General features: G+C 41.6%; 1 protein-coding gene and 1 long non-coding RNA gene across 2 annotated transcripts in view; both read left to right on the top strand.

Moving 5' to 3' along the window:
* SUB1 (SUB1 regulator of transcription) overlaps positions 1 to 7,314 on the top strand; it is a 15,064-nt gene extending 7,750 nt beyond the window's left edge. The window contains exons 4-5 of the mRNA XM_030511442.1: positions 1,649 to 1,757; positions 4,095 to 7,314. Coding sequence (XP_030367302.1) covers positions 1,649 to 1,757; positions 4,095 to 4,174 — 189 coding nt within the window. The 3' untranslated portion in view covers positions 4,175 to 7,314. The remainder of the gene's footprint in view (positions 1 to 1,648; positions 1,758 to 4,094) is intronic.
* A 14,723-nt stretch (positions 7,315 to 22,037) lies between these two features.
* On the top strand, positions 22,038 to 42,832 carry LOC115600585. Its single transcript, XR_003989057.1, has 3 exons — positions 22,038 to 22,153; positions 32,628 to 32,631; positions 42,821 to 42,832. It is a non-coding gene; the product is annotated as an uncharacterized LOC115600585 (long non-coding RNA).
* The last annotated feature ends 29,257 nt before the right edge of the window (positions 42,833 to 72,089 follow it).

Here is a 72,089-nt window from a genome sequence, read left to right as displayed (position 1 = left end):
AATTGTTCAGAAATAAATCAGTGTCAGGAGGGAGGGAAGCATTGTGTGTAGTACTACTTGAAGCTGCGCTTAGAGGTGACTTTAAAAGTCACTGACGCATTAAAGGGTAAAACCAAGAAATGTTGTTCATGTAGGCTATTTAAGATATTCTTTGCCAGCAGCACTGATGGACTTGGGCATGGTATCAAGTTTGGTCTGAAAGAACTCAGCTATTGTGACATCATACCTTATTTTTGAACATTATATTTGTAGTACTGTGAAAGTATTTAATCATTCAAAAAATACTAATCTTATAAACTGTAAAGTCTTGTTCATTTTAAAGGGTGGTTTGAGGCAGGAAAACTGTTTCAGGCTTATGGTATCTAAAGATGTCCTAATGGTTTTAAAATCAATTTTAGAGTTAATGATCTACATAAGAAGAAAAATCACTTTAAACAAACACAAAGCATTTTTCTTTATTTCTTTCTATTTTGTGAAATAACAGCTAATGACTTAAAAATCTGCAGGTGATTTTAGTAGATTAGAGAGTTGTTCAACTTTTCTGGTCAGACTTAATGGTGATACGTGTGGGCCTTTGTTAAATTGTATCAAAATGCAAGATGCATCAACTAAGGAAGCTGAAAACTAAAGTGAAATGTTTTATCAGGAAGGGACATTCTATTTTTAAACTGCTTACTTTAGAATGTGTTCTTTCCTCATAATGAGTATCCAGAAGGTGTATACAGAATTCGAAGAATTTCTTACATGAATTGTATTTGATTGTGTTTTTATTATCCATTTCTGATTCTCAGATTCATAACATACTTTGAATTTATGTTGACAAGTATTTTTTTTAACCAAATTTGGAAAGATCTTTCATGAGCCTAGTACTTAGTGTGATGTATAGTTGTCAGTGTGAGTTGTCCCTGCTCCCCCCTCTTTGGTGCCCTCATAACTCAATTAAGCTGCTGTGGTGCAGAAATTCTGGAATTCCAAAGTCATTTCATACTATGCTACATATTGGTAAACTTAAAGGATTTGAATGTTTTCTTTGGGACACCTGGTAGAGTGAGATAGTCTTTTAACCACAGTTCCCATGAAGTGCCATGAGGACTTGGGAGTGGGCATGGGACAGTTGGTGGTTAACTTTCACTTCCATCTGTATTTATTGTCTTGAAAAAAACCCCAAGAAAAAAAAAAACCCAACAAACCCAAACTAAAAGCCTCTAAAGTTGTGGTTATCCCATATGAGTATTTAATTTGCTTTCTGTATGCATGGAACTGACTAAAATTTAGATTTTGGAGTAGAGCTCCCTCTTTCCCTATTTGTTTACAGCTGCTGCAAATGAACTTGGTTATAATAGAGGCAAAATTTTATTTCAGCAAACAGTAAATTAGTGGCTTTTATAAGAAGTAAGCATGTTAAGAATATAGGTATTTTTATTGTAGGAGAGCTATTTTTGCATTAAGCATTGAGTGCTCAACTTTTTTAAGTCGTTACTTATTAGCCTACTGACTACTCTGGATTAACCTTTTCATCTAGTTGTTTCTCTGCTGCCAAAAATAAGCTGTAGTGTGCAATGTCACATGTTAGAGCCTGATATTGCTGGGAAAAGTGAATGCTGTAATATATAAAATACCTAAAAGACCCTTATATGTGTTTTGACAGATTGGCAAAATGAGATATGTCAGTGTTCGTGACTTTAAAGGGAAAGTTTTAATTGATATTAGAGAATATTGGATGGATCAAGAAGGTGAAATGAAGCCTGGCAGAAAAGGTACTGTTCTGTTTCATGTTACTTTGTATTAGAAAGTTGTCTGCAGTTTGCCTGAGAACTTTGTGTATCAGATCTTTAGACTTTGTTGCTGCATTGTTTTTTGTTTTACTTTTTTATCATTTATATTTGAACATATATGATTAGTTTTATCTGCAGATTATAAACAAAAGCAGATTGGGTTTGTTGTCTTGAGTCTGTTTTTCCTAAATGGATCCTCCATGATTTATGGAAAACAAGGCATCAAATACAAACAAATTCAGTATGGGACTTGACATGTGTGGTTGTACACACACCACCTCACTGCCCTGATTAAATTGATGCAGTTTTTCTTTTATTATAAATTGCTTTCTGTTTTCAGAATTCACTGAAAAGGTTTAACTTACTCGTTTGTGATAAGATTCTCATTTCTTTTAAACAATGTACTTCAGTTTCTGTAAAATTTTAATTAAAATAATTAAAACACTTGATATGACTAATTTCAGAAAAAATGTGTAAAGATTTTAGTTGAGGTGCAAATACTTCTAGTGTTCCCTGTGCTTCTAATCTGCAGCACAGCATAAGCCATTTTACCCTTAATTGTCACTCCCATACTTGCTTTTTATGGCATGCCTTCACTGGACTGTTCTCAGAACTTTGCCACCTGCAAGATGAGGACACGAGGACAGTTGGAGTAGCAATGCTTAGGTTAATGTCATACTGCCTCTGTTAGAAAAGCCTACTTTTAATTAGTTTTCATACTGTGCCAAGTAAAGAGGTAAGTATGAAACATTCTGCCATGGAGACTGAAGACATTTAACATGCAATCGGTGTAAGGTTTGTCACATTCTTCAGGTGTGACCAGGGGCAGTGTGGTGAATACACATTTGGAAAGCTTGAGAAGCATTTTCACCATTTCTTAAATAACCACTGAGAATAGGTTTGTATGAACAGGTGCACTGGTATGGTACAGGAAAATATCTTGATTTGGATTTGTTGTTGCTACTTAACAAAAAAGATGTCTTTTATCTTCTAAGGACTTTAAGCTGCTGTGTTTTGAGATGGAAGTCAAAAGTATATGCAGTTTGAGTGGCGAACTACAATCATTGTAGTAGATTTGATGGGTAGGCCAAGTGACAAAAATTACATGATATAAGTAGAAATGTTTATCAGTATGGCAAAAGGGTCTGAATTCTATTAGGATAGAATACTGATGTACTTATAAGCTGCTTATCTAGTTATCCTGAAAACAGCATAAGCAGTTGAAATTGTGTAATTAAAAAAAATTTATCTGTTTAAATTACTGTGTCAGATTGTATAAAACAGCAGGTCTGAACTGCATGCGGTTCAACTAATATGTGGTTCAGGGACGTTTGGTCCTCTAATAATGGTTAACATGCCTGGCCTAAATGTTTTCTAAAGAAACCTGCCCACTGAAGACTGGTGGAAAGCTTCTTAGATTAGTTCCATGCAGACTACTTGCTAGTCAAAATTAGGGTGATGTTCTGATAAGACAGTGATGGTAGAAGAAAAAAAAAGGTGATGAGCCCCAGAAATGGAATTCAAAGTTTCACCTGTTTTCAGGTTCTGCTCCATGTACAGGGAGAAAGCAATGAAGGAAGCCTGATCACTGAGAGGGGAGAGTGGGGGTAAATAGTAGAAGAGCCTGGGGGGAGAGAGTATGAGAGGTAGGCCTGTGAGTCTGTACTTGCATAGAGGTGGCATAGGGATTGTAGGGGAAGAATGAGGAGACTAATGCACAAAGGAACCATGTGCCTGGACTCAAGTTTGAGGCAGTACAAATTTAGGACTGAGAAGACGGGATGTGGGGCACTGAATGATTGTTGATTGTCACTAGAAACTGTAGTGGAAAGTAACTCCCATGTTGGCTTGGGAGTGCTAGGGAGTGGAGTAACTTAAAATGTGACTTATAATATGAATTGTTTACAGTGCTTTAAGAAACAGGAGGAACATTCCCCCCCCCAACTCCACCTCCTCCCCTGGTATTATGCTACTTTAAAAGCGCATAGAAGTTCAGTCCACAGAGGTATGGCTTTTAGGAGCCAACGGGAATACCAGTGACTTCCTACTTCTCACCCAGGGCTTTTGTGCTGCTTTCTATCAAGGCCAGATCTGTATTTCACTGCCTGTGAATGAATTTGTTACACTGTACTCGTTTTCTTTGTAATTTAAACTTGACCAGAGATAAACTAAAGTGTAAGGTTAAACCGAAGTGTTCCAAGTGAGTAACTAAGATGGTTGTTAGACTTTGTGTATGAAGCCAGCCTTGATAGAAAATATGCAAGATCTTGTACCACAATTTTTTTTTTGTCTTAAGTGTTTATTTTTAATGCATTTCAGGTATTTCTTTAAATCCAGAACAATGGAACCAGCTGAAGGAACAGATTTCTGATATTGATGATGCAGTAAGAAAACTGTAAAGACAGAGCCATACAGAAACATTTATCACTTTAGTTGTTATAAGCAGTCTTTTTACATTGGCTTTAGTTTTCTAAAACATTGTTTTCCAAGCTATTGTATATTTGGATTGCAAAACAATTTGTAAGATGAATACTTTTTTTATGTGCATTAAAAGTGTATTTTGAGTGAGGCTATTTGTGTATACTTTACTAAAAGGAAATGTGTTGCTTTCACCTCATGGTGTAAAATAAACAAATCAAATAATATGTAAAGGATACTTGTTTATGGCCTTTTGATTGAAGGTATTTGCTAATGAGGCCACGTAATAGCTTTAGTCTTTATTTTAGTTTCAGTTTAGTTAGCAGTTAATATGAATTTGTTTTCTGAGGACATTTCTTAAAATGTCTCCATTTAATTTTTTCTTTTATTTCATACTCCTTGGTATTGCCCTGACAGCTTTCTGCTTTAAGACTTGATACAAACAGTGAATACTTGGTAAAACACATTTTTGTAGATAATTTTCAATACGATATTTGCTAATTTACCCTATTTATTCAGATGTAAACAGTCCTGAGTATAGACTTTTTGCATTACTTGCATGAAGTGTTATGCTAAACAATAACACTTGAACACAAGCCACATGCTATTTCTTCTAATTTTTTCTCTACCTTGCTTGACTTAGAAAATAAAATTAGACTTTTTTCTTGGACCCTAGATTTTAGAATGTGATGCAGAAACTTTTACAGTAATAGACATATACCTCAGAGTAAGATAGTATTAAAAAGCTCCAAATGTGGTTATTAGGTACCCTTTTCAAGCTTTGCATTAAATTCATTCTTGAACACACTAACTAGTTACCTACAGAAAAGAACAGTTAACCTGTATTCATAGGGCTCTTGTTCATTTGAGGGTATTGCATAAACAACAATGCTTGAACTAGGCTGTAACACAGGTTAACAGCCAAACAGTATTAAAACTGCCTCAACCAAAATGGTCTGGCTACCATAGAATCATAGGCCGGTTTGGGTTGGAAGGGGCATTAAAGATCACCTTGTTCCAACCCCCCTACATGGTCAGGGGCACCTTCCGCTAAACCAGTTTGCTCTGTGCCCTGTCCAGCCTGGCCATGAACACTGCCAGGGATGGAGCATTCACTCTGTCCACACTGCCTGCCCAAACCACTTGGCTTGCTTTGTGTGGCTTACATGTGCACAGCTGGTTTATCTTTTGTACAGAAGATACTTGGTGCTTACAGCGGAGCGCTGGTACATAGTGCATCATGACTCTAGTGAACTTTGCTATCAACCATTGTACTGCTCTGATAAGAAGAGCTTCTGTCCAGTGGAAGCTCTGTTAGACCAGGTGCTGCCCCAGTTGAAGGGCTTCCTGATAACTGTCACAAACAATGGGATGAAGAAGGGAGAATATGATGTTGGAGTAGAACTTGGAGAGATAAGGGGCACACCAGTACAGAAGTTAATGGTGAAAGATCAAAGTTAGCTGACATAATACCTACAGTGAAGACATGTACATAAGCAGAATTGGAAGAGAGTTTATTTTCTGACTTAATTCAGTTAATTGAAGGAAGAAGATGAAACCACTTCATGAGAATTGACATTTCAAGACTACATAGTGAATGTACAACTTAATTGGTTTGGCTGCAATTTTCCTATTTGATGTTAAATTTAATGTAGTTTTCAAATTTTGTAGCCAGGATTTAGTATTTGTTTGATTTTGGAATATCTTAATATAATTGTTTATATTGCAATCATGCATGGATGTGCATACACAGACTGTTCCTGTGCTGCAGTTCGTAATTCAATGCAAATATTTGTCGAGAGTGAGGAAGGGTGACTTCATCAAATTAAATATATGTTATTAAATTTAAATATTAGGTCGGATACCTACACCTGCTTTTTAACTTACCCATTGTTGGCATATTATGTGGGAAGTTAAGATCTTTTGTTTAGTTTTAAGTTAAGTTTTTGTAGAGCTCAGGAAATCTGAGTTTTTAAGAACAGCTTGAGGATGAATAAAAGGGTGAAGAGGTGTTTCATGGGAGCAAATGCATTTTTGGGCACAACATTATTTTTTGAGTGACTCTCAAATGTAGGGATCTTTGGACCAAATAGAACAAATACAAAATACATACTAAAATTTCACAGATGAGTGAATGAAATAAATTGCTTCAGATCACTATCTACAGGTTCTAGGCATTTTATTATTTGCAGTATGTACTCGTGGGGTTTTTTTCTTTAAATTGGAAATTTTGCTACCAGGTTTCACCCATTTTACCTCAATATCACGTGACTACTTCAAACTGCATGATTATATTAGAGGGAATGTTGTCCTCAGTTTGATTGCTGTGGTGGCAGGTCATTGGATGCCAGCTGTATATCAAAGAATATGATTGTATTCAGGAAGGTGGAGAATTAAATTCATTCAATTGAGGGTGAGTAAGTGAAAAGCTTTTAGTATCGTAATTGGTAGTGATTTGTCATGAAATTGACTACTGGCTGTAGTCTTTCTAATTTGAGAAGAAAATTCAGATTTTCTTGAATAAAGACTATTTTCTTGCAGACAATGGTAGTTAGGGACATGCAGAGGAAGATGGTGCATGTGTGAAAAGGCTGTGTAGTAAGAAATAAAAACACTGCTCCTTTTCCCATTAAGGTGACAAAAGAAAGATGCATTTGGTTCCTGATATTTATGTGAGGCATATTAGCAATATGTTTTACAAGTTTAATCTATTGTGGAGCTTAGGAGGGAAATTCATCACACTTAGAGCTGCCAAAGTACCGTATGTGTGATGTATCGAACTGTCATGTACAATGTTGCTCTTTTGTAGAGATGTTCATATTGAAATTAAACAAATGCAGTACTAAGTTTGATATTTCTGTTACAGGAAATGATCCAGTTACGTACTTCTTATGTGATCTGTTAGCAAAAAAATGATTATTGTACTTCTGGTAACACATACGTCATTGTTAACCATGTGGAATGTTTCATGTTTTGCTCTGGTGGTATCTACTGCAGAGAGGCCACCGGGAATATGAGCCCTCCAACTGTAATTACCTTAATGTTCAAATAAAAAATAGTTAAATGGCATACATGTAATAACAACTTGGAACACGTGGAAATAAATGAAGACTTCCGTTGACAGAGTGTTATTATTAATAGAAATTTAGCTGCACTAAAACTTATTTTTTCCTAAATTGTTACAGAAACTGCTGTCTATTTCTTGCAACTGCTGTCATTTAGAAATTTGAAAACCTCGTTGTCTCATACTCAGTCTGTGTTAGTGGGTGGGGGTTTGATTGTGTAGCCTGGAGGGATAGAAGTTTTTCACTATGATAGAACAACAAGTGTCATGTAAATAGGGAAGAAGCAGATGTAAACACACTTTCAAACATCAGACAGAAGGGAAGTGCCTGATAAATCGCTACTGCTAAGAAAATGGCTGATTATCTTTTTCAGTGGAGTTTCTTTTTGATCTGACAATAAATGTAACTGTAGTTGAGATGGGGAAAAGCTTCTCACCTGTTTATTTACTGTCACTGGTCAGTTAGGTCAGTATAGGCTTCTTTGGGAATGGCGTTTGTTTTTCACATACATGCTGTGGCTGGTTCATAGGGGAATGGATTAACTGACTACCCTTGAACTGAATGGATTTTTCTTCAAGTAGTATTGTTTAGTTTAGCAATTCATAGCCACAGAAACAGAAATTACTGTTGCTCAGAGGGAAGAAATGGAGAGTCATCATGTCCTACTTAATCCTTGTTTACTGTTGTCTGCTTACTGATAGAATTCATCTTTATAGCTCTGGTGACTGCATGGAAAAGCAATCTGATAGGCAGTATTTTTCCTGTTGTGAAGCAAGCCTGTGCGTCCCCTGCTCTCAACTTGATACTGTCATGTAAAAGTGTGAAGACGCCTGATGAAGAACTGAAATAAATGGTCCTTGGCTTAGTGGTGATTTGTCAGGGAAGCTCGAATTGTGCTGTCTTGTGAGCAGAGGACTTGCCATTAGCCATGGGGGTAATGGAAAGGCTGGGAACTTGGTGACAGCTGTTGCCTTGGTATTGTGCTTCACTTAACAAAAATGCTGTGATTTTTTTTGTAAGATCTACTTAATTTGGTTTTCATTATACTTTTTCACTGGATCCATATACTCATCATGGATGGGATGGTGAATCAGGTAGGAACTGAGGTTGGGTTGAGGACTCAAGTTTTTGGAAGAAGGTGGGCTCTCAATCCTAAAGGTCAATAGAGCTTGCTGTGAAAACTGCAAAAGTTGGTGGAATGAACAGACTGTTCTTGGAAATCTCTAGGTGTATTTGATAAGGCTAAGTAAGAAATATAGTTTATGCCTCATTGGCCACCATGCTTAGTAGTCTTCTGTTATCAGTTCACTTGGGCAGAAGTTAATGAGATAAAAACTTCTGAAGTAAAGAAATGGTAAGATTCTTACATAACCCTGTTAGTTGTGTGTTATCCAAAGATCTGCTTCACACCGGAAGAGTTTAAATGATTTATGCTTTTGCTAATGGGCTGAAGTGTCAGAATAATTTTCACGCTGTTGAAAATAAAGCCCATTACATTTTGGGACTAGAAAGACCCAAAAGGTGTGCTGTTTGCTAAAGTATCAACACACAATATATCTGAGGGAGAAGCAAATGACTCTCTATGTTGACAGCAAATTTGAGACTGATGTGACCCCAACAATTCACTAGAAATTTGAAGTTAGGTGGTATGTAGCAATAAAACTTTGGTGTGCGTTTGTTGTGTTGATTTTTATGTAATCTTTGAAGCTTTTTGCTAGTTATCTCAACATGAAATGGCTCTGCAGGGCTCTGCTGTTTCCTCTGCTTTTCATTTGCCATCACTTACTGAGATCTGCAGCTGCCTTTGCATTTCCTCTACTATTTGTATTCTGACTGGAAATATCCTTCCATTTCTTGGAACACAAGAACCTCTAACTGCACGCATGTTATTACAGTACGAAGAATATCTTAACAATGGGATCCTGATGATAGTTGGCAGATAAGGTTACTGTTGCTAACACTGGCTAATTAATGATTATGTGTCTTTATATATATTTTGGGGTTTTTTTCAGCATTGTGATAAAGTATACTTAAAATAGTTGGATTACTCTGGCCAACATGATACTTCCCAAAGGAAATAATTGTCCTCATACTAGCTTAGATTATTGTCTGCAGTGAAAGTACTGGTGAAATGCTTTTTCCCCTGAAGTGATTATTGACAACTCGGAAAATAGCCACAGTGAGACTATTCTTGGGGTAAAATGAATAGAGTTTTCACCTGGATTTCTGCTTGCCGTGAACAATGGTATTTGTAGTTGCAATCGTTTGGTTAATGGAAAGAAAACACAGTTGCTTGGGTAGCCTGAAAAGTTCCTACTGTGCCACATAGGACATGAGTAGCATTTATGATGAAATAATAAGTGCTTGTGTCTATTCAAAGGAAAGTTTGGACAACATTAATTTGAAGTATGCTTGCCCCTACGTATAGACTATTTTTTCACACACCCCCCCTTTTCTTTTCTAGAGAGATTTTTCAGTATATGTTGTAGTCATCTTTCAGTAGTGAGAGAACTAGTTGCCATAATTTACTCTTGAGTCACTCCTCTGAGTCTGTGTAGGGAAAGTGCGTATCTTTTCCCTGTTTCCATTCATCATCTGTTATGCTACTATTCCATAGTAATGTGCCTTTCATCCATCAAAACATTTTGCAGTAACCTGTGGAAAATGTTTGTGGCTTACTTGTTAAAATGTTTGGGAACAAACATTGTGGGTTTTGGGAGCAGGTTTTTGTAAATAAGCTATCTAGACATTTTCCTGACGTCTCCTATAAATTTGTTCATGCCTTGGTGTTTTAATTTAATGGTACTGTTTTGCAGGAAATTAAAATTACTTTTTTTTCCTGTGATCATTAAGGAGTTTTGCAACTCCTTTTTTAACATGGTCCAGTTGCAGCTTTTGAGAATGAACTTGCGAAGGTCATGCTTGGGTGCATTTCTTACTAGATTTTGTTAGATTCCTAGATTGTTATCTGGCTGAGTCTGTTTGCTCTGTAGTCTGAATGGCTTGAAAAGAAAGAAGTGTCTGTTAAGACTACAGAATTGCAAGCTTGCAATGTGCCGTGTGAAAAGGTGAAGAGAAGGAAATGTACAGCTAAAGAACTGAGTTATTTCGCGAACTTTTTCAGGACATGTTCTAGAAACAGTATTTTTCTCATTTTGGAGGCAAAAACTAAACTCCAAACTGTTAAAAAACACTAAAATTTGGAGCCGCTTCTGTTCAAACACCGGTTTATCAGGCATACGCTTTTTTATGCAATTTTTTAGAAAAAGTTATAGCAATGATTTTTTTTTCCCCCAAGAAATCTGCCTAGATAAACACCGTGTTTGGCACCACAGAACTTTTAAAGCTAATTGAATCTATACCAATATATAGTTTTTAAGTGGTTTATTTTGTGAGTTTGATACTTCGAAGCATTCATCTTAACTGAATAAGTAAATTTCTGTGAAGCTTTGTGAGAACTTTGGAGCCTTCCACAGGTGGAGGTCGCATCCTTGGGTGAAGGAAGAGACCTGTTGACTTCTTGTGTAGCAGTTCTTGGACAAAGAGGCTCCTATGTGCTTTGGGGAATGAGTTTGCTCTGCTTTAGGTCAGTATTGCCTCAGAAGTTTGTCATCAGCAGTCTGCCATGTTATTGAAGAGCATGACTGACTTTTTAGCATTCTTGGTACCTTCTACTGAAGTCAGATTTGGATAGATATTTAGCTTTATTAATTAAACATTCTATTTTGTGTGGTTTTGTCTCCAAGAAGCTTGAGAAGCTTGAGATCAGCACATAGTCAAAAAATTTATAAATCTGAAATTGGCATACAGCTTAGCTAATTTTCAATTCTCTTTTGCATCTGGTTACGTTCCTGCTTGAGTCATTGCTAATGCACTTCCATAGGCGTAATCGATGGGTGCAGTGCTTAGGAGGTGAGTCCTGGTACAAGGTAACATAATACTGTCCTGTTACCAAGCAGATTTTTTTGTTACAGGTCTTTTGAATGCAACATGTGTGAAAGGTGTAAAGAAGTGGAATAAAATAACTCATACCACTGCTTTTTACATTAAAAGTATACAAGATCTGAATTGAAACCCTTCTTATAAAACAGTTTGACAATCTGTTGGTAAATCTTCAACAGTATACTTTCTTTTTCCTGTGTAAATCTCAATAATTACTTTTCAGTAAGTATTAAATTTTCTGTTACAAATACTCAGACAAACCTCTATGTAAATAGCTGACAACAATACTTCAGTAATGATTCAGTATAGGTTAGTGCAGCGTATGTGTGCACTGGTGAGTTTATGAGTGGTACTGTGATGGATTCCCCCATGGCTGAGCGAGCAGCGCTTTGGTTCAGGCATCACCAGCAAGCAGACCTGACCTATACCAGCTCTGTTCTGTAAACCATGAGAACCATGCAAGGCCGCATCTTTCAGGGACCAAGGAGTCCAGGACACGTCAGGAGGTAGCAGCACAAACACCAAGCAAGGTTTGACTACAAGTTGCTTCATGCTATAAGCACCTGTAGCCTCCCTAGGCCCATGGAACAATCCTGTACAGCAGCATGCCCAAGAGCAGAGATGTCTGTCAAAGTTGCTCCTGGAGACTGAGAGACCCTTCAGCCAGCACCTACAGCGAGGTAAGTGGCATTTTGCTTACATTCAGCCTAAAAGTATATTGCATGCTAGCTATATTTCTATATATCCAGCTATAGCTTAATTATTAGAAGTATAGTAAGTAGCAGTGTTTGACCACTGCCTAAATTATTTTTTAAACCATCCTTTAAATAATTGTCGAATCTCTGTTAAATTACAATTCAGTAATTGCTTAACCACCATTCCCATTCAATCATTTGATCATCTAATCATTAATAAACCGCTTTTAATTAAATTCATAGCAATGACTTCTCTTAATAAATCGCCTGCAACATGTACTAAGTGCTCAATCTGCACTTGGATTTCTTGCATGTTGTAGAGTAGGAAGGTTGTTGCAAGTATTTGTTGTAGAGCTACGGAAAACCTGCATGTTTGTGGCCTATAACAACGCTGTGTTGTTGGGTTGGAATCCTTCATTCTCAAAGTGTTTCTGAATGTCCAGGATATTTATTTGGTCTTTTAGAGGTCAACCTCCTCCATGTTTTGTGGAGGACTGTGTTTTGAAAAGAATAAAGTCAGCTCAGAGATAGTATTGGGTTATGACAGCAAACAGTTGGAATAAAGCTTGTTTAAGTGCTCTGTACTGCTACTACTGCCAGTAGTGCTGAGGCACTTGGCAGCACTTAGAAATGAAATGAGTGTCCCCGCTGCTTCTTGACACATGAACCTTCAGTCAATACTTAGACTTTGGTGGAATAGAGGTTTGAGTAATTGTTTTCAAAGAGATGAGAGTTGAAATTAAAACATTGTCTTAAGTAACACCCTCTTACTGTGTTAATGGTGGGACTGGGAATGTTAGAAAACAGTTGTCTTCAGCCCTCAGGAAAAGCATTCCAGTGTCAATTCCATGTGATGACTTAATTGGCCAGTGTTTTGGAGATGTATTTTAGTCTTGGTATGACTACTTTGAGCAATATGTTAAAACAAGATAATGTTCATTGTTCAAGATGTTTAGAATAATATATGTTTAGTACTGGTAAGAATTTAGGTTTACCCTATAGGAATGTTGCCAGAGCAATGAGATGAGAAGCAGCACAGACCACATGGGCCACGTAGTGCCTCTGTTGTTTCAGGATTTAACAATTTCAGACAATACTGAGCATTTACTGCTGTAAAATATACGAAAATTTGCAAAATTGGCGAAGATGGGTTACTGCATGTGGGCTTCTTGGTTAGTCCTCTCATGGGGTGGGCTGGGCTCATATCTCTTCTGGTACTGAAATACAGTATTTTTGGTGACATGAAATGTGATTTCAATCCCTACTTACAGACAGGTTTTCCTGAATGATGTCGCTGTGGTCCTACCTTTTGTAATGTGCCTTAACTATCACTCCTGTCAGCTTCTCTGTGCCAGTGGGCATACCTCCTAGGATGCACTTGGGTGACTTATGAGATCTTGCTGTCTTCTTTGTTACCTGTTACCACCAGCACTCGTTGGCACCTGGAAAAAGGAGAACAGCTTTCCTTCACCTAAGTCTGCTCTGAAACAAGGCATGGCACTGTTAATAATACAGCAAAAGTCTCTTTGAACTCTTCTTGGTGGAAAAAAATAATGCAAGAACAGCTGTATGAAGTGTATGTCTAGGCCAGTAACTTGTTTCCACATGAATATGTGCCTCTTGTCACAAGAAAGTGCCACGACTCATTTTCCAGCTTGAGAAAGGATGACTTGCTCATCAATCTGTTGCCTGATTCACTCCTGCATCAGGTAAGATGCAGGATCAGCCTCTGCTCTTCTATCACCACAGGCTCTCTTAACAAACAACATTTGGAGAAATTTTCAGACCAGCTTTGCATAGCTCTGAAGACAGGGGACCAACTCACAGTTTATCATGTGAATATATACAAAGCATTCCAGTCTCATGTTCAAGGGCTTGATATTTAAGTTATACTGAAAAATTTAAATGTGCTGCATAAGCAAGGGGTCTGGTTTTGCTTTTTAGCATAGTAGGAGGCAAATGCAATGTGGGAGGGAGGTATGGACAGTTATATTAATTTGTTGGAGATGTATCTGTTTAGATTTTTCCGGTTTTCTGGCACTTAAAGTGAGCAGAACTGCAGTCTGGAGGCAGAAAGGGAACCACACAAATGTCTTTGCAGGACTTCTTATAAAGAGGCTTACCTTTGCATAGCTTTATTTGATTTGTAGGTTATAGGTCTCTCAACAGAAAGCTCACTGTCCAGATAAGACAGTAAAAGACATTGTTAATCTTTGCCCTAGCCAGGTTTCAGGCTCATCTTTGGCTGTCTTTGGGGCCTTTCAAGGTCTGGCTGCTCCTTCTAGCTGTGTTCCCTTTGTACATGGCCCGCTTCAGACACTTCAACCCTGAAAGTCTTCCCTCTTCTCTGAGCAGGAGCAGCAGTGCCCTAGTGCAGAGCCAGCCAGCAGCCATGTGCTTTGAGGGGCTGTTAGCTGACAGTGAGGAATCATTGGGGTAGGGCCGGTATCCACTGTGCCTCACTCTAGCTCACCAAATATGACCATTTCCAAGCACCTGATATCTGGGAAAGTCTCTGGACTCTTCTTTAGTTTTCTTCAGCTCCGGTTGGCTGTGGTCTTGACCCCATCAGCTTTTAATCATCTGGCTTATAATTTCTTTTATCCAGTGGTAATTTCCCCAGAGGAAACAAAAGGGGAATAATATTTCCTTCCTGTCATTACTTTCCCCCCATATTTTTAAATTTAATTCATGATCTCTGCAGAACTAGGATGCATTTTCTTTGTTTGAACAGTGCACAACTGGGAGAGACGTGGCACTTCCAGGTGGAGCCTGTTGACCCCAAAGGGTAAGAAACGTTGCTGGACACACACAGCCCTGCATAGACCTGTATGAGTGCAGCCTGCCACTAGATGTCAGCATTATTTTAAATATTAACAACTGAGAAACCGATTGGCCATTCCTGCTTAAAATGTGCTGATGCGATGCTGATTTTTGATGCACGAAACTCGGTAACTAGTACCAAGAGGCTGCAGGCTCTTACATTTGTGAAACCCATGTTGCTAGCCACACACCAGGGTGAATTTTTCCTAATAATTTCCTACATTTTAGACCTTGTGAAAACAAGCTAACAAAGTGAGATTTAATAATAAGACCTTTGAAGTTCAGTTGTGCTTGCATTCAAGCATGTACCCATGGAAGAGGTGAAGCTCCCTGCCAGCAAAAGTGCTTTTGCGTCATGGAACACCCCCCCCAGCAAAGCTGAAGAGCTTTTGTGTGCAGATGAGAGTTGCATCTAGGGGGGAAGTGGGCTAAACCAATTTTGGTGATTTTCTGATGCAGAAAAGATACAGTCCCATTCCTGTCTCCGTTGCACTTCAACTGGCTAATCTGACAGAAAAATAACCCATCAGGAACAGCAAATAAGTTTCTTTTGAGGGGAAGACGATCCCTCTCCCATCAGATGAGTGGCTGTGTCAGTATCAAGGGCAAGGCCATGCAGCTGAGGGCAGGAGTGATGAAAGGCAGAGGGGCAACTCTTTTTGATAAATGAATCACTATTTTTTTCCTAATTTCTGTTTGCTTTTTTTGCCCAGGGGTCACAATAGCTACCTGTGTTGTACAAACCTTGATTTCCATCACCTCTTGCTCCTTTTGCTTTTCATGGCTATTCCTTCCTGTTTCTGTCTTATTGAAGAGGCTGGGTAGAGCTCTGTAAGTATCTTCTGCAGTTCTCTACTTTGTGCCAGTTTTCTTGTCCTCCAGAGGGGACTAATCCATTGTTTCACTAATCCATCTCTTCCCATTCACATCATTCTTAAACATTTCCTTTTTCTGTATTTCCCACAGTAAGAGATTTGTAGAAGTGCAATTAACTCTTTCTGTATTTGTAGCACTGTATCATTTCTTCATTGTGTTCTATCATACAATCGTTGTGTTGGCAGATCTCTTTATCCATCTTGACATTAGGAGTTTGAGAGGACTTAAGAGTTGGCTGGAACAAATGGCAGAGGGCCTGCAACTGTAAATCCATTAGGACAAGGGCTGTCTGGCAAAGAACTGAATACAGCATCAGTGCTTAACAACTAATAGAGAATAACATGATAATATCTCATCTCAGGCTCTGCTTCATGTCAGCATTGAAACTACCTCTGCTGACTTTCAAAGATGTATGAACTCCCATTCTCTTCCTTTTTGGTATATTGTTTTGGTTCCCATGCTGCATAGTTACTACATAGTTTATCATTCTAAGTGGTTTATAAACTTTTGGATTTTATGTGGGCTTATGAACGCTTCTGCTAGGCAGATCTTTTGCTGAACTCTTATTTTATCTATTACCATTATTCACTTGGGATAAAGCCCACTTGAGTTTCTGGCGGAAGGAAAGAAGCTAGCCCCTGTGGCTCGTGAATCCCTTTGTCTCAAATGTAGCCAAGATGAAGAGGTTTTGAATTGTGATTGAATCCTATACTCCCTGAAGCCCTTGTATGTTTTGCAAAATTGTTATGTTTGGTAGAATCCAGTAAATACCAGACATATACTTTATTCTAAGTTGGGAATTTCATATCCTTCTGAAACAAAATACTTTATTTCCCACATGTTTTGACTATATTATCTTGGCACCATTCATGTCACTCCACTTAGAATTGTGTCAGCATTCTCATTATAAGCTGTTTTTCAGAGGTTATAACTTAGACATTAAAATTTGCTTCCACTTAGAAACTTGGTCTCAGCCCAGAAGTAATTAAAAAAAAAAAAAATACAGATTTTTACACATAATTTATGTTGTTGTTTTGGGAGGGCAAGGGGGGAACAAAAAATTAGCACTGAAAAATGGTGAAGTGCACATTATAATTTGTTCTACTTTGACCGATTAAATGTTGGAAAAATTCAGAATTTGTCAATCTTGTTAAGATGCAATAAATTGCAATATCTTTTTTAGTTGTATAGATTTTCAAATGAAAGGTGGAGGTAAATAGGTCTGAGTATGTATGACAAGATGCATCTTATTCCTACTCCTGTAGGTCTGCAGGTAGAATCCCTTCAGCATTTATCAAAAGCTGTGAGAATTTGACACATTGAGAGTCCCCATCCCTACTCTGAACTTTAAATCCCATCAATTCAAAAGGGCCTCAGCTGCTGAATTTATTACACCTCATAAGTGCCTCAGAAGTTACAATGCATGTACCTGTCCCTGGGGTGCAGAAAGGCCTTATATAGAACCAAGGCACAGTATAACTAAGCAACTCCCTATTGTGTGGCAGGTGCATGTGGACTGGCTGCTGGGGGGGTTGGACAGAAGGGAGATGGGGTGCCCAAGGTGGGGCATCCCTCTGGGTACATTGTAGCCAGGAGATAGTGTTACTAGGGCTTCAAAGTACATGTGTTTTTTTAGTGATAACTTGTTTACTGAAGTTCAAGTGATTCTTGGGGTTTACAGGATCAAAGACAGGAAAAAAAGAGCAAAAGGATTGTTTTGTGGTTTGCATTTTTGAAAATGCTCTGCAACAGCCTAAATCAATATACCTCTCTCCATGTATACTTACAGAAAGCTTCAGGAAAGAGTCTGGTTATAAAATACAGTGAGAAAGCCAGGGGAATATTTCCTATGATAGGAGTGGGAAGGTACATTTCTTTAATACATTTACTGCTAAAGTCGGGTTTTAGTGGGTTTTTTTTTTGTTTGTTTGGGTTTTTTTGGGTTTTTTTTAATCATGAAAGGAGAATCTTTAGGAAAGATTTAGAAAAGGAGCAAACTTTAGCTGCTTATTAAGTTATTCAGGATTATGCCAAAGATGCATTTCAACAAGAAACTATTTTGTGTAGTTGAGAGCTTCAGCAGTGGTAATGGCTGAGGATAACTGGGCAAAAACCTTTACTGACCAACAGAGACTTATCTTGTTACAGTGAAATGCAAAAAAATAAAGCAGGCTCTTCTCACATTTAAAACCCAGTGATTGTAGAGTGTTTTATGCTTTCTAGCTTGTATAGAATTTAGGGAGATAAAGGGAGATCTTGCATCCAGTGAGAGGTCTCAGAAAATACTGGGTCTTCTTTCCAGTTTTCTAAACATAAAGAAGTGCAAAAGAGAGTAAATTCTAAAATTGCCAATCTGAAAAATGCAGCAAATGGAGAAAAAAAAAAAAAAAAAAGGTTAAGTTAAGCCTCATCCTGAAGGAAAATCAGACAACATCTGTGAAACAAAAAGTTGCAGGTTCAGGAATGTGAGTAATAGTGGACGGAGCTGGAGAAATCAGTGTGGAAACATGCCTGCCTTTCCCCCCATGGAGTTCTGGATTTGGTATGCACACTTGGGTAATTTGTTATGCAAGGGAGTTGCTTCGGATTGAAGCAAGATCTGAGATTAACTGGTAAATACCTCATGAACGTCCCAGTCCAGTAGATACACTGGCAAATAACTCTGTACAGGAGGACCCGTCACTTGAGTTTTTAGGGTGTCCATGAGAAGAGGTGAGGAACTGAGATCAGAGGGAGGATCAGTTATGTGGCTTTGCTCCTCATGACAAGAGGCTTTATTTGTGATAGCAAATGGTCAAGGGAAGTAATCCTTCCCCTTTTCTTGGCATTGGTGAAGCTCAGCCGGAGTGCTGGGCCCCTCCTGGGGCCCCAGGATGAGAAAGATGGATTTACTGATGCGGGTCCAATGAAGGGCCACAAAGATGTCGAAGGGACTGGAGCGTCTGTCCAGGAGAGGCTGAGAGAGCTGGCTCTGCTGAGCCTGGAGCAGAGGAGGCTTGAGGTGAGATTATCAATGCATATGATCCCTGATGAAGGGGACTAAAGAAGACAGAGCCAGACTCCTCTTAGAGAAAGGACAAGAGGCAATGAGCACAAACTTGAAATACTGGAAATTTTGTTTAAATATACAGAACCTTTTTTATCAACAATTCTGGCGATTCAACACAGGAATAGGTTCTCCAGAGAGTTGGTGGAGTCTTCATCCTTGCAGATATTCAAAACCCAGCTGGGCATGATGCTGGTTAACCTCCTCCATTTACCCCCTTTCAGAAGGGGGATTGGACTAGATGATATGCAGAAGTCCCTTCCAACCACATCCTTTCCGTGAAAAATTTACTCATTGAGAAGTAGGTTGCAGAGCTGCGGCCATAGAAGCCCCTTATGAAAGATTTAACAAATATAAATTTCTACTAAATGTTTAGTTTCCAGCAACATTTTTTTGAATCATGAAAGCAAAACCTCCTGACTCTTACCATTGCAGCAACAAAGGGAGTGAAAACCAGGCTCAGAAACCATGGAGAGTCAAGGATCCTTTGTATCATGGTGTCTGCAGATTTGGAAGTTTGTCCTTGAAATCAAATGTTCAAAGTGAAGGCTTAAAAGGGCAGTTTTGCTGGTTACACTACAAATAGTTTTTCTTTAGAAATGCATTTTAAAGAGGTTAGTACAAACAGGGGGTTTTGTAAGTTTAAAAACAAATCCGTAAGAAGTTTATTCTAGAATAAAATTTGATCATAAACATATGACATTAAGACTCAAATCCTTGTCTGGGGAATCAGATATCCTGACTCTGTTCTGGTTCACGAAAATGTCAGCTTTGATGCAGACCTGGCTTCATTCACGAGTGAAGGTTATGATGAGCTGAGGCTGATCTTAAGCTGATCCACTGGGCAGCAGACTGAGCTTTTAATGGGGGTAAAGAGGTGGCTGGTAATGAGGAGAAGAAAAAACTGGTGAGTGAAGCATACTGCCTTCTGATTAAAAAGATGGAGAGCATGGAAGTCTGGATTTCAGTGCAGAGAACTTTGGGATATGAGCCTTGACTGATTGACTGAGTTGAAGAAGAGGGGTGTCTTAGGGTGAGAGATGAGTAAGGCCCAGCTGCAGGGAGGAGAGGAGACAGAGATGAAAATGCACTTAAGTGCAGTCTCTTAGGCTTTGATTTTGCAAAGTGATCTGTTCAGGCAAACCTTTACACCCACACAAAGCCCTGTTGAGGATAATGGGAGTTTGTGCAGGCTCACGTGCATCAACTTGCAAGAAAGGGGCCCAGAGTCCTCAGGAGAAGTTTACACTGAGTACAGGTAACACAAGAAATGGTTGGAAACAGCACATTTCAGCAGTTCCTGATTTCGAAACAGGCACTGGGAGGGAGAGCTGGCCCTATGGAGCATCCAGGAAGATAGAGTTGCATTGATGTCGTCGTGCTGTCAGTGCTTCTGTTGTAACACGCAGTGAAGTTTACATTTTATGTCATCCCCCTCTTGCCCCAAATATCTTTCAGGCTGAAATTTGGCAGATGAGCATTCAGGATGGGAGGCTGATGTCTTCTGAAATGTGAGTGCAATTCGTTTAGACTCTCAGTTTTGCAGGGAATTTGAAAGGGGAAAAATGTTAGCTGGTTTCTCATTTGCTTTTCAAAATAGTATTTTACATTAGAAATGCTGGGTGATGTGGAGAATGTTGTTAAGGCTTTTCTTTAAGCTAAACTAGGTTATTCCTTGCAACAGATCCTGTCAGGACATTTGTGACTTATTTTAGAAATGCTGTGGACTTTATTACTTTGCAATCCCTACACTGTATGTTTGAATCTCACTGGCAGTTTCTAACCAGTAATTTCGATTAGAGGACTTCTATACATTACATTTTAGTGTGACTGCATTACATAGCAGGGCCTGGCTGTTCTGAATGCCCTGTTAGGACCAATTGCAAAAGGCTAATGTGACAAGGTGATGACTGAGAAATCTTTATTACAATTTGATTGCCCTAGGGCAAAGCTAGTATATACGTGTCATTATCTTTGACAGGGCAAGTTAGCCCGAGGTAGGCAGTCTAATCCAAAGGATCTGCAGTGGATGGCTGTTCCCACTGGGTGGTTTGTGATTACAGCTTTCCCAGAGTTTCTATGGAAGATGCTCCAATGTGTTTTAAATAAAATCCATCTTGTGTGTGCCTAAAAGTATAAAAATTTTTTCAGTAATGGTACATTTAGTGTAAGCTGAGGGAGGTGATTCTCTCCTTCTACTCTGCTGTCATGAGACCGCCCTGCAGTCCCATGTTCAGCTCTGGGGCCCTCAGCACAAGAGGGATATGGAGCTGTTGAGTGCGTCCAGAGGAGGCCACGGAGATGCTGCGAGGGCTGGAGCAGCTCTGCTCTGGAGAGAGCTGAGAGAGCTGGGCTGGTTCAGCCTGTAGAAGAGAAGGCTCCTTAAGGGGAGACCTTAGAGCAGCTCCAGTGCCTAAAGGGGCTACAAGAAACCTGGAGAGGGACTTTGGATAAGGGCCTGTAGGGACAGGACAAGGGGGAATGGCTTTAACCTGAAAGAGGGGAAATTGAGATTAAATATTAGGAAGAAGCTCTTCCCCGTGAGGGTGCTGAGGCGCTGGCACAGGTTGCCCAGAGAAGCTGTGGCTGCCCCATCCCTGGCAGTGTTCAAGGGCAGGTTGGACACAGGGGCTTGGAGCAACCTGCTCTAGTGGAAGGTGTCCCTGCCTGTGGCAGGGGTTGGAACTGGATGAGCTTTAAGGTCCCTTCCAACCCAAACCAGTCTGGGATTCTGTGAAGTCCATAATTAGGAGTGATTTTTTTTTTTTTCTTTTAATTATTTATTTAGCTATTAGGAAAAACATATTTCAAAAACTCAATGGGATTTAAAATATTCGCCTTTCAAACCTTATGTCTATCTACTCTCCATCTAGGTTTCATCCTGGATGTATGTTTGCTGTAACAATGACAATTCTTCTTATTTCCTTTTTGCCAAAAGCCAAGAACTTTACTAGTTCAATTCAAAGGCAGATGCTCTTGGACATCTAGATCCATGGTGTTGCTACAGCTATGTGAGGTCACAGCGAAGACTTGAACTCCCCAGTCTGGGAGGAGATAGCTGGGAGGTTTACAATTAAATTTAGGAAATCGAGAGGTGGTGGATAAATGAAGCGGAGGATTCCTGTTCTCACAAGTCCTAGAACAGAAGAACTAGGTGGCACTGGATGTAGCCTGTGGAGAGAGTTTTAAGACAGGAAAAAGAAAGCACTTCTGGAGCCTGCTGCCACAGGGGGTGGTAGAGGCAGGTCCGAAACGACCCAAAAAAGGCACGCGCATAAAGGGAATCTGAAAAAACCCAAGGAGGAATGTAGTCACTAACATCCCTGGTTCTGGAGCAGGAGCAGGGTGTGCGAGGCCATGGAACCCCATGGAACCCGTCACCAGGGGCAACGGGAGACAATGCTCCACGGAACACAAGCTACCGGTGGAGGAGGCAACAGCAGCTCCTCTGGTGGTTTCTGTCTTGGTGTCTTGGTGCCAGTGACACCTGTGGACACACGAGCGTGGAACGAGGTGGGTGACGATCGTGTTCTTCGGGTGCTTTAGGAGTTACCAAGATCACCTCAAGTGACTTCACCAGAGTCGCTGCTTTGGACTCGGTGTGTGAGTACCGCTGGCTGAGCCGGCAGTTGAGTACTCTGGCTGCCTTAAATCCTGGGATCTCCCCTTATTTCTTGTGGGGAGAACAAGGGCCTATAGGAATGGGACAAGGAGGAATGGCTTTAAACTGACAGAGAGGGGCTTTAAGGACCCTTCCAACACAAACCGTTCCAGGATTCTGTGATTCTATGAACACGTAACCAGTGGAGCAGGCGTTTCCATTCCTGGTTCTCATTCATGAGCTGGATCTCCCACACCGGTGTCAGGCTCTCCACCTGCTGATTAACCTGACCAGTAATTGGATTAGATGGCTCAGCTTGAGACCATTTCCTCTTGTCCTATCGCTTGTTACTTGGGAGAAGAGGCCAGCCACCTCCTTGCTCCATCCTCCTTTCAGGTAGTGGTAGAGAGCGATAAGGTCCCACCTGAGCCTTCTCTTCTCCAGACTAAACACCCCCAATGCCCTCAGCCATTCCTCATCATGCTCCAGACCCTTCACCAGCTCCATTGCTCTTCTTCTGAGATCTGGCAGGTCACACCTATGCAGTGACAGAACTGAACTGTCAGGTTTCCTGTCGAATGGCTGTGAAAGCAAATAAACTTGCAAGACGGTAGATAGCAGTAGAAATGCGGCTCATAGCATTAGTTTCTAGTTTTGTAAGATGTAGATATGTGGCTGGCAAAGCTGATGAAAATCTGTCCAAATGGAATTCTGTTTTGGTCAGTGTGATTGCAACAGAGATTAATTTGGCCCTGGGTATCTTTTCTTGGCTTATTGAAATATAATTCTAAAATATTTTCTTTCAGCTTTTAATAATATTTTCCTTATTTTTGGAAGATCTGCAACTTAAGCAACATATGACTGATTGCATATAAACCTGCTGTAGCTATAGAGCAATGTCTTCGTTCTTAAACAAATATTACAAAGCAAGCATCAAAATCTATCTTAAACACATAGATGGAGTAATGTTTAGATGTATATTTGGCTTTCTGTGGCTATGCTTAAAGCCAGTTTCAGGTTAAATCTCTTTTCATCTGTCTGAGTGTCTGACTCTTTGCAGTCTGCTTCCTGTGCATAGCCTGATCCTCAGATCCTGTGGCATTTGATCACTGCTAATCTGTGTGATTTTCTTAAATGTTTTGTCAACAAGTTTATTAGCTGTGCAATAATCCGATCCATGTGGATCTTTTGTGTCCATTTTTAATATTGAGTATAGAGCAATTACTTCCTCTGTTCAGTTGCACAAGGGACCTAAGCGCCACAGTAAAAAGCAGGGATTAAAGTATAAAGTTCTGTCTCTAACCCATTATGATTTTTGTGGTGCAGCTTGTAATCCTACAGACTACATTTACATTGCTGTTGGTGCAATTTACTGACATAGCCAGGAAAACAAAGAAGGAAGAAATATTTTCTGGTGAAGGAAAGGAAGAATGCTTTTTGGGGTATAATGGGTGGGAAATTGCCATAGCCTCTTGAGGCAACTTCACCTATTCTGTGTTTTCACATGTATCATAAAAATCCCCGTATGTCTGAGTCCTGTAGAGCAGGGCCCAAACCCCTCTGCTTTTGGAAGAGGGAAGAGTCAGGTGTGCATCCTGGGAGGGGGCAGACCTCAGGGCACAAGCAGCATTCACCCGCTGCTCACCCCAAATGTGGCAAGTGCTATGGGATCTCTTGTGTGAAACTGGGAGGGTCACAACTCTCTTCCATTGTAAGTATGACTTCCACTGGCCTTAAAATCTGTGGGACAAAGGTGCCGTCTGACTTGGTGGTTTACAGTCAGTGTTAATTGGCATCAAGCCTTTCTTGTAAGGCAATGATGGAGTGGTTATAAGAAGAAAAAAGGGCAGCTTCCCTGCAGAGCAAAAACGAAGTGTGCTCAGCATAGGAGACCTGTTGCAAGGATATGTAGTCAGTTGCTGGCGCTTTGTATCAAAGCATGACAGAAAATCATAATTCTGAAGGATACAAGCCAATGCGTAAGAATTAGAGGGTAGGAGGCAGCTTTCCATGGAGTAAAGTGTCCTGTATTGCCGCCATCAGAAATAGCTGGTGTTTGAGACAAGACATTGAATTAGAGGTCAAGAGGCTGATACAGGCTGGGAATTTCCCACCTGAAAATAACACTAACTGTAAGTCTGTCCAGGCTGAAAGGAAGGCAAAGAATGATTATATGGTTAGAAGGAAGTAATATATTTTGCATGATTTCTGATTCAAGAATAAGAAATTGCATTATTAAAAGTGATAAGGAGGCTTCGTGACATCTTTAGAAATGATCAATGTTTTTATAGGAAATGCAGACTCAGTGGCACAGTTGATTCTCCTCTTCTAGATTTATATGTTGCTGAACATACAGTATGGGACCTTTCATCAGAATATCAATAGCATAAGCATGACAGAGTACAGACGAGGCTGCCCATAGGGGAAATAGACTTTAAAAAGTCTTTCTTCCAAGATATAGCTGAGATCTCTTTTTGTTCTATTCAGCTCTTCTAACAACTGTTCTTCTCCCTCTTTTCCATTGGAAGTACAGATTGCAAACATCTTTAACTCTTAAGTTTGCTGGGTAATAGCACTGCTTTTTTTGTACATAAAGTTACTTTTCCCAAATGATGGACTTGAAGGTAAGGGGGAAAGAATTTAGTCTAAATGATAGTATCTTCATTCTCTTTTAATAAAGCAAATGGTTTTCTCTTCTTCCCTGGAATCAGGCAAACTGAAGGTAAAACCTCTTCTTCCAGCACCATTTTATTTATATTACTACATTTCTCAATTAGTTAATGTTGACCATCAGTCTTCAAGTGCAAAGAGCCAAACACTGAAGAGTATTAAATGGCAAAACCACTGTTGACTTCAATCTTATTTACCTGATCAGGCCATGATCTTTACTGGCAAGATACCCAGGAGTAGTGGCATCTGCCCTTCATGACACAACTGAAAATGTAAGCACTAAGCTATGCTTGGTGTGTGTCAGTGCATACTTTTGAGGGAGCACAAGGAGAATTTGATTCTCTGTCTATAAATAAATTGAATATGTATCAAGTGCATTACTCAAGCTGAGTAATATCCTCATTCCTTTTTTTAACTAGTAAAATGCATCTGCTGCAAACAGCTTACTCTGGCTCTGCATCACCTCTTCTAAGGAGCTTCGCTGGCTGCTTTTCTTCCCTTCTGCTTCTCATGCATTCAGCAAACTGCATTTCTGTGCATGTTGTGCGTAGCTCTCTGTCTTCTTTCTTCTGGCAAATGATTTTCCCTTATCATCAGGTTCCTTCCTGCCCTTGCCTATTCTAACTGTCTCTTGCACTATCTTCAGTTTGTATCTTGATCTCTCATTCTTTCCATTTCCTAGCTTGCTGCATCTGGTGTGATGCATTCTCACTAATCTTCTTCACCTCTTCTGTGTTCTCTGACCTTGCCTTTACCTGTTTGGGAGTGCTTGTTCCCAAAGCATAGTGCCTACAGTTGCAGGATCAATAGTGGGCTCCCATGTCACCATGTCACCATGGGTGACCCAGAAATCCTATGCACAGACAGGAAAAAGATGATGAGTTACAGTCAGCTTCACATAATCTTTATTTTTAATTTGAGAGAGAGGGATGGGTAGTATTCAGATTATCTCAGTATGTATCTGCCTGTCTACAGAGCAGTGGAGGCTGAACCCAGGGGAAGAAAGAGCAGGAACGTGGGCCTAGACATGAGGTAAAGAGTGAGATCACCCCTTTTGGTAATGGTGTAGCCACAGTTCAGCTTTATGTGATCGTAAAACCACATCTTGAAGTTTGACCAGTTTAAGGAATAGAGCAAGGGTAAAATATGACTTTTTCATGGTATATTTTGAATAGCTAAAGGAATAGCAGCCTTTAAGAAGGAACATGGTAACCTTGAAGGCGAAGTCTTTTGTTTGTATCTGACTGATGTTTTGTTGTCACCACAAAATGTGCATCTGGACATCTCACAATCTTTTATCATATGCATATGCTTGTGAAATACAAAAAGGCAGAGAAATAATAGTGTGCTTCCGTTTACTCCCTCTTCCGCACAGTGGTTACTGACCTCCAGCGCACCTCAGGTGTATGGAAACATGCTCGTGGACTCAGGTGGGCATGGGAAGGAAAACAAGTGTTCTTTCAGGCAGATTACTTTGGAGTAATACTAGCCACATAACACCATCTCCCTGTTTTAAAAGTATGGCCTTATAGGTCAGTGGAATATTTCCCAGAGGCTAAAATCCTGGTCATTAACTCCCTTATCACAGGACCTTAGGCATTGTTTTTGCCCAGATCCCTCTGGTGCTCACTGGGAAACCAGCATCCAATTCACTGTCTGGTTTGGAAATTACAACCCTCATTTGCTGTTACATTCAGTGAAGTAACTGACTCATGTATGATTGATTTTGCTTTTTCACCTGCTAGATTTGCGCTACTTCAATCTGGTTTCATCGCAAACAGGAATCAGGAATAGTCTTTGGCAGCGTTTTATTAATGTCTAGAGTTTGTATCCCAGTGGAAGGATTTATCATTCTACTTCTTGCTCTGTGAAGAAAGGCAATTATTTTTCTTATTTTTTTCTAAAGTAAAAATTGATGGGATCAGACCTGCTTTTCCCATCACTAAAAATGAGTCTCCAGTTTCTCGATTTGTTTCTCCAGTTTCTCCAGTTTCTCCTGTTGACGCTCATAATATTATTTCTTCAAATAAAGCAGCAAACTCAGCAGACAGGACTGCTGCATTGAATTCTGACTTAAATCCCACCACTCATTCCCAATTCCTCACCATCTGAATGACTCAAACACTGCATTGCTGCAACAGCTCCTCAGCAGTCAAAGATGTTTGTTCTTCTTCAACAAGTGTTACGTTACTTACTTTGAAAATAGGTCCTATTTCAGCCTATTGTTTTACATAAACAAAGAAACAAAAAATCTGCAGCACTTTCAGGGGGAAAGGCCAAAGCCAGTGTCTGATCAGCTATTCCGGTCAAACGGTGTTGAAACAAGAACTTGTTTTCTCAGTTGCAGCAGTTTCTAATGTAATCTCTATGGGCTACACTTATCTTCAGGAGTCAGTGACTGATGGTGTCTCACATGGATTATTGTTTTATTTTCTCTGGACTTCAGTGCTGCTTTGGGCACAGTAAACCAGGCTCTTCTAAAAAGTGTCTGCGAGGGTACAGGGTTGTCTGAAATGTTGCTCAGGTGGCTTTCACCTTTCTTTAGCCAAGGTTACACTGAACTTTAACTGTGTCCAGACTATGTCAGTTTTTTTCCCAGCTGATAAGAGTGAAGATGTGTTTTATCTTGGGATCTGAGACCTAATCAGAAGTTAAATTCATGCAAACACGTTTCTTTGGTTCATTTTTATGTCATAAAATTTTATGCTTTCTGAAAGAGTGACTGTATTGTGCCTGTCTGTGGTGTGGAGATAATTAGCTACGTAGCACATGTCTCATTACTCAGAGAATAGTAGTGCTAGAGAATATGACAGACTAACAACTCACTGATGTGGGACAGAAGTCCTGAAAGCTGGGTATGTTTGGACCAAGGACCTCTGGCATGTAGGAATGTGCCTCTGTCACCTCTCCATTGATGCAAGACCCAAAGTTTGTGGCCAGAAACTTGGTGTTCCAGCCAGATCTTCAGACTCAGTGCCCAAGAAACCAAAAAGCTAAGACATGCTTCAGTGCACCCCCCACTACTCACTCCTGCATAGGCTACTTGCCTGGAAAGGGACAGATCAGTCAGATCAGATTAGCAATGCCTGCACAGCAATCCTGGCTAACAGTAGTCCACCAGTCTGCCTGCTGCAGAGTTGCAGTGAAATAATTACCAAGAAATGTTGTAAGTTTGCAGACACCCTTGCAGGTGTACTGACGCATCGCAGAGGTTTTATTATACTATTGCAGGGTCCTCAGTAGTTTTTGAATTCCCTTTTAAGTTGTTGTGTCTCTCGTGTCTGTCCCACCATAGCTGTTTCTGTGGCAGCAGTAGCGCACAAGCCATGCCTGAATGTGTCCTGTGGGCTCATCAAGATAATTGATCAGTTTGTGATGGAAGAGGGGATCATTTCTGCCTTAATATGTCAACTTGGATGTGTCTATGCTTGAAATTCAGCAGGTTAAGAGGGCGAATGGCAGGTCTGAGCTCCAACTGCACTTGATACAGCAGTGACATTGTGCCCTGAGCAGGGCAGGCTGCCCTGTGGTGGTGGCTGTGATGCCAGAGTGTGCAGAGATGCAGAGAGTGGTGGCGTGAAATCCCCCAATGCCTTTAAACCATGCAAATAAATTTCACAGCTGAGACTGTGTGTGCAGTGTTCAGTTTGCTTTCCTTTCCTTCCTCTTCCCTCTCCTGCTGAATGATGGTGAGGGGACAAGGGTCCTCCTTTATCTCTTCAAATTCATTGAAAGAAGAACTGGAACAGTTGATGAAACATCTTTTTGATGGGACACCTTCCTTGGGAAAGGTCAGGCAGTTCAACAGCTCTCCTGTCGTCTGCTTCTGAAGATCCCCTTTGAGTGCCTCTTGCCAGTGAGGAGGAGGAAGGAGGGAGTGCAGAAGAAGCAGAGACAAAAGAATGGTATATGAGAGGAGAATTTGGAAGCACAAGAAGTTTGCCTAGAAATCTTCAGCTTCACAAGTCTTCCCCCTGCCCTGTCTTTCAGTGTGCCAGGCAGCCCCTACCATGTACCCTGTTTGTAGGCAGCTGAAGGTTTTCCCAAAGAGGAGACACAGCCTGGCTTGAGTCACATTATGGAAAGACAGTTTTAGGGGCGAGGTATCTGCTTCTCCCCCAGGTTTATGGCTGCAGTGGAAGCTCCTGTCATCCTTCACTCTGCACATGTGTCACCAGCGCTTCTCTATTGTTGTTATTTCCAAGTGATGACTGATTTAATCTAATGCAGCGTGCAGGCTGGGGCTTCTCCACGTGTGCTCTCCAACTCTATGAGATGCCCACTGGCCACTGCCTGCAGACCCAGACATGTTTAAGAAGGACCTGCCAAAAAGTATAGTTATGTATTGCTGGAGTGTTTACGCCCTATTTTTGCAAGAGTTCCTGCCAAATAACAAGATAGCGGTAGATAGCATATGCAATGTGTTTATTGCTGATGTGAAGGGGGCCAAACAGATGGAGAGCTGAGTCCTGATTTCTGGCTACTGCACTGGTTGTGGAGTGGGAGACTGATTCTTAGCTATAGCTGAAGGTAGGAGCCTTGTTCTGGCGTCTCCCTCAGTCCAAACTCAGCTAGAGAATGTAAATTTTATTGAAACTGGGATTTCTGAAACTGGGATTAGAGTTTATTAATTTAGAGTTTACTAAATTTACTGAAACGGGGGTGTTGCATTAGCAAGACTCTTGTGTATTTAGTTATAATTGCAGCTGCCTGGAATGGAGTGCTGACTACCCTGTGAAGGTTGTATCATTGTCCTATAACTTGCCACCTAAAGCACTCAAAGTGAAACCCAACCTGTGGTGAACCCTGTTCTCAGTTTTGCTGCAGTGTAATTGCTTTAATACAACTTCTGTTGTATTATCACCTGAGCAAGATGCCTCTGCCCTTTGTTACTTTCCAAGCCCCAGAGCTCTGTCGTGTGCTCATTGGCATTGTAGGGCACAGCTCTTGCAGCTCAATGGCCAACTTGAACTTGTGTGAGAGAGGCCAGAGCCAGAGTCTGATTGCCTTATGTCTCAGGTAAGCTTTGAGGTATAGCTGGAGGAAGCCACCATGTCCCCTGAAAGACGATTTAGTAGCAATCTCAATAGCAGCGCTCTTGTTACTCATTTTTGTGGTTAATGAAAGGGGTCCAGCTCCATAGGTATTTTGATAAATCTGCCACACAGTCCATCTAAATTTATAATTACCTTTTATTTTACAGTATATTTCTACTTCAATTTGCCACTTTATGTCGTTGGTCACTCCCACTATCCTAGTAAGGGTTCTGGCACTACAGGGCTACCCATGTGCAGAGCAGGCTGGAAGTAAGCATGCTGCTGAATTCCTTCACTAGCTGTACCTCTGTCACACAGCAAAGAACAAACAAAAGGAGGCAATTTGGGAACTGCAAAGAATTCAATGAACTGTTAAGATCCTATTAACAAAATATGACAGAAATGCACTGTGCAAAGCAAAACTGTTCTCCTTGCAGTTTTGGCTAGTACATAGATTTCAGAAGGCAAAGTTGAGATTTAGGAGATGGTAATCCATTGCTCTGAATTTTGTGTAGCTGTTATAACCTTAATTTAGCTTTAAATGTTTACTATAGTGTGCTGTAAAGCCCTGGAGAATGGGTTCTGCTCTTGTTGTTCAGGAGATCAAATAATAAATAAACTAACTGATCTGGATCCACTTAAGGTTGCTCAATAATCTGCAGGAAGTGCTTCGTGCATAAAAATACGGAGCACATTAGAGACAGTTAGGCTTTTAAATGTCCTTAAAGATAGCCAAAGCCTCTGATTATTTGGGCAGTATTTGAGCTCAGCCTCACTGGAAATCAGAGTCATACTAGCAACAACTTCTAATTTATGTGTGTACTTATTTTATGTGTGTACTTACTTACTGTCCCATGTGTACTAGAACCGGGCCTGCCGGAGGAGGGAAGACTGAGCTGTATAACAGGAGTGTTAGACATTATAACCTGCTGATTTCCCTCTTGCTGAGATGGGAAATGAGGGCTCCTCTATGCATACTGGTGTCATTCTGAAGGCTGCCTTCCCACTGATGACACCAGTTTTCCTCCTGGATGAACAGTATCTGAACCAAGCAGCATTCTGTCAGCTGTGCATTGCTGCTGGAAAACGGGTCTTCATGCTGGCTGGCAGGCACAGGTTCTTTTTTTTACTCCAGCAAGAGAGGGCATTTCAGAGGAAATTACTATACATAGCATAGGACAAAATATTTTTCCCCATTGTGCTGGAATGTATCTAGTGCAGGGAAACTACACTTAGGATATCAAAAAAAAGGGAAATAACAACATGGGGCTGTCTGCAGTGCAGTAAGGGAAACAAAAAACACCAGGAGAGGCATCCTGAAGTATGCTTCCTGCATGTATTGAATGCTTTAAAACATGATGCTTTTCCTTTCAAAAACAGTGAACACACTGGCATTACAATCCTTTATTTTTTTGAGTGAAGTGATGAATTCCAGTCTTCATAGGACACTTCGCTTCAGCTGAGATGGCATTTGGCTGCAGTTACTATGACAAACAGAGAAGAATTGGCATGTGGCGTGCTTGGATGAATATATAACAAAGTTTTGTGAGAAAAATATGTATAAAAATGAATCAGACACTGCATTGCCATCTCGATCATGTTCAGTAGTCCATGGTACTGAAAATAAGCAATATTTATAAACATTTCAAGGGTCGTTATAAAAACACACGGCATTTTACTTTGTAACTTTATAGGATGTTTTTCAGCTTGTGTTCCTTTACCCAGAAAAGCCTTTTTTATTAATTATTTATTTTCTTTTAGTGTGGAAAATGGTTTCAGGCTCACCAAACATGAGAACACAATACAATATTTTATTAATATTCTTTATTATTGTATCTTGTTTCTCCAAGATGAAAAATGTACTGTTATTCCCAGAACTTGGTTAGAATAGCAAACCAGTCTCTGCAGGGTAACCCTGAATCAAGCATCTTCTTTCATATGCCCAGTCATCGGTCAAAAGGAGGGGACAAAAACAGGACACACAGTGGGGCATATGGCATTAATGAGGTTTCTAAGGACAAGTCATTATTCTATTATTCTCAGTAATAATATTTTTATTTCTTTATGTCCAGAGGCCTCAAGCTAGATGGTGGGCTGAGGGCACAGTAGGCACATTCCTTACATGAAATAAAAGACAATCCCTGCCTGAAGAATTTTGGACTGTGTAAAGGAGAAAACATGCAGCGAAGAAGAGTTAAGGATCCAGAAAAAGACACACAGGTCTGAAACAGGCTGACCATAAGTGCCTAAACCCAAAGTTCTTAGGTTTTTTTGCATGTCTTTTGTGAAATTCTCTCTGAATCTTTTAATGATGAAGTAGTGATCTGGTTTTCAATAGAGACTGTCAATTACTATATGATTGCAGACATTTTGCTGCTCTTTCTGTGAGCAACTAGGGATAAACTGCAGCAGCACAGACCATTGGTTTTCATGACCAGTGTAGGTCAGAGAGATGTTATGACTTTAACCCTTCCTAGGTAGCATGACCAGATGACATGCAGAGTGGATCAGCATTTCACAGACAGTTATTTATGTGGCAATTTAGTGTATAATGAGTCATCTCAGCAGCAGAAAATTCTGCAGAAATGTTACATGACATTTTTACAGTGAGAAAAGCTAAAAGAAAATTATAGACACATCATTCCTCCAACATTTTTAGCATGTCATTAGTCACATTAAGAATTGTACTAATAAGGCTGTAACAACTGTTTATAGCACGAGGTAATACTCTTTCACCATGATTCAGTATCACAGGCAAAGTCTCCTTTTAATTACTGACCTCAGCAACACATTAATCTATTAATTGCTCCTGAATAGGATAAAATAGGATTCGAGGTATGATACCAGGCATCATCTGTGGCACATTGTAGACGACTTCAGTACCCATTTGTGTGTGGCAGAACCAGACATCTCACTATGTCTGTTCAGATCACTTACACCTGACCTTTATGCTGAGCTGCGAACCTGATGCTACTCATAAGAGGTGCTACCTCAAGGGAGGAAATGTAGAACAAAGCTGTTGAAACCACAGCATTTCAGTGTCCACCTCTTCCACATGGAAAAGGCCAGTGGATGCAGCAAAGACTGTTTAATTCCATGGTGTTTATTTGTGTTCAACTAGAAGTTTAGGCAAGCAACCTGTTAGTGCTGTGATCAGTAGGTAGTAACCACAGCTGATATCTCAAATGATGGGAAGACTGAGAGACTTAAGACTATGTAAGCGGAAGGGATAGAAAAGGAGAGGAAAGTATAATTGGAAAAGTTCCTTGGTGGTTGGGGGAGAAAAAACAACTGCTGAAGTAAGCAAAAACATTTCCAGCTTCAAGCAGAAGTCTTGAAAAACTAAGAAAAGTGAGCAGAACAATGAGCTTGTGAACACTTTGGATACATGAACTTTAGAGTCGAATCTTCAGCAAGCCCTGCAGTCTCCAGCTTCCCAAGACCTGCCTAGGTCATGAGATTGCACATCACTGCCTAGTTTTGCATAGTTGTGTGTGTATCCAATGCAGCTGGCTCTATAGATGGTCTCTTTTAATCTTGGCTGCTGGCTGCTGCTCAGTTGTGCCCTACCAGCACTTACCACTTTGGAAATCACATGCCCACATTTTGAAGGTTTCTGGTCCAGACGTTTGAGATATTGCCAAGGTGCCACCTGAAATCACTGCTGCTGCTCAGAAATAGATGCAGTAATAGTAGGTGATAGCTGAAGACTTGTTTTCACTTGTAAAACCTAGATATGATCCCAGTCTGCAAACCGAACATTATTATTAACTTGTGTCAGTGTCTGCCTCGTGCCAGGCATTTAATACGCAAACAAGAAATGATAGAATATTGTGCATGGTTAGGCAGAGAAACAGACAACTGCAGGGGTGGGGCAATAACAACAGATTATTCCAGTGTAAATTTAGGACAAGTCTCTTAAAGCAGACAGATTGGAGTGAATTTTCTAAAACTACTTGGAAAAAGGTGCAGAGGTAGTGACTGAAGAGAAAAGGAACCTGGAAAGATGGTGAATCTTACAGACTATGAAGTGCTTGGGATTGCCTCAAGTGCTATGTAGGCAAGAAGGATGGGACCAGTAATATAAATACAATTAGAAAGCAGCTGGTCAGCTTTTTTGCATTTGGTTCTGTAAACCTGGGAGGTAGGCACCTAGTTTAAATATGGGCAGTTACGCTAACAGGATACCCCATACAGGCTTTTACATACCTCTGCAATAAATAAATAAATATGCTTTGGAAGCTCTTGTCCACAGCAACTCTCTAATGGAAACAGAATACCTTACGTGAAACAGTGCTCTTACATGATTCACTCACTTATCCCCACCCTTAGGAAAAATATATTTTGGATGCCTCTCTTCTAACCTGACTTTAATTTTTATGAAAACATGTCTGATAGCTTTGGAGACAATATTGGCATGTTCTGTACAGAAATTTTACTAGCTTCTTTTTTTTTTTTTTCCTTTGGCATCAACTTGAAAGAATTGTTAGAAGATGATGCCTGCTGGAAACATTTATCCATTTCATTTTAAGAATGTGAGTAATTGTGCAGTGTATGTCATGCATATTAAATGTTTCACTATGAAAACAAATTTTACTCATTATTGCTTCTTATGACATTCCAATATGTTCTCTTAGAATACACTTCACTTTGTGCCATTTGCCCAGTTCTGGCATTAGGATGCAGGACTGATCCAATAGTTTGTACAAATCTAAATGGTTTTAAGATTAGGCTTTGCAAGAATGCATTCCATGGGCTCTCCAGCCTGGAACCAACAGCTAAATAACTGTGGTGGCAGGAAAGGACACAACCTGTTGGAAGTCATGAATCGCGTGATGTGGTGATGGAAGAGCATTGTTAAGTCTGTTCCCTGGCAGACAGATTGTCAGTGTAAGGAGCAGCTTAATATAAAGGTGTGTCATATTGGCATTTGGCTGGTGGAGCTACCAATTTTTGGAGAACTTTTTACATTGAATTCTTAGATTTTTTTAGTGCCGCTGCAGGTCTTGTTCTGAGCACGAGCCAAGTACACCTAATACAGCAGAAAGGCTATACAAAGTTATAGTTCAAAGACCATATCATGTTACAGTTCAGAGGTCCTAAATGCAGAGTCACTGACAGAAAGCATCCTTACAGATGCTGTGTCATGCACAAATCATAGAAACAGCAGTGGGGAGGGTTCTATGGAGGTCCTGTAACCCAAAGATCGAGTACAGCCTCCTGCTTAGATCAGGACTATAGCCAACATTCAGTCTTATTTCTGTCTAAATCTTAATTCTATCTGTCTAAATTTCTGTGGATGGAGAATCTGCTGGAGGGTAACAAAGTAGCAATGAGAGAAACTGCTGGACATGAGGAAAAGCACATAACCAACCCAATCTGAGGTTAAACTGATAAATCAATAGTGGGTGAAACTTGCAGACAAAAAATGTGAAAAGAGTCACTGGGAGCTGAAGAGTCACTTAGCTGAATAATATTGAAAGATGGCAAAAGCAGAGTGGAGTTGCTGATCAAGGCCACAGTTAAAAACAGGAGTGTAAATAAGCAAATCTAGAAACAAAGGGGAAAGTTTAAAGCAGGGTGAGTTGTTTATTTGGGAGTGAAAGGAATTTATGCCAAGCAGCAGATTAGGGCTGTGCGGGGACATCCCCATCATTGAGACCTGTGCATGGTCACCTCAGTCTGGAGCAGGACAACCAACTGCTTGTCCTCACCATACACTGTGCATCTGCCCTGCTTGAGCAGTCAAGGGTGATTACCCCAGAGCTGATTTGAGATAGACCTATGGTATTGTTCAGAGATGACAAATAGGAGAAGATGAGCTGCAGCTAGAGAAAAGGCTTTCAGCACTGTTGCCAGGAGGGGAAATTGCAGCATGCAATAGGATTTTTCCCTGGTTAAAATGAATGCAATTTCTGTCTTAAAGAATGTGGAATGTTTTGAGGTGGCTGTAGTTTTGGGGATGGAGGAAACTACCTTGCTTCCATGCTGCTTCTCACCCCAACCCCTTACACTTTGTGAGAAGAATGGATTGAAATGAGCAATAGGACAAAGAAATAGAAATATCAATGAGGAGCTTTTAATGACGTTTCAGTTCCTTAGAATCCTGTGAAAGGAATGAAAAATACACTGGGCTGCAAGCTACTATGGTATACATCATCCTGGTTCCCTGTGTGCAGCATGCCATGATTTAGAAGGGCTGGGATGCTTTGGGCCAGGGCTTTTGGGGTGGACAGACAGATTCTTACTTTATGTTTTGCGAAACAACTCCTGGAAAGGCTGGTGCAATATTAACAGGGAAGGTACAAGAACTGTCAAGGCGCAACCAAGAAAACTAATCATTAAGTCTGGGTAACTGAGTTCTGGAATAGTTAAGACCTGTAGCAAGATGTGCCAGCTGGAATTTCATGAGGCTGGCTTTGCTGATAACCAAGTACATGTCTGACAGTGAAGAGGTACCTGATTTCAGAGCCCCATCCCCAGTTTAGGTTGCTTGATGTAAGAAAATAACTGAAGAAACAACTCTATTGTACACCTTTTCTGGAAGAGCCAAGGTCCAGAAAAGGATTTCAAGCTTAACACTGTCATAGTTACTATATAGCATGGTTGCACTACAGTAACCTGTAAAATTAGGTATCTAGAAGGTGTGTGTGAAATGGAGAAACAAACCAGATATGTCAGCTATCATAACTAGATCTCAAAAACATGAACAATGCAATTTAATGATACAATAAGTCAATCAGATTCAGAGTCATCAGGTTTCAAATAGCATTCCCAAATCTCACCAGACATCAGCTGTGTATGAAAAACTCCAATTTCAGCTAATGGCAGATCTTCCATTAACTTCAATAGAAGCTTAACGTAGTGGTATGAATGTGCAATCCTGGCTCTGTGCCTGCTCATTTCAGCAAGAGTTTGGTAAATGTTGATTTTGGAAAGTAACCTGAATTGAAGTTAAATGTCTGATGTCCCTGTCTCCATCTAAGTGCAGATGAATTAATATAGCTGTCAGTGCAGATGGTTGCTGCTTAGGATTGTTACATAGAATCACAGAATCATTTAGGTTGGAAAAGACCTTAAAATCATTGAGTCCAACTGTTAACCCAACACTGCCAAGTCCCCACTAAACCATGTCCCTAAGCGCCCATCTACATGTGACTCCACCACTTCCCTGGGCAGCCTGTTCTAATGTCTGACTATCCTTTTGGTGAAGAAATTTTTTCTAATACTCAGTCTAACCCTCTCCTGGTACAACTCAAAGCCATTTCCTCTTGTTCTATTACTTGTTGTTTGAGAGAAGAGATCAACCCCTACCTTGCTACATCCTCCTTTCAGGTAGTTGTAGAGAGCGATAAGGTCTCCCCCAGCCTCCTTTTCTCCAGACTAAACCACCCAGTTCCCTCAGCTGTTCCTCATCACACTTGTGCTCCAGACCCTTCACCAGCTCTGTTGCTCTTCTCTGGCCCTGCTCCAGCACCTCAATGTCTCTCTTGTAGTGAGGGCCCCAGAACTGAACACAGGATTCGAGGTGCAGCCTCACCAGCGCCCAGTGCAGGGGGATGATCACTGCCCTGGCCCTGCTGCCACACTATTGCTGATACAGGCCAGGATGCTGTTGGCTTCTTGGCTGCCTGGGCACAAGCTGCTCATGTTCAGCTCCATCAATCAGTGCCCCCAGGTCCTTTTCCATGAGCAGCTTTCCAGCCACTCTTCCCCAAACCTGTAGTGTTGCATAGGGTTGTTGTGGCCCAAGTGCAGGACATGGCACTTTGCCTTGTTGAACCTCATACCACTGGCCACAGCCCATGGATCTAGCCTGTCCAGATCCCTCTGCAGAGCCTTCCTACCCTCCAGCAGATCAACACTCCCACCCAACTTGGTGTCATCTGCAAATTTACTGAGGGTGTACTCGATACACTCATCCCGATCATAGATAAAGATACTAAACAGAACTGGCCCCAGCAGTGTTTCCTGGGGAACACCACTTGTGACCGGCCTCCAACTGGATGTAACTCCATTCATCACAGCTCTTTGGGCTCAGCCATCTAGCTTAATGAAGCCTATGTCTGTCCAAGCCATGAACAGACAGTTCTCCAGCAGAAAGTTGTGGAAAACATGATCAAAGGCTTTACAGAAGTCTAGGTAGACAACATCCACAGCCATTTCCTCATCCCCTAAGTGGTCACCTTAACATAGAAAGAGATCAGGTTAGTTAAGCAGGACCTGCCTTTCATAAGCCCGTGCTGACTGGGCCTGATTGCCTGGTTGTGCTGTACGTGCCTTGTGGTGACATTCAAGATGATCTGCTCCGTAATCTTCCCTGGCACTGAGGTCAGACTGGCAGGCCTGTAGTTCCCTGCATCCTTCTTCTGTCCCTTCTTGTAGATGGACATCACATTTGCTGACCTCTACTCAACTGGGACCTCCCCAGTTCGCCAGGACTGCTGATATATGATGGAAAGTGGCTCAGTGGGCACCTCACCAGCTCCCTCCCTGCCCTTGGGTGGACCTCATCCGGCCCCATGTGTGTGTCTAAGTGGTGTAGCAGGTCAGTGACTATTTTCCCTTGGATTATAGGGGTGTCATTCTGCTCCCCATCCCTGTCTTCTAGCTCAGAAGGTTGGCTACCCAGAGAACAACTCGTCTTACTGTTAAAGACTGAGGCAAAGAAGACATTAAGTACCTCAGGCTTTTCCTCATCCTTTGTCATTGTTTACTCCCACACCCAATAAGGATGGAGATTGTCTTTAATCCTCTTTTGTCGCTAATAGATTTATAGAAACTTTTTTTATTGACTTTTACGGCAGTAGTCAGATCAGGTTCTAGTTGGGCTTTAGTCTTTCTGATTTGCCCTATGCATAACCTCACAACATCCCTGTATGCCTTCTAACTTGCCTCACCCTTCTCCCAAAGGTCATAAAGTCTCCTTTTCTTCCTTAGTTCCAGCCTAAGCTCTGTTCAGCCAGACCTGTCTTCTTCCCTGCTGGTTTTTGGCACATGGATTCAGACTGTTCCTGTGCCTTTAAGATTTTCTTCTTGAAGTGTGTCCAGTCTTCCTGGGCTCCTTTGACCTTCTTCAGAACTGCTTCCCAAGGAGACCACCTCCTTAACCTAACCAGTCTCCTAAACAGGCCAAAGTCTGCCCTATGGAAGTCCAAGTTGGCAGTACTGATGACCTCACTTCTAACTTCTGAGTATCAAAACCTACCGTTTTGTGATCACTATGTCCAAGATGGCCTCCAACCATCACATTACCCACAAGTCCTTCTCTGTTCATAAACAACAGGTCTGTCAGGTGTCTTCCCTAGTTGGCTCACTCACCAGCTGTGTTAGGAAGTTATCTTCCACACCAGGAAGCTCCTGGACTGTTCCCTTTCCTTTGTGTTGTATGTCTAGCAGACATCTGGTAAGTTGAACTCCCCACGAGAACAAAGACCAGTGACTGTGAGACTTCTCCCAGCTGCTTATAGAATATTTTGTCTGTCCATAATAGAATCTCACCATGATATCTGCCTTGTTGACCTTCCCGCTGATTCCCTATCATCACCATCGTCAAGCTCTAGATAGTCACAACACTCCCCATCATACAGGGCTACCCCACTGACTCTCCTTCCTTGCCTGTCCCTTCTGAAGAGTTTATAGCCATCCATTGCAGCACTCCAGTTGTGCGAATCTTCCCACCATGCTTCTGTGATGGCAACTGTGTCATAGTTTTCCTGCTGCACAATGGCTTCCAATTCGTCCTGTTTGTTGCCCATGCTGCGTGCATTGGTGTAGATGCACTTCAGTTGGGCTATTGATCCTGCTACCTTTTTGGGCGGAGAAGCCCTGATTCCTATTCATTCCATTCTTGTGTGCTTCTGTGGTTTCTGACACATCAATAACCTCTGTGTATTTGCTGTGACATGGATCTCCATCCCCTACCCACACTGAGGTGGCAGCACACTGTCCCTCAAACATTAAATAATTTATTTCTGGATAATAATCGCCACAAGGAATATATATTTATTCTTTTCTTGGAGTGTTTTTTGCTGATTGTTCAGCTTCTTCCTTTGTCACTTCTTTGCCAAAATCCCATTTAGTGTCCAACACTAATAAGTGACTTTAAGGGCTTATGAAAAGGGTCATAAACATGATTTCCACTCATGGAATTACTTCTTGTTAGAAACAAAACATAAAGCCTTCACATAAAATCTCCCTATGTCCCATGCCCAACTGGCCCTGGGACTGTAACTCTGCACTCTTCCAATCATCGCCCATGTGTTGGTAAATTCTTTTGTAGATCTTTATTTTCTTAATGAAGTCACTCATGAGCTCTGCACCCTGTCTTCATCCAAAAATAGCATGAACCTTACCTGACCATATAATGTAAGTAATATTTCTTTCTCTCTTAGACTTGGTAATGGCAGATCTGGGATTGTACTTAGTAAAGAAAGTGAGCAACTACCTTCAGTATGGGCAGGTCAAAGTATGAAAGAGTTAAGTCAATTATATTTAAATCCTTACCTTTCTGATTTTCTCCTGTGTTGAGAGGCTAGACTGTGCTGTGTTTATTACGTATTAGCTTCTTCCTTTTCCAACGAGTGAAGTGCTATTTTGCATCCTTCCAACAAGAGCAGAAAATATGTCCAGCTCTTTATAAGTGCAGTGTTAAATTCATAACCCATTCTGCTGATGTTAAGTGCACTTACTCAAGATAAATTTCTGTATTTCTTTTTCCATGTCGTGCCTGCACTCATGCTCAGTGATTTCTTCAAACTTGCAGACAGCTTTTTCAACTTCCTCCCTGGTACTGATGGGTTCCCCCGGGACCACCAAATCCATCATAGACTGTCCTAACCCTTCTTGGCACCAAAAGGCCTGCTAGACCTCTCTCTGGTGGTTCAACCGTCCAGCTGCCAATCCTCCCATTTTTGCCTTCCTGGCTTCATGGCCTTAGGGGTGTCTCACACTCCTCCGCTGCATATTTAACCCATCCTTGATCACTCATGTTGACTGACTTACTGCTAGTCCTCTTGGCTCTTTGTTTCAGGCACCACAGTCACAGAATGACTTAGGTCTGAAAGCACCTCTGACGGCCATCTAGTCCCACCTGCCCTCTAAGCAGATCTAATTAGATCAGGTTGCTTAGGGACTTGGGTAGTCAAGTCTTGAAGACCTACAAGGGTGGAATGTATAAGGATATATTTTCCCAGCTGGAAATACTCAAACCAAACAGCCAAAAAGAAGAACCTCAGGCGGATGCTGCTGAGAAACTGCCTGAGCAGCCAGGCATAGGTGGCAAGACCAGCAAGGCTTCAGGTGCCAAGGAGACAAACTGTGATTGGATACAGGTATGCTATATACTGTGACATGGGATTACATATCGAGGCACATATACTGAATGCTGTGTTTGATTTTACATTAATGTGTTTGAGGGAGAACAGGATGCACATGAGTGTATCGGGGACCAGAATGACATGGTGAAAAACAGTGAGTCCCACATCAGAAGTAGGAAGAAATGTCCCTCCAGGTCTTCCAATGCAGGAGGCAAATTTGGCTTTAAGGGGTAGTGGGAAAACAGGAAGTAGGTCAGGAAGAGGGAGTTTGACTGTAACTGACTCACTGCTTGGAAATGGCCTCTGTGGCACACATTGTGGCAACTCCACGGCTCTGAAACCACAAGTGGTGTCTTGGCCAAACTGTGCTGGCACAGGGCTGCTGGGCAGTGGCAGTCCCCTGCTGCAAGAGGCAGGGAGACAGCAAGTCTTCCCATGTCCCATACAGGAGGTCGCTTCTTCAGCCAGCTACACAGCTGTGCAAAACCCAGACCTTGCCCTCAGGAGCTCCCCAAAGGTAGGCTTCATGGGGTCAGTCAGAGGCATCTCAGTTCTGCGAGCACTGTGCTGCGTAGAGCTCAGGGTCCGGAAGATTGGCTCCCTTTGGCGTTTGTGGCAATGAAAGGGCAGATGTTTGAGGACTGGGCCCTGCTAGCCTGAAATGTGTCTATGTACCAGGAACTCTGTCACCAGTAGATGTTACTACCCTTTTAAAAGATTTGTCCTGAAATACAGGAGCTCATGGAAGGTCCTGGTGATGTTGGAAGCCCAGCTCTAGCCTCCAAATTAGTTTATTTTTTTTATTAAAGACATGACATTATTATGGATGTCAACACAGGTTCTTATTAGTGAACACACAAGTGATGTCCTTTCCAGTTCCAGATAATTAAAATCTGTTGTGGCTGTTTCTGCTACAGCTGCTGCAAGGTCTTGAACACTGAGTTCCCAAAATAAGAGAGCTGTGGCAACATTATTACCCAAGATGTCACAGATGATAGTCATAGATCAGAAATAAACAGAACTGGACAATCTGCAGATCAGAGATGATGGTAAGGTCTCTCTGAAGAGACTAACTGCATGTAGGTTGTTTTTCTTCAGTGCTCAAACACCCTCCTTTGTAGGCTGCAACTGCACAGAGCAGTTTTCCCCTGAAGTCTTGCATTAGAGGGAGTCTCCAGAAAAGAAAACCAGCTTGAACCCTTATGGAGTGTAATATTCCCCCTCTGCTGCACCAAGCCTTAAGACTGTTTACATTCTGAATGCCTCTTATTTGTATCCTAAGACTGCAAGGTCAATACCAGTATTTCTTTCTCTCACCTTCCTCTGGGAAAACATTTGGATGAATGTTATTAATCCCCTTGGTGCCTTGCATGTCTAGGAGATGTCTCCAAAACAGCACGCAAGCACTGCTTGGAATGAATATAATGAGGCAGGTTTGATCCAAATAACAACGGAAGCCTGTCACACACCTAAATAAACAGACGAGCATGCCAACGAACACAGTCGTTTGCAGGGTGATGTGGTAGGAGTAGCCCGTTGCTGACTGGATAGTCAGGCTGAAGGCTCTTTAGCACACAAACGACGTGAGTTTTCCTGCTAGGTTCAGCACCTAGACTCTGGTTTTACTCAGAGCACCATAGAAAAGCTGTGCCATTGCTGTCAATCCTCTTCAGCCTCTCTAAGCACTGGACAAACACTGACCTCTGTCCCCTTCGCAGTGAGATACTGGATGATTTCCTGTTCTGCAGGTGGGGTAAGGAAGCACAGCTATGCTGGCTGCTCTGTAAGCAGAGCAAAACAAACAAAGAAATCCCAACAGCTCTAAGTTGGACATAGAGAAAAGTAGCCAGAACGAGCAGCAAGGGGTCAGCGTCTCTGCCACAGCAGGTCACAGGCTTTGGGACCTCAGGCATAGGTATGTGTGTCTGATAGTGCCGTGAAGTGCTGATTTCTCTGTGTTGGAGACTTTCTAAACAGAAAGCAGCAGAGGAAACATGACCGTAGGCAATTTGCACATTAGATGTATCTGCAATTCAGCTAAGGAGTAAGGATCTGACTCCTAGCTTTACCAGGATCTACTTGGGAGAAGTTGGAAGGAAGATGCCAACTTGAACCGAAAGAGGAGAAACGGGTGAAGATGAGAGCAGGGTTTGGGAGCCCTGTTGCATGCAGCTAGCAGAGAAGAGCAGCATGAAGGGTATGAGGAATCATGCCTGCTAATCACCAGTGCATCTGGTTCCTCCACAAAGCAAGGCAAAGCCTGAGAAAATCTGGTGGTAGAGTAAAACCACGAGCACTCTGCCTTGCTCCTGGGGCATATGCAGAGCGTAGATGCACATAGCCTAAATGATCTGTGTGCATTTCACTCGTCCCTGTAGCTGGTCTATATGAGTCTACTTTGAACTGTTCTAAGGCTTATTATTACCCTTTTTTTCCTGCCATACAAAATGGGACCTGCCTGTGTCTAGGCAGCTCTGCAAGCTGTCACCTCAAAGTCACAAATCCAAATCCAAAGCAAGCTGGGAGCTCATGGTGGACCTTGGGAGGCTGTCTAGGATGACTAGCAATTTCATTTCAATTGTCTAAATAAACTGTAGTGAGAACTGTAGTGAGATAGATCTGGGAAAACAATAACATGGCATTCACCCCTAAAAGCATATTTTAAATTGATCAATTAAACCCCCATCTCTTTTAATAAGAAGTGTAATATGTTTGGTAATAGCTCAAAAGCAGCTCTTGTCCTCACGGTACATTGCCTTAAGGACTTTGCCTATAATAACTCAACCTGTGCCCCTGGTCAATCAGATACAATACCTGCATTTTAAACATGTATTTCCTGTTGTGAATTTTTGCTTCCAGCCTTATTGTCCCCCAGTTATCTCTTCTGGACTAAGTTTAATAGCTCCTTGGTCCAAATACTTGGATAGAGTTTTACATCCTTTTGTATCTGAGCAGACAGTATATTTGTGCTATTTAGTCATACAACTCAAGTTGCAAGTCCTTTCTAGTGATTCTGTACTCTCCTTTGGTACTATTATTTCATCTTCACATCCTCTCTGTTTATCTACGTAATTCAACCAACGCTGACTTCAACGTTTGGTCTTGAAAGGTGTTGGGCAGCCCTACTTGTATGACAGCTGCAGATCTCCAAGCAGGCCTTTCAACCAGATGCCTTGAAATGACCTTAAAAACTCTCAGGTTTGAGCAGCCAAGGCAACATGGCTGTAAGAGCTATGCTTTGAAAAACACGCCTTCTGCATGTCCTAAGCCCTGAGCATGGTTTATAAGTGTTCTGTCACAAGTTAAATCAAACTAATCCTTTCACTTCCCACTACATTAATGCTACTGGGAAAATAAGTTTGTTTACCTAGCTCTTAACAACTTTTACAGGGACCATGAAATTGGGAATTTATGTGATTTTTGTGCTCTTTCAGCACCTTCCTTTCAGGATCACAACATGTCCCCTGGCTGAGTTAAGGAAACTTCCTGTATTACTTGCATTTAATTAAATTACTTGCTCACTGTGTGCAAGCAGGAAGGCAGCCCCTGTCGCTGTACCCCTGTGCTCTTACATTGGATTCAGCAACTTCAGAAAGCTTCCCAGAGCAGATTGATTTAGAAACTTTGGTGGTGTATTCCTTTAATGTGTTAAAAGAAACCTTTAATATTAAGATTTTCTTTATTATTTTAAAAGCTCTGCTGCATTTAACCACATAAAATCAATGCCCCAGAATTGAAATTCTCAGCACCTTGATGCGTTATTTCACATTTCTTTCTGCCCATTGCCCTCTGAAGCCATGGCTCGCTTTGCCAGTGGGAAAGCAGCAGATGCCCTCTTTCATTTAGTGTGCTTTTTATAGGGTTCCCTCTATCCACATGAGATTCATGCATGTCTCATTCCCAGCCGTGCTCCTGCCAGTGTGCAGTTCTGCTGAAGTTAATGATCCCTTTGAGCTTTAGACCCCAGGAGTCAGGATTTCCTGGTGCTGGCTGCAGACACAGATTCCTGACACTGCAGCACTTGGTGTGAGAATAGGGGAAATTGATGACTTCTGAGGGATAAGTTATTGCTTTTTGTTTACTCTGGCTTTTGTTTATAAGCCATGCAACATTTCAACCCTTCCATCATAAGCTTTCCGGGCAACGCGAAAGGTGCTCACGTCTCCTCAACTTGCCTGTTCATCATTGATGTGGTGCTTGCTACCACGCCACTGTTTATCTGCTGGCAGGTGAATGGCTCTGCCATGGACCTCTCAGTCCCAAACCTGGACATGCACATCAGATCAAGCCTTCCCAGCCTGTTCCTCAGTGCATCTGCTTGGAATCTCAAGCAGAAGAAAGTTCTAAAAGGGGAACAAGATTGTGTGGTGCTATCACACCTACAGTCTGTCCTCTTTGCAATCCCTGCCATGCTCATTGTCACTCCGAGCCCCAAAATAGCTGAAATCCCACGTGCACTTTTTCTCCCCTCTCTGCAAATCTCTTATCTGTATAAACACTTCCTGGACTGCCTGAGTTCTCATACTGCCCAAGAGCTCGAACACAATTTGACTGAACAGACTACTGAACTGGGAGATTTATGATTTTTGTGAGTGAGGCTGGAGGTTGTTTTTGTTCCAATTAAACAATGGAAATAAGGAAAAACAAATGCTGCTGTTAAAATAATCACAGAATCCATGTGATATTGGGGACAGAAATGAAGTTCACCACTACTTTGCATATATGTGCATGCTCCACATCCCTGTATATAGATGCATTATGCATGACAAAAAAATTAAACGTATCGCTTAATTATCAAACACGTGGGGTTGCATTACTTGCCTAGATTTTAATCCGATTTCTAAATTCCAGCTTTTAAAAGAGGACTTGAACACTGTGATATTTTGTGTTATGAATTTTATCGTAGTGCTTAAAAGCCTACAGAACTAGCCCAGGTTTTGGAAAATGAAAAATACTTTTAAGGCCATGCTGTGCTGAATTGCAATAATGACTTTCACTTACAATTCGATGAAAGTTGGGCCAAGCTTTGAATATTCATTTAATATTTGAATTTCCTCTCATTTTGTTGCCTTGCCTGTATGTGGCTGTGAATGCATGCTTGTGCTATTGGGTTTTTTCTAGCTGTTTTGCAAACACCTTCTGATATCTTCTGGCTGACTGGGTGCAGACAGCTCCAGCTGGGACATGCTGCGCTAGGCCATCTGTAGAGTTATTTTTAATTGTTTGAGGCTTTGTTTGCCTGTCCCGAATGAAATCTGTTTAATTGGGCAGAAGTAAATGTAGTACCTGCCTTTTCAGGCACAGCAATAAAAAAACCAGTACCAGTAAAAGGGACTGTGTGATAACTCACAGGGCCATGCCTGTTCAGAACTTGCCTGTAGTAGGCAAGAGATGATGTAATGTATGTCTACAGCATACAAAAATATCTCTGAAAAAAAATTCTGATCTGACCAGATGAGTTGTGCAAGAAAACAGAACATTTGTCTGTACAAACAATAACTTGTTTATGTATATAAGAATTGTTCTTATCAAAATACCACTGGATGCCTTCTCAGATGAGTTTTTTATGATACTAGACCATTTACAGCTGGAGTCAAAGTAAGTTTCATGTTTTGTAATTATTTGAGAAAATAAGGTATTTAAACTTTCAGGTGTAATTCTCAAAAAGATAAGGGCTTTGAAAATAATTTTTTAATGTCTTATTTTTGCAGTAAGATTAAAAATAGTATTAGGACTCAGATTCATCCTGCGTAGCACTGGGTTTCTGGGAGAATGGGTTTTATATGATGAATGGAAGGTGAATCTTGGTACAGCCTTTCACTGAGGTTCATCTCTTTCTAATAACTGAGTAGGGAGCCTGAATCATTCCTAATTTAATAGGGATGAAACTCATTCTTTAGTGTGACTAGGTTGTTCATCAAAGCAGCTGTCCTGGTTCAGACCAAGGTCTCCTCCAGCTCAGTATCCTGTCTCCAGCAGTGGCTCTAAGTGATAGACAGGGAAGAGCAAAGCCAGGAAAAGCAAATAGGATGTGTCCCTACAGCAGCCTCCTAACCTATGTCTTCAGCTTGGGAACTTCTTCAGCTTATTGTATTTTCTGTGTATCTAGTAACCCCCAACAGATTTCTTTTCTATTTGCTTGCCTGGTCTCTCCTCGAGCTGAGGTACATTTCACATGTGTCACAACATCTGCTGGCAGTGACTTCTGTGCCAATTCAATGTGAGTGTTCTAAACCTCACTAATAGGAGATTCTTCTAAGATCTTTAAATCTAGTGACCAAAAGAGATGTATGTGAACATAGTCAACCCCACTCTGCCCCTTCTATCCCAAGAAGAAGCTGGAAAGGCGTCAAGGCATGTGTGTTATCCCTGCCCTGTGTGCACCAAGGGGCTCTGCAGCCTCCACCCCTCTGGCTGGCTTTCACTTAATGCAAACGGGTAACCTGGGATCAAACTGCTGAGAAAACAGACAGTGTGAAAGAGCAGTGAGAAGCCTGTTTGAGGTCTCCTCTGCTTTGCCTGGCAGCTGCAATCAAGCTCAGGCCCTTACCCTCGGTGCCCTCCTGAGCTGTGTTGCCAGAATGCCAGTGCCCAGTCTTGCTGATCCTTGCCCCAACCCACTGTACGAGATCTAAAAGTCATACCCTGGTCAAGCTGACAGTTCTAATCCTTTACCAGCCTCCTGCTTTCATCTCATTGTACCTTCTACATACATGAGTGACAGAGCCTGACTCATATGATTTGGCTGTAAGCAAACCTAATAACTCCAAGGCATAACATAAGGAAGTTTTAAAATGCAGACATTCTTTCAGTTTCAGCATATAAAAGACATAAAAAGAATTATGATGACTATGAAGAAGTGTGAGAAAATGCCAGAGATTTATGGATCTGTTAATGTTTACAGTAACATTATTACATTATTATATTAGTTCTCACTGTGGAAATTAAGGGCATGGTAAGATGACAATCTTAATGTCTGTATGGAAACATGTACAAAGCAATTAGTCTTCCAAAAAATGTATTTTGAAATGCTGTTGAAAGCTGTATTTTCTTACAGTTCTGATGAATTGTTTAAGCATCTGAGTTTATGGAGTTCTTTCACAGTTATTGGATTAAGAGAGCTATTCTTTTTTTATCCTTTTACAAGTTCTTGTCTAAGCTGTAAAGTGTAGTGAAAGCATGAGATCTATTTGCTAGTTTGAAATGCTGTCCTGCTAGCTTACTCTAGCTGCCTGTTACAAATCCTCTGGCCCTGTTATGGGTTGCTAGGCAGAAGGGAAATAATGTCATTTGTTAAACAAAGCAGACAATGTCTTTCTTTGTAGACTTCGCACATTCTTTGAGTGGTGTGAAATCCATGTTAACAATCAGCTCACAGTGAAAAGATCCCAGTTAAACATTACCACAAAACCCGTGAGGTTTGTGTACCATTTGAGGGCACAAAAAATGCTATTTCCCAAAAATTCACCTGGATCTTTAAACTGGTCAACAAGTTTGCTGCCAAGGCTTTCTGACCAGGAGAAGCAGGAATGTGAACCAGGAGAGGAGGACACAGGACAGATATCTGTCAGGCAGGGTAACACAGGTCCAGCCTTCCACTGGGTTATTTTTTAATTCCCTTGCCCTGTGCCTGAGTTTTTCTGGTATTTTCCTGGGTATTTTAGATTTTTTATTCCACTACAGTTTGATTAAGGAGAAATTCTAGCTTCCCTATGATAGCTCCTTTGTGCCTTCTGAACCCTGCTTACTGCTGGGGTGCCCTGTACAGTCCCAGCTCATAGATGGGCTTTGTGCTTTGCTGAAAGAGGTCTTCTGGGACTGATGGAGAGGAAAACCAGAAAACACCTTCTGATAAGATACTGTCTTTTGAATTGTCTTTCCTTGCTGAAGGTTCTTTCCTGCCTAGGTTTCTTTGGAGGGAGTCAGTCTTTGCTTTGAAGGGATTAATTGCAGGATAGACATACATATTTAAAGCACTCATATCTCAGCTTTCAGAAGAGAAAGAATGCAGCTCTTCCACTGAGACTACACTGTGCCCAGATATATCTGACCCGAGGCTCTGTTGTGGTCAGTAATTATCTGCTATGTGCTGACACCATCATGTAAAGAGAATGTTGCGTCTCTTTAACAGCTTGAGCTATACCAGGGCGTGATAGCAAAAAGGAATTTGAATAAATCCTTGGTATCCACCTACATGACTTCTGAACACCTGGGCAGCAGTGTAATTTCCCTGAGATTCAAAGATACTGTTTCAGCTTCAAGAATTAGGGGCTAAGTATGCAACTTAAGATCAACTTTTTTGTTGCTGCATTTTTGTTGCAGATTTATAAGACCAGAAAGTCTAGTCTTTGATAGATAATTCAGTTTAATCTTTTTAAAGTTCCCTGTATTAATAGCTGTTTTGAGCAAGTGCTCCTGAATTACAGGATATTTATAAAGAAAAGTCAGTTTTCATTTGCATTTCCAGGAACACAGAATCCATCTCACAAATACAACTGCTTTGGTGGATAACTGTTCATCATTAAATCTTTCCTTTCCACTTGAAGTTGTTTTATACCTATTTTCAGTAACTGGATCTCATTCTGTCTCAGATAGTTTGAATATCCCTCTCTCAAATGCATGTTTCCTTCTTAACACCTGAAACTGTAGACTGCAGTGAAGTTTCTCCAACCCTTCTGTTTAATGGGCTCTACAGATTGGTTTGGTGATTGAGGTGGGTTTTTTATTCTCCCTTTTTCACTGAGTTATTCTGCAGATGTTTTTCTAGATGTTTCCATCATCTTTCTGGGGTTGCAAGTGGCACAACAACTCATTTCTGATCTCAGCAGTGTCTAAAATAGGTTGGTATGATGTCATTGTCTAGCTTATCTATCCAACAACTGAGCTAGCCTCATTAGTCTCAAATTTACACTGAGGGAGGTGATCCATCCATTGGATAAAGGGAGCTTCCCTTTTTGTTTTTAGTAATTTCTTGCCAGAACAGTCCCCATTTATTTATGTATTCATACAAATATACATGTGTATATGTATCGCTAGCTAGCTCTGATGTCCTGAGAAGGAACACTTTCATACATGAGGGTGGAGTTAAACCCATGACAACTTGTTCACTTTTAATCACTACGACAAATAGCATCCCTCACGAAAGTGTTTTACCAAGGCCTTGGTGTTGCACCATCTTTTGGGTTTCAACACATCACTGTTAAGAAACCAGGTAGTAGAGATGAAACCAGAAGTGTGGTGACAGATGAAACCAGGGTGGCAGAAGCATTGAAGATCACCTACAATACTGTTGTACAGTTATTCTCCACTCTATTGCATTAAAGCAGCCAGTGAACTTCCTCTCTCATCTGTTTGTTGCTGTGAGACTTCCTCTCTCACATTCTTTAATCTCTGCAAGTTTTGAAATTGAGCAGGATTTTTAAAATAAGAAGCTCAGACCAGGATATTGAAGCAGCTTTTACACATTAACTTGTTCTATGGGGTTAGTGGCTGCTTCTTCTCATTATGGCAGTGCTGCAGCTTTTCTAGCTGTGATGTGTGGATGCAGTCCAGCCTTGGCCAGATCCAACTTTTCACTGAAGTAGTCACAGCCACTGTGTTTTATTCTTCAAAGTTGTCTTTGGCTTTCCTTGGAGTGTGAAAAAAGCTCTAACACTGCTGCTACTGCTTCCTAGAAGAGGCTGTACACATATGCATCCATGTTTTTCCTTGCAGCACACCCAACTGGCAATACAGAAGCAAAAGCAGCCCCATTCTGGTGATCTTTGTAAACTCCCATTGGTACTGATGGGGGAGTGTGACAATCTATGTACAAAGCAGATGACCATTAGGTACTGGTCACCTCTTGGGTCATTAAAGGGAAAGCTCTGTCATCAAAGTCAACCACTCACCAGAGGAGAAACAAATAATAAAAGCAAACTGAAAATAGGAAGACAGAGCAGCTATGAGCAGCCACTGCAGGTTTCCTGGCCCCATCCTGTGGGTCACAGCAAGGCTGATCCACCACACTTGGCATCTACATTTCATGTGTTTGCAGCCACCAGAGTGGCTATATTCCTTCTGACAGGCAACAACAAGAAAACAGCCCCTTCTGGGGAAAGCTTCTAAGAACTGCAAGTAACCTTTGCTGTTGAAATGGTCCCCAGGAGACTGGGTGGCGAGTGGCAGGTGAAGATGTAATGAGTGGTGTGATATTGCTGCTTCATCTACTCTTAGGCAAAACAGTGCCAGTCATGTGTCTTGGCAAAGCTTCATCTAGGCTTTGCAGGGAAATGGCATTTCAGTTTTTGTGGCAGAGATAAAGCCAGCTCAGTCACAGCAAAGAGGCCACCCTAATGAGTGTAAATGCTAAAGACCTGACGTATGTGCTCAAAAAAGCAGACAGACTCTCACCCCCAAAAGAAAACCCTTCAAGACATCTGACTGCCCATCCTCAGCCTCAAAACCAAAATGTGGCCTTTGAAACCTGGAACGCAGGACTGGAGTGACACTCAGGCACACCAGTGCTTTCATCTCATTTTTGATGAAAGAGCTTTGAGCTGATGTGGAAGTCATTTGATCTGCCTGACCTTTCGAAGAATCATTGCTAGCTTAGAATGTACAAGTTGTTAACAATTTATTTCCAGAGAAGGTGCTGCAGCAGCAAGACAACATCAGAGCAAGGGGAGAGTTGGGTTTGAAATGGGAAAAGTGGCTGTCAAGGGTAGAGTTACTTTGGATGCCACTGGAGAAGAGCAAACTGGATTAAGGAGGGCAAAATAAAAGGAGTCATCGTCCTTCACTTTCAGTTGATTTCTGCAAGCCAGTTTGCTTTGAATCTTTTTAGGATCTGGCAACATTATGATCAATTTTTAATCAAAACAAATTATTCTGGTTTCCAAGCTGATCTCATGGTATTTTCTAGTCAGCAGAGGAAATACTGAAAATCTTGTAAGACATCCTGTTCTCATAAAATGCCCAGCCCAATTTTGTAAATTCAGGAGGTTTTGGCTAGGCCAGATAAGCTTTGGAGAAGCATCTGAATATTCACTCAAGCTGAACCCACACTCCAGACTGTGGTGTGAGCAGTTTCCTGCACTTCAGAGCTTCTGATGCTTTGAAAAATTTTACTGACTGTGGAAGAATGAGATCAGTGAGGAAAAAAACCTGTTGCCCCTCTGTAGTTAGTCCACTGGATAAAGAGTACCATGTATGGTTGCTCAAAGGCTGATGGGTAGGATAAATTCAGCATGGTTAATGTCCTCTCCCTAATGGCATGCAAATAAGGAGCCATGAAATTCTCCCAGACCCAGATACCTCTTGGGAAATAATAGTTACAAAGGCTGCTTTGGTGGTGATGGTTTAAGGTAAAAATTGCGTTGTAATTACCACCACTCTTGCATATATAAGACATGTCTCCCACAAGAAAAAAATGCGTCCCCTATTCAGTCTCAGTGCTTGCATAGTTCCCATTGCATAATATTTGACCACCTCCCAAGTAGTCAAAAATAACCCAAAAATAAATGTAAGAAAAAGCACACAACAGCCTTCCTGACTGGCTCTGACCTTGCGCAGTTATGGCTGAGGGCAGGACTGTGTATTTCTTAATTTCTGAACCAGTATTTTGTCAAATTGCCATTTCTCCCTCTGGCTTACCCAGTTTGCTGACATGTTAATAGGCTCTCTGGTGTCAGGGCCGATAACGGATGCATGTCAAGCTGCTCAGTAACTCTCGAAGTCTCCTCCACTACTTCGGACCCACCCAATGCAGAACAACATTTCCCATCTGGGAACTATTAGCATATGCTAACCAGTCACTAACCTGTGTAATGGTGTCTGGAGGTTTTCAAAGGAACTTTGAGTGACCAAAGTTGCAGAATGGCTGCACAGAACTTTCTGAGTCAGAATACAGGTCTCCGTAAGAGATCTGAAACACCAAGCCAGACAAACAGCGTCAGACAGTGCCCAGTGTCTTTGCAGAGGTGCTTGCTCCCTTAAGGGAAGTCTGTAAGGGCAGAAACCAGTGGCCTTCAAAATGACTGCCTCTGGATCTGGGCCATCAATGAGGCTAACAATGTAGGTTGCCACTGCAAGAGATTTGAAGTAAAACAGGGGCTTTTTTCAGAAGCAGAAGGTGGCTGAGAGTATTCTTGTTGCGTGGGAGTCTGCAGGAGGTAGCAGGGCTTGATAGAGGTCATTCTCCAAGACAGGAGTTTTGTGCCCAGTCACTGAGGTAGGACATACAGACATCCCATGGGCGGTTAAACAGTAAGAAAGTCTGCTTCACGTGACTGTTACAGCACTGAAACACCAGGTTTTCTCTTTGTTATAAAATGGCTTCTTCAGTGTGAAACATAATGTGCTGACAGCATTCTTATGTTAACAAGTCCTTGCCATTAGCTCAGTCTCCACAAGTTTAAGGCATCGGGTTGTCCTTAGCACCCCCAGCCCCTGTTTTAGGGAACAGTGTGGGTGCCCACTGCAAAACCATAAGAGTTTAGTGAATACAGTACAAAGAACTTCAGGCAAATGCTTGTTGGGGTCTGTAATGCTTCCTTGGGTCAGCACACACATGTCAACAAGTCAGAAATTCTTTCCAAAAGGTTAGTCAGATTTTCCAAAGATTTCTTTTTAATTTACAGGAGCCTACAGATTTTCTGGTGGATGTGAAGTGCAAACTCCTATAAAGTGAATCTATAAAGTGAATTTAAATCTAATGATATGATGACAGATGTACTTCTAAGCAGGTACCTTTCTAAGTATCCCTGAAAAAAATGTTTGAAGAAAATGTTGTAGAGAGGAGAGTTTCCCAGGATCACCTTCTCTTCCAGAATAATAATCTCTTTTCCTCATTCCAAATCAGCGTTCTAGAAGATACACCCTACTCTTGCTTACTTCTCTGAGCAACTTCTGCCCCATTTTTCATCTCCAAATAACCAGTGCCAACACCAGATCCCAACTTGTATTGCTATTCATGCTTGTTGTTATTGTGCACTTTGAAGCACAAGCTGGCACACACAGTCAGTGCCTATGGACAATGCCAGCGCTGCTGAGAAAACTAGACAATAAAAGAAGATAACATTACAAGAATAACACCTGACCTTGACATCTTAACAGCAACCAGCTAAGGAAATGCTGGAATTAAAGTTAGCTGTGGAATTTCAGCTCTGTCCTCGGCTACAAAATACCATTTTATTATGTCCTGCTCTTCAAGCTTTGTCCTAAATCAAGAGTTATCGATTTTCTAATGCACTTTTTTCCTCATGGCACTCTGTCTTTACGGCCAAACTCTCAGATATAATTCATTTTTACAGCATCACTCAGAGGCGAAGTAAAATAGTCTCTTTTTACTGAACAGCTGTGAGGATTAATGTGAATGATACATATTCATTTTGCTGTCTGGGCTGAGGCTGTGCATTTCACACATTAGAAGTGGCAGGCAATATTCTGACCCTGGTCTCTCTGGCTAGTTCAAGGGAACCAACTTCTCAGGTGATAAAAGACTTCTCTGGCCTCTTGTTCTCCTCTCCTCTCCTCTCCTCTCCTCTCCTCTCCTCTCCTCTCCTCTCCTCTCCTCTCCTCTCCTCTCCTCTCCTCTCCTCTCCTCTCCTCTCCTCTCCTCTCCTCTCCTCTCCTCTCCTCTCCTCTCCTCTCCTCTCCTCTCCTCTCCTCTCCTCTCCTCTCCTCTCCTCTCCTCTCCTCTCCTCTCCTCTCCTCTCCTCTCCTCTCCTCTCCTCTCCTCTCCTTCTACCCATCCTCCACAGCCACCATCCCTCTGCCTCCCACCACTGTCCTACCCTCCACCCCACACTGCTGTTCCACATCCATGTGCCATTCTCAGTCTTGTCCTTCTGCTTGTCTTGTCGGGAGGATTCCTGAGTTTTCCTCTCCCACATCACTACCCGCACATCTGGCTCTTGTCCTTCCTATGTTTGAATCCAGGAATTTTTCTCCTCCACGTTGTCTCACCCCAATGAATATTACTAAGAGCACAAAAGAGACAGACTCCTGGCTCTCGTCTCAGGTGTCTGGCCCTGTTGTAGGCTGTGAAAACCTGCAGCTAAAACTGCAAGGGAAGTCCTGCTTGACCTGAGGTTGAAACTTGCTTGGGGAGGATGAAAACTTCAGGGGTTCAATTGCTAAAATGAAAGGAATCTTGTAGTTACCCATTGAGCATGTGCAAATTCAGCTTTCCAAAGGCATATAACGTAGCCAAATTTGGGGAGATTTTCAGGAGGGCAAAAGGGATATCTCTGATGAAAGGCAACCCTCTAACAAGTTCCTGTGCCAAGGAAGAGGGGTGCCAGAGCTTTTCAAAGAAAAGGTCACAATTGCTTTTTAACTTGGACAAAACAATGAATTTTTCCTTACCCTCATTATTGGAAACGGCTGAGTTTGTGGACATTTTCCAAAAGCTTCAGCCTGAGGCAGATACCTGGCATGGAAAATTTCATTCCAAAAGGTTATAGTTTGGCAACGCTGTAAGCTTGGAAATAGGGTCTTACAAAGCAAGGGATCAAGGCGTCATTGCAACACGAAAGGCCAAGCCACCGGCCCTATCTCCAGTCACAGCCCAACACCTTGCTTCGTCACCCTTAGTGCAAACAAAGCAGTGTGCACATTCAAGGCAGGGACTGAACTCCTTTCACGGGTTTGTGTCCTGGCCAGAAGGAAAGTACTGGGATCAGTACTGAAGAAATGGGTTAAGGTAAAAGCTCTGAAATGTAGAGGGGTTTCCTAGCACAGAAAGTCTAGGACAGCAGAGTTTACAGACCTCGTTTCTCAGCTCTGCTTGTCTGCATTTACACACATCCATCCTCTTCAAAAGGACATGGTTTTCAGTGTTCTGACAAATGTGTTAGCAACAGTTTATCCTGCATCGTCCTGGTTTCCAGCTAGCTCGTGTGGGTCTGTCATTACCAGTAACTCAGCATTCATTTCCTTCTTTTATCACACCGCCATGTCCACCTCTCCCTTGTCGTGTTCTGGATGGATGAATGCATAGACACTGGCAACTCCCAAGCAAACTCAGAGCAGCTGACTACTGATGCCGAGTAGCATGTGATTTTCCAGGGATAGCCCACCAGCCCCCTGGTGAATCCTATCCTGAGTGCCAAGCACAGTGCCTGGCTTTTTGGCTGATTTCATACAGCGTGGCAGAGGCAAGGGCCATATTCTGCAGGCATAGACCAGTTCCTGGAAAAGGCAAAGGGATCATGAGTGTCTAATGAGCTCCAACTGAGTTACAGATATTTCATATCCGCCACGTATGAATCAGAAGGCAGCATCTGTGCCCATGGCCAGATAGTTTGCAGCTCAGAGTACCTCAGGACAAATGAACCATGGCAGAAACTTGGGCATCCTCTGCTGCTGTTGTGATAGCTGAGATGACTTTATCTTAGTTTTTCGCCATGTAGGTACACTGTCACCACTGAACACCATGGCACTGTGGTGCAGTGGAAAGATGAGTGTCTGTTGCACAAAGCCCAGCACCGTGGATGTTATGGCAGGGCACACTGCCCTTGTAATATTAGCTCTGTTTGCACAGGTGTTGGATGGCTTTAAAGCCTGGATCCTTGGATGATGTGAGCATCCAGGAAGTCTTCTGTGGCTCATGGAGTCTGCTGGGAGGTGAAAGCTTTCAAAATGAAATCCTCTTTAGAACTTTGTGAGTAACAGTCCTTGTCTACATTAAAAGATTTTCATATTGCCTAAGTGATTTCTCACACTCTTTCTGAGTAGTGGCAGAGAAATATCAAAGTTTGGGTAGATAATCTCTTCCTTATTGTCAGCTTATTGGGACATAAGAGAGGCAACAAAGGCAATGGGTACAGTTATACTGTTGGTGAAATCCAGGGCTGCCAGGATTGCATGAGGAATGGGCCTGGCTATTTGTCTTTCTAAAGGTGCTGGAATCTACCACATACAGAAGCCTATCTCTGTTTTGTGAAATGAACAGATGTATTTATGACTAGGAAAGTCAAAGGGAGGGGGAAGCTGGCGGAGAGCATGCAGGTAGCGAGAAGGAAGGGGGAATATTTCCAGTACTGGTGGAAAGAGAATTAGAGGCAATCACAGCAGCATCTGACTAAAACAAGAACTGATTAAAATCAGAAGAGAGAAGCAGGATGAATAAAACAAGAGTAAATTGAGAGTATAATAAAACACAACTTGTGCAAGAACACCAGCCTTTCATCTCATGCCTTGAGTGGAAACAAACCTGTTTTGCAGCAGAAGAAGCAATAACCAGCAGTTGTTTTAGGAAGGCCCCACCACCTCGGGGAGCATCACCTGGAGGCAGCGCAGCAGCTAGATGGCACCGCTGGCTGCACTATCGCCCTTCGCCTTCGCTCCCAGCGCTGCTCCACGAAAAGGCTTTCAGCTTGGCTTGCCCAGATGTTGTTTTTGGTAAAAGCTGTGGCTTTGGATTGAAAACCGAAGAAGATAAATTTTACTCAGAAGGTTCAGCAGGACTAAGATCCCGAATGACCTGGTGGTGCAGCCTGAGAGCTCACCTACAGGTCTTGTGCTTCTAATCTTCGCTGAGTAATTTCTGTGCTCTTTGGACCATAGGTGTTTTCTAAAAGAGTTGTAAAGATTTAAAACCAGATAATGTCATTGCAAAAAAAGTGGGTTTTTTTCCCATATGGTGCTACAAGGACAAAAATTTGGTTTTATCCATCTGTCTGAAGGAGGTTAACTGCTCCTCACTCTTCTTTTTACATCTTTATATCTCTACTTAGCTGTTACTATCCACTCTTCTTTTTACACCTCTACTTAGCTGTTACCACACCCATAGCAGAATAACAGCAACAGCTCCCAAACTCAACTGGTGACCTTTCCAGCCAGGTCAAAGTCCTGCATTGGACCACTGTGGTGGGAACAGTCACATTCATGAGACTGTGTGGAGTGTGTTGCTGGTGAACGTTTTAATACTGATTTCCAGCTGGGCATCATTTAAAGCCCTAGGACCTTCAGACCTGAGACAGAGCTTTCCCAGGGTCAGGCTATTGGCCACATCATTACTGTCAGTGACATGAAAGTTTAACAAACTGCCTATGGAACAATAAGATAACTGTGAGAAGCGAAGAGAGGATTTCTGTATTATGCTGGGTTTGTAATCATCAGAAAAACATAGTTTGCTGTGCTTTTACGTTTCCTTCAAATCCCCCTGGTTCCCAATCACCTCCTGCATGTTTTTTCTGTAGGGAGCTACTAGCAGGAGCAAACAATAGAGATCCATGAAGAACCTGAAAAGTAAGCGTCTGGGTGCCATCTGGGCACTTTCGCTATGTGCACCTTACCCATCAGCTGTGTCTCATGGATGATGCGCCTCCAGGCCATTCTTTGCTCCACCACGTATGCAGCCTGTCTCCATTCTCCTGGGTGCCAACCCCATAGGGCAGCTCTTGTTTATTGGTCCTCCTAAGCAGGGAAATGGCCTCCATCCTTGTGTCCATCCCCTTACTTGTCTCAGGGGTCTACGGCTGCCAGGGTGATCCCATGGGAGGCTGGTGAGGGTCAGTAAGGTTCACTAGTGCCCCCAGGGCCCTGACGGCTGCCTTAGAGAGTCAAATGCTGTCCACAGATCTTCGCAGCATCTTCAAGGGCTGGGGAGGTGATTATTTTTCTTAACTGTGGGACAGCTTCAGAAAGGACCCACATGGAGAAATCCTCAGAAAACAACAACGGCAAAAAAACCCACAACAAAACCCCCCAAACTAATACACAAATCCCCAACCATTTGCTTTGCTTTTGGAACCTATTTTGTTCAATTCTAACTTGAGAAATTCCAGGCATGGCCCAGGTATGAGCCATGTCACAGAACCATCTGCGGTGTGCAACATGGTGTCACCCACCCATGACTTTTAGAGAAAGGGATAAGAATTAATTATGGGCTGAATGAAGCCAAAATGAGACCCCAATGGTCTTTGAGTCACAGTGTATTAAGTATTGTGAAACATGTAACATTTTCCCTCTCCTACAACTCCATCCCCTGTGGAGAGAAAAAACCCTGTGGTACAAGCTACATGCACTGCATGGGGACATGCTGAGGGGTCCCATCCTACCACTTACCAGGCAATTATCCAAAATGCAAAACCACCCCTCTGAGACTGGGCCAGGATTGCTACACAATGAAATAAAATACAAACAAGCTTCAACAGAGGAAGAATTTGGAAGCAATCTGGTCCAATTTCTCGTTGTATTGGGTTTGCATGACCAGGTTTTGCTAGCAGGGAGGCTACACGGGTGGCTTCTGTGAGAAGCTGCCAGAAACTTACCCCATGTCCGATGGAGCCAATGCTGGCTGGCTCCAAGATGGACCTACCACTGGGCAAGGCATATTGAAGTGGGGCAGAAAACCTACACGCCCTACAGCAACTGCAGCCAGAGAGAATATGTGATGGAAACATCCCCACCAACACCAAGGTTGGTGAAGGAGGGCAGGAGGTGCTCCAGGCACCGGAGCAGATATTCCCCTGCAGCCCATAGTGCAGACCATGGTGAGGCAGGCTGTCCCTGCAGCTGATGGAGGTCCATGGAGGAGCAGAGGTCCACCTGCAGCCCATGGAGGACCCCACACTGGAGCAGGGGAATGCCCAAAGCAAGGCAGCCTGCACTGGAGCAGGCTCCTGGCAGGACCTGTGGCCCTATGGAGAAAGAAGCCCATGCTGGAGCAGGTTTAGAGGTGGAAATTGTGACCCCATGGGGACTCACTCTGGAGCAGTCTGTTCCTGAAGGTCTGTATCCTGTGGAAGAGACAACACACAGGAGCAGGGGAAGAGTGTGAGGAGTCCTCTCCTGAGAAGGAAGGAGCAGCAGAGACTCGATGAACTGACCACAGCCCCTATTCCCTGTCCCCTTGCGCTACTGGGGGGGAGAAGGTAGAGAAAGCAGGAGTGAAGTTAAGCCTGAGGAGACGGGAGAAGGTGTGGAGAAGGTGTTTTAAAAGTTGGGTTTATTTCTCTTTATCCTGCTCTGACTTGATTGGTAAAAAATAAAACTAATTTCCCCATGTCGAGTGTTTTGCCCATGAGGATGAATGGTCTCTCCCTGTCCTTGTCTCAGCCTATGAGTCTTTTGTCATATTTCCTGTCCTCTATCCAGCTGAGGAGAAGAATGACAGAGTGGTTTGGTGGGCACCTGGCATCCATCCAGGGTCAACTCACCACGCTCATTTATTGAAAGATTTTCTTGGCAATGATCAAGAGGCTGAAATAACTTTCCTCCATTGCACCAAACCCCCTGTGGGCAAGCCGAGACTCATCAGTTCCAGGCTGCAGAAGAAAGGTCACTCCTGTGCTTTCTGTGCTGTGAGCGGTGCATCTGGATGAGCACAGGGAGCTCAGGGAAGACGCTTTGCAACTGTGCCATCCCTTGGCAAGGCTCTCTTGCTTTTCCCTGTGGTTTCCAGGCAAAGTTTCTGCAAGTTCATGACCAGTTCTGAGCTAGCAAACAATGTTAAAAGATAACAGCAGAGTAAGCAGTTTGTCTCAGCTGGGGAAGTTAAAATATCTCTGCAGTGGGGTGTACTCCTTATGTTTTATTTGCTGTGGCTACCTCACCTTAGGAGGGAGCTGTCTAAGCCAGGGTGTGAAATCCAAAGAGAAGGCAGTGTTCCCACATGCTTGTTGTCCCTCATCTTGCTGCCCACGTGAGCAGTTCCTCCTTACCAGCTTGCTCTGTCTTTCACTCTAACTCTTCCCCCCCAACATAACTCATTTCCTTTCTGGCCCAGAAACATCTCCCTCAACATCTCTGCAGTTTAACGCAGCCCGGCTTCCTTCCCTCTGGCCTGTCCCCCAACTCAACCATTCTTCTCACAAGGCCAAGAAACATTCCTGTATAGGCTAAAAGAAATCCTCTAATCTGGACTAAAACCTTTTCTTGATCCTGGGTAGAAATGAAGTCAAACCCTCAGTTCAACAGACCATCCTGTAGGGCTTCTCCAACCCTGCCCATGGCTGCAGCCCCAGCAGTGAGTGTGCATGTGCCCTCTACAGGAGCATCACCAGGGCCTCTTATCCTGCCAGCCCTTGTCGGTGACACCTGCCACCCAGTGACATCCTGAGCTCAGAATGACATCCTGTGGTTTGAGCTGGAAAGCAAAACAGAGCTTCTTACCAGAAATCCTGTGTGTCATGCTCTTATTACAGATTTAAATCATAGGAAACTTGTTTCACTGTCAGTTGGTAGAGAAAAAAATGTTCATTTTAAAATGCCCAAGGGACGTTGGCTGGGTAGTTTTGCATGAGGATATGAAATAAGCACTTTTTGGAAAGATGGGAGCTCTTTCTTCATCCTGCACCTTGACTTGTTACTTAAAATTTCTGTTTGACACCTCTCTTTCTACAAACCAAGCTCTTGTAGTGTCAATATCTTACACATAGATACTTAAACCCTGGACTTCTTGCTTACTCTCTTAACTAGACCAGAGAGACACTGTGAACAGTTCCCCCTGAAGAGGGGAACTCCCTGCTGCTGGCGGCAGCTCAAGCGTTTACTACAAGGAGAAAAGGGTGCACATCTGTGCCGTTGTGGGGGCAGCAAGAACTGTAGGCAAGCCCCGTTCTGCGTGCTCAGCCCTCCAACATTGCAGCTGTACCTCATACCAGTGACACAACACTCTCTGAGCACAGCAATAGGATGGCGCAAACTTGCCACAGCAGCCCTTGAGTGCTCTGAGATCCAAGACCCGCTGTTTTTCTCCAACAATTGCTGAAATAGATCCAAATATATTATGAGAAGTGATGTTGCGTCAGTTTAAACAAATTGCTTTTTGGGTAAATGTTCATTTTTGCATTTAGGCTGGTTTGGAAAACATGTTTGTGCTGTTTTTTTTTTTAAAGTGGTCCAGGGTGAAAAATAGCTTTTTTGGTTATTGAATGAGAAAGCTCTTACTATCAAGGGCTAATTGTTTCCAATCCATTTAGGTCAGGGTTAACATTGAGTAATTCTTAGCTAGGCTAGTTAATGACTATGATATGCAAAGAATTTCTGTTTCCAAACCAATACAAGCCAAAGGTTCTCCTTAGCAGCATCATAAAATCACTATGATGTCCCTCAGAGAAGAAAATGGATAAACATGAATGTAGATTTTATTAGTGCAAAATCTTTGCTTCTCATTACAATTTTCTTTTTTTTTTATACTGGGCCATAAGAAAGGCAAGGTCTCTTTTTGTCCAATCAGCCTGTGCAAAGATTCCCCCATTTTGAAAATGTGGGGACAAAACTTTGTGAAATTATTTTTGGGTATTAACTAAACCTTGTTTATTGCTTCAGGAGTGATCAGCCTGAGAAAGGACCTACAGCTGTTTAACTTACAGTTCTGCTTTGCTGTGCCATTCCGACAGTTCCATGAAATGCTATCTCCTTTTTGCATATATGCCATTTATTGTTTGTTCAAATGCCATTTTGCCTCTCAGTCCTTCTTTCAGTTGCCACCAGTGACGATTATGTTAAAAAACTCAACAAAACAAAACTTTCCCCCACCTGAGGAGTAATCCATCACCTTACTGAGGTGCTCACCTTTTCCTCCATCCGCTTGAACCTCATTAAAGATCTTAAAGAAAGAGCATGGAGGAAAAAAGACTATGAAACAGGCTTGTCCCAAGGCCTGTACAGTGTAGGAACTGTCTGTTTGCTGGTGGTAGGGTGACCAGCACCACAAAGGATGGAGCTGTAATGAGGAAAGACTTAAGCATGGCTGGGCATTGGCACTAGAACACCAGAACAGATTTTGGAGATCTGGACCAACTCTCAGCACCTGTGGATGAAAACACAAGATGCAAAAGGACTGGCCAGCATCTTTTTGTGCAAAAGTCATCATTGAAACCTTGCAGTATCCTGTGGGTTTGGGTTTTTTTCTGCATTTATTGTGCAAATGTGTATTTCACGGGTTTTTGTACAATAAGCAAGAAAATCTTGCTGTGGGGCAAAGGAAAAGTGGGTAGGCTGAATCCAGCTCTGAGGAACCAGCCACAAGGGAATGATACGAGCCTGCTGAAGAGGCACTGGCCTGATCCAGTCGTAGTGGATAAGGACCTGTGGAGAGAGGAAGTGGAGCATTCATTGCTTTTTCTGTATTTCTACTATACATGAAGATTGAATGACAACATCTAGTAATATTTCTGAGCAACTGTTTTAAGGTAAAACAGGAATGTACGGTGGAATGTGCTTTGCTATTGTACCTTTTCTCATTTTGTACCTGAAAGGCTTGTGTGGAGGTAAACACCTCCACCCTGGATTTCCTTGGGAGTGAAGAGGAATGGGTAAACAGCTGAACAGTTGGGAAAGGAATGGGAATGTGAAGGGATATTGGCTATTACTCCATGGGTAATCATCCACTGGGTGCAGAGATGGCTGTTGCCAATTGTTTGGTAATTTGCTCCAGAGCAGTTTGTAACAGCTGCATTTGATGCTAAAGAAGCAGTATGAGTCACAGTGAACTTCCCATTTCCCACTTCAGGAGAATTAAAGTCGTCCCCCTTTTCACTGTGCAGTTCTTTGACGCTATCTGCAAAGAGTTAGTCTGCTGGGGTACATCAGTGCAGTTCTGGACACATTACACAACACCCATGGCTACAAGAGGAGGTAAACATGGAAAGGAGGTGTGTGTGCAGGAGTAGGGCTTAAATGTTTTCAAGCTGGGTAGTTAAGGCAGATGTGTTGCTCCTGGAGGTGTGTAACTCTGAGAGGAGAAGCATACTGCAGACAGCTGGGAGATTTCTAGGAATCACACAGAAGCATCCATAAGGAAATGGAATCAGGATTGTCCCTGAAGGAAAGAAGGGCTTTTTCATTGAAGTCACTGAGGTATTTCAGAAGAGAAAGAGGGTTATCCATAGACTCTGCATATTCCGTATTATAAAAGAGCCAATTCTCTGGGCCAAGAACTCTTCGTCTACTCCTGTCTTCTGTTCAAGCATAACGTGACCTTTTTATTTTCTTTTCAGGATGGAGAGGCTTAGAGTTCCTAATTAAAGCAAAGCTTATTGCAGAGTTTGGATTATATCCTGATATACTGTGAAAACTTTCTCTTTAAAGTAACAGTAGCCCAAGACTGTAATTGAAACAGGCACCAAATTGCGTGCAAAAGTTTATTTTATGCTCTTACTGTTTATTTTGAATACTTAAATCTGTGGTTTTGTTTACTTTCAGTGAAATACATTTTGGCTGTTTTATCGGTTTGCAGTAGTCAGACTGCTGCCCGAAGGCTGTAGGATGATCTTCTAAGGCTTGAAAATCTTTGAGAAGTAAATTAGCTTCCTTTAAAGACCATACTTTTGTTTACTTTCCCCCTAGAAATTCACTCTCTTTTAAATGATGATGTAGTTTGAGTACTGTGGGTATATAAAAAAATCATAATTGTATAATGTTGCAGTTCTTGCCCCTCCTTTTCCCTCTTGACCTGCTGTGGCACCACAGAGCCTTGCTCTCACCCCAATGTGCCCATAGATTGCAGTCACTAAAAGTATGCAATACTAATACCTGATGAAATGACTAAAATGAAAGATGGAAGGTTGAAAGTGGTGTAAATCATTGCCATGAATTTATTTTTTACATAGAGAACCCCAAAAGAGATGGACTGAGAGCATCTGAAACTTGCTGGAAAGTGCTGCCTTCACAAGCACAGAGAAGTGCTGCTTTCCTCCCTCCTTCAAATAGGAAACAATCCACACTAAGTGGAGGGGATAAAAAAATGTACAGTAAATATAGTGCCCGCCCAGTGCTGATCCTGAAGGACAGTGGATATACTTGTTGGGAGACATTGACCCTGACCTCTAGGCATGATGTGTGGACCAGGAGAGTGATTTTGAAGAAAATTTCCTGTTTGTCCCCACTTACAGTGCTTTGGTTTCCGTCATGGAGCAGCCTTAGGGTCTATGAACTAGACTTTCTTTTAGGTGATACTGAGCTGCAAGATCCTCAAGTGAGCTGGAGGCACAAGTGAACATTTAGTCCCTGAGACCAGCCTAGAGCAAGTCCTAAGTGCAAATGTTGGATCCTAAGCAGCAGCCCCTTCACTTTGCCAGATAACTCCATAGTATAGAAGTGGTCAGTGTGAACTTCCCTCATCCATTACTATTCTCTGCACCCAGTGCCAAGGCCTTCCCAAGGACCTGCAGGCTGGAGAGTGACTCAGGGTTGACCCTGCCAGGATAGCACTCTTGGAAGTTGCTGTCCCTGGGGGAGAGACATGGCTCGGGCTAGAAACTCAAGGAAGGGAAGAGGGAGCCTGGTGTGTGGTTATGGCTTGACTTCTTACCAAAAGATTTTACTGAGTAAATGTAAAAATGTAAAAAAGATTTTACTGGATGCTGAGTAAGCTCATCGCTTTGGTGACCCTATTTACAGAGGGCAATGGCTAATTTAAGGTTTTTTTCCTTGCACTTGGCTATTTTTGCCCTATCTAGCCATGGCGTGGGGAAGGTCAACCAGAGAAGAACACAGAAACGAGGTGTAGAAGATGTTTAAATAGCCACTGGTTTGGCAACTGAGAGGCCTCAATCTCAGTAATGAATGTGTCTGTGCTGTGTTTGTTTTTGTTTTTGTTTGTTTGGTTTTGGCCTGAAAGGTGTCCGAAAGTTTTGTATTCTTTTTTTTTTTTTTCTTCTGGCATATTTTTAACAAAATTGAGCAAAAACGAACTCATGAACTTCTAGTTTTCTGACAGATGGCAAACTGAGAAGGGGGATTTTCACCTGTTTCAAATCTTGCCAAGGACAAACTCGGGAGCAGGGGTCTATAAGAGCTGCAGGAATTCCTATCTGTTCCGCCAGCAGCAGAGAAACTTTACTAAGTACCCCTGAAACTGTAAGTTTCAAGAGCTTCTACACTTTCCCTTTTCAGCATGGAAGTCAGTCTTTTCATGAAGAAGCTATTTGCCCATATTAGATTACAAAAAAATATACAGAGTGCTGAAGAGGGTCACAGTCCCATTTACATGTGAAGAAAGAGCTCTTCTTTTTATGTATAAACAGGGAAAAAGTGTCTGCTGCACTTCCATAAAACTTATGTTAGCATGGAGGGCACCAAAGTTCAGAGCACTTAAGAATTTCATATTATCTCCAATACACTTAACAGAGACTTATTATATGGTCTCAAAAAAAGCTTATAAAATTTTGTGACAGTTAACCACATGGTTAGAGAACCACAAATGCACTCGGCTTTTCTTATTGAATATTCTTTCAGTGAAGATTCCTGTAGGAAGTTTCATTGCTTAATTTTGGCAAAGAGGATTAATTTTATGTCCTTTCAGTTTGTCCTCTGAGAAACAATGATAGAAAAGCATGATTTTCATTAAAATTAAAATTATTCCATCCCAATTCTCACACTTGATCACACGTTTCTGATCTTTCACAACATACTTTACTGATTTCTTTGAGATTCATTGTTTAGAGAACAACAAATCTGGGAACAAAAAAAAAATATCTGAAATCGAATACACGGCAGGGGGGTTGGAAAAAAATGATCTTAAGGTCCTTTCCAACCCTAGCCATTCTATGATACTATGATTTAAACTGAAGTTCAGGCCTAACTTGTATTTGATTTCCAGGGAGGAGTGTTACCTATAACTCAGTAAGTTTTATGGCATAATTCACACAGTGATTTACAACTGATGGGAATTAGATAATATAACAGCCTTGTAATATTTTGGGGTTATATATGAAGAAGAGGGTTCTGCATTTATTGAGGAACCTGATATTGCATGTAGAAGCCAACTCATGAATACTGCGGTAGCATCACAGGCATGAATGTTCTCAGCATATTTTTCTTTATTTTTAAACAAGGAATTCAACCTACAAAGCATTTCTGCCAGGATCACATGCTGCCTTCTAGTCATAGCTGTGCAGGCATACACAGAACACCAGGAATTAATGTTATGCTCTCCTTGCTGAGCTTCAGTATTTTGGCTGTGCCCTCTCCCCACCAAACTGTTCCTTGTTCGTGCAGGGATTGTTTTAACCATAAAATAATTCAAACAAACAAACAACACTGCCATTTGGTTCTGCTTTCTTTTCTATGATTGCAATTATGTTCTGTAAGTTGTATCTTCTGTTGTTTCAGCCAGAAAATCAGATTAGTGAATAGTAGTCGTCAAGGAAACTGATCTTATGTTTGATACTAAACAGATATCTTAGTGCAGTACAAGAGCTGCTTTAAAGCTTCCTGGCAGGATATTATGGTTTGAACTTTTGATAGTACCATGAATGTCCCATCATATTGCAAATGGTAGAACTGCACACTGACAAAAAATATTCAAGAGTCTTCTAGAAAGGCTGCAATCAAAAATTTAGTGTTATTGCTGAAATACTGGAGCTTAGTAAATTTGAGACTCTTTCCTTACTTAGAAATCAGAAAGTTGGGTGCCATGTTTATTATTTGTAATGTTTCATAATTAACTTGAAAGAAGCAAATATATATAGGAGATTTCCTAAATAAATAATTGGAGTTTTAATGAGCCATGCACACACTGAGAGATTCTTCTCATTCAGAAACAGAAACTTCTTAAGAGTGATGTTTCTCTAAACCAATGCAAATTATAGTTACTTCTTGCAGAAAGCTTGAAACTCCAAATTAATGCATAGCTAACTTTTTTTTTTTAATGGCTATTGTCTTTATGTGATATTTTTTCTGTTTGGGAGTTCTTTTTCAGCTACTAATGAAAAAATTTGTATCAAAACGTGTCTTTTCTGTCTTGTGAGAAGTAAGCACAGAAGATGCTGCTAGTCAGAAATCATCTGCATCATATATCCAAAATTTTCCAGGCTGACATATTTTTCAAGCAGAATTTTTATTCTATGGGTGTACTAATTATAATTAGGATACACAAAAATTAACATGAGGCTTGTTCGACAAAAGAGGAATACAGTTTTCCTATGTGTGAAGGGAAGACAGAAGAATTCAAAAGTGAGGAGAAGATATCTGCTCCTGGGCAGCAGCTACAATGGCAGGTTCTCTCTCATGATCCATTTTCTTAATCTTCAGATTAAAAAAAAAAATAAAAAAATCTGAAATCTGATAATCGGGGCATGGGAAAATTCTGAGCTTGGCTTGATCAGTCAGACATCTACTAAACCCAAAGTTTCTTCTTGGGCAAGCTGTGGAGCAGGGTATGAACTTCCCAGCTAAAGATTGTGCTCTCCAAAGAGTCCTTTAAACTGTCAATAATTCTGGGAAAGAATCAGCTTTTTTGAAGATCAGAGTGACCAGGAACCTCTCCTTCTCCAAGAGCTTCTCTATCTACTCTTCTTCTGACCAGCCCCCCATAGGCCACTGATAGAGATGGCATATGGATGGAGTCCATCCTGCTGGCTCAGTGCCTAAGAAATCAAAAGTTCTTGCTCCAGATTCCACAAGGAATACCCTGAGCTTCAAAAGAAATACATATATGTTCTTGATGGTAAAAAATAAGCTTTTCAGAATACAAAAAAAAAAAAACCAAACTTTGTCCAACAAAACCAGTTTGTGTGTGCAGCAAATTCAGTGTGAGCAACACTAATCTCTGTCTCATTTTGTAATTTTATTGCATTGACCTCTTTGAATGGAGTTATTTTAATCTGACTATTATAACATAGAAATGTTCAGCTGCACTCGTAAATACGAACACTCCATAGCCTTGAACAGTAATTGTTATATGACATTATCTTTTCAAACCTACTGGTAATCCTAGAACAGGTTTTCCTTGAAGGAGCCCTGAAGGCTGTTGTTAGTTATTCAATGTGGTGTAATGCTGAGATTTTAAGCAACTACCATCAAATCTAATTATGCATGTTATTATCTTCTTTAGTTTAAGAGATCTAAATAGGAAGTTGCATCTTCTTGTGCTGTAATGTAATGAATTCTACTTGAAATGCTATGTAGCCCTTTGGCAAAATTTCATAATTGCATTTGTTTCTAGCGTTTAGCATGTCAGTAGTAATGATGATTGAATTTATGGTTAGTCTACTTCGGTCATTTCAGAAGTACCTGATTTAAGTTTTTGGGCTGTAAGCAACTGACTCCTACTTACCGTCATTGTCGAAGACACTCTGATATTGCTGGCTGGTAAGTATTGCCAAAATAGGAATAGTACAGTTGTACACAATCAAATGTTTTTCAACTCATTATTCACTCGTTTTGCTCTATTTGGCTGAAAAACTCAGTGCATGTTTTTTACTTGTTTTGTTAGAATCAGCAAGTACTATCTAGTAAAAGTAAATAAGTAATTAGGCAGTCCTCAAATGTGTGAAAGGGCTAAGTGGGAATGTGAATTCTGTTTTAGAGTAACTATGGGTAACTCCATTGTTTGATAGCGTTTTCATTCAACTAGTCCAGTGGCAATTATTTAATTTAATCTAATTTTAACTGGCTACGATCTTTTAAACTTGGTGTTGGCAATCTGATTTGAACATTATGTGATGCTCAACAACTCTGAAATATTCTCTTGACCTTAGCTATCCTGTCCTAGTACAGATTCCACTTTAAAGACCTCACAGTAACATGGGACAAGACTGTGCTATAGAATAGTAGGAAATACTGCCTGATTTGCCTCTGTATCTGCCCCTGACACCCCCAGCAAAGACTTTGTATTTAGATGCAGACAAGCAGGCTGGAACTGAAGGGAGCTGGTTCTTTCTGCCTAAGGAAGAAAAGAAGAAATTCCAGTAGGGACAAAAGTAGGCCGCCAAGAGCTTGAGAATCTTGTCAGCAAGTGCTCCTTATTCATCTTCACATTTCTAATGTTTGTCTCAGGGAACCACGTCTCCTTGGGAATCTTCCCTAACACTGCTTGCAAGGTTATGAGAAATACAGCTGACTTCCCTGAGGCCCCCCAGGGCAGCACTTGCCCAGCAACTGGTTTGAGACAGATCCCTGGGCTGACACATATGGCTGCGGATTCAGAGCAACGCCACTCTTTCCTGATGTTTATCTCACTGCTAGCTATCCTACTCCTGTGATGTGCTATTATTTGGTTTAGTGCTGTAACAATCTGTTTACATCAGATTGGGTCAAAACCTTTGACAAAATCTAATATAACTTCTTAAAGAGAGGCTCCGCTTCTTCCCTTTTTTGCAATGTTGCACTTCCCTGGGAGTTTCCAGCAAGCCAGGCCTTTGCACATATGGTGCCTATGTATATGAAATCAAGGAGCAAAAAAAAAAGCCCTTAAACACTCTCTTTTGAAAAGCACTGAAACGCTCTATCAGTAGCCTCAGCATCCGCCCCTTGCAGCAGCCTAGTGGAGGGCATGCCCTCACTACGTGTAAATGAAACATTCAATTCAGAGTGACCTGCCCTGGTTTTCTGGCCCACTCCCTCGGCTGGGCACTGTCTGCTCATGGAGGTGGAGGTCACCCACCCCCCCAGGCCCTTGGTGTGGTGCAGAACAAGGAGGGTCATTCACCCACTCCTTGGGCTGACTTATGTTTCTCGAAGATCAGGATGCAAAGTGATTTACATTCCTAAGAAGCAAGTCATGTTTTCTGAAACGAGAATGTGGGCTTCCAGCTTTGGAGCAACTTTGAGAAAAGGCCGAATTTGTGTAGCTTCTGAGAAAGGGGAAGCAGTTGACTGGGGCAATGCAAGCGCAGCTGTTACAGATTCCCAAGCAAGTCTTGGCTGGGGGGCTAAAAGTTGATCTGTGACAGGCATTAGCACAAACTGACTACAGAAATCAATCTCTTTGACTGTGTTTGCTCTGCCACAAAATGGTCATATTTTAGGCATTTAGTCTGCCCAGATGATCTAATTAAGTAGCTGTGTGTTCTTCTAGATGTCCCGGTCCTTTGTTCAGTGTTTGTTGTTCTCAGTTGCAATATTCTTTGCAGATTGTGTATTGGAATTGCAACCTACCTGTCATGCTTTGGAGCAGTGTACACATTTTAATGACAGTAAAACATATATTCTTCTCTCCCACACATGAAGCACAGTAATATTAAAACATTAATATATTGATATTTAAATCTAACTGCAGTAAAAAGTCACCATTTTTCATCCGTCTGGTTTCACTATCTGTTGAAGACACAACCATTTTCCTGCCACAAATTTTCTCCTTCAGTATTATCTGACGATTCAACAAATATCTCTTGCATTTGTCCCTCCACTGGGTTTTCTAAGATGCTAAACCAGATCAAACATTTGTCACATTTCCAGCTTTCCAGTCATTTTGAATGTACCTGCATTCTGGAGTATCCTTTCTTCCCATGCTTAATGAGAGTCAAATTCCTCACTGAGCAGCATGTAAAAGCTTAATCTGCTCTCTCAGTGCTACAAAGTCCTGGTAGAAAGGATCTTCTATTTCAAATGATTACTTAAGCTCATGTGACTGATGAAACCTTCCTCAACCTTTACACCTTGGGGATTTTTTTTTACAGCAGTAATGCAACAGCAATTTTGTTTTGTTTTCATACATGCTGAGCTCACTGCCTAATTATTCTTATTATAAAATACTCCAGGAGTTGTTCAAGTCATCTTCTAAACTCCTTTTAGAGCTGGGAGTCCTTATGGAAACTTCAATTGCTCAAGCAGAAATTCTTCGACAAGGTTAATACACAAAAATAAACAAGGTTAATCTTGTTTGAGTGCAGGCATTGTTCTGCATTTCTTACACTTGCTTTCTCTTTTCCAAGTAATGATCTAAACTAAATGACAAACTGTGCACTGAAGTGGCAGGAATGTTTCCAGTTTGCCCACAGGCAGTAGATTCTGCCCAGTAATTTGTAGCCTGCTGGGAAAAGAAGAAAAGACATGATTTGCTTTCAGAAGCACACTATAATAGTGACATAATTAGTGAAATTCACAGGGTTTTGCTGCCTATGTAACTTACTTACTTATAAAAAGATTCTTTCTAGTCTTGATGT

Source organism: Strigops habroptila, chromosome Z (genome assembly GCF_004027225.2).
Source record: "Strigops habroptila isolate Jane chromosome Z, bStrHab1.2.pri, whole genome shotgun sequence".
In the NCBI taxonomy this organism is placed as follows: Eukaryota; Metazoa; Chordata; class Aves; order Psittaciformes; family Psittacidae; genus Strigops; species Strigops habroptila.
Note: the sequence above shows the minus strand (reverse complement) of the source record. Positions and strands in the feature narration are given on the sequence as shown.